Here is a 72,089-nt window from a genome sequence, read left to right on the forward strand (position 1 = left end):
GCCATTTTTAAAGCAAGTCAATATATAAACAGGTTTTCACACCTGTTTATGTGGAGGACAAAAAAGAACCTTACAGTCCTCCCACTAACTGACTTAACAGTTTCCTTTATACTTGGATATTTATGTGGTGCAGAAACCGACACTATGATCACATCAATAGAATTATTCATCTGTCTTCTAAGGCAAACAAGAAAGTGTTTTTCTTTTAGGGTAGAATTTCATGACTAGTAAAGTATATCGATAGGCAATGTAGAAAGGGAAATTGAGCTCAATGACTATCCTGAATTTCAGTTTTTGACAGAGAAACTTTCTCTACTAGAGAAAGCTCTTAATAACATTTATGCTGTATGAGTCTGCATTCTGAGCTCCCTCCTGAAATCACTGATAATGTTCCAAATTTAATGGTAACAACAGTAAGAGAAAAGTCTCTCACCACAGGGTACTTGTGCTTTTTAAAGTCACAGCACTTAGAAACAAAACAGAAACTACACGACCCCCCACCAACTCAGGGGGCATATGCTCAAATAGGGACTTCACAACATTAGCGTAAGTCTCCTGGTTGACAGCATACAAATCAATAATAGGATTATGTATCAGACACAGTTTGATGAACGGAACACATCGGCAATACCCAATCTTCCTCAAAAGTACTTAGCTGCCAACAGAGATCATTTACCACGTATCACAAATGTGCTATTTGTATAAACATTCCCACTACAAATGTTCTTGTTTTTGTTTAAATGAATATTTTTAACCTGAGAGCTATTAATAATTTTTTTTTCTTCCTTGTAAAGCTTGGCTTTCAGAAGAAAAGAATCTTCGAGCCTCCTCTCTTGTGAGAGTAATTTCTCCTAATACTGACAGTGCTACATAAGTACAGCCAGGGCTCATTAAGTAGTCTTCTGAGCGTAATTATAATTAACAATTAGCTAGAAATTAGTTTTAATGATTTGTTTTAGATGATAGAATAGAAACCTAATGTAATTATTTTTAAAGCTTCTACATCGTTAAGAATACAACTATCACTAGCTTTCAATTACTGAGAAACTGGTAATCTTCCAAAGCATTTAGTCAGTGATCTGCTTGCAGAGCCAAACCAGGCAGCCCAGAGCAAGGCTGCCGCCGGACCAGGTGTTTCCATGCCCGGGCCTTCTGCAGCAGCCCTTCCTCTCCCACTCTGCTCTGCTCCTTCCCGCTGCTTCATGACTTGCAGACAGATCTATAGAGATAGCAGCAGGGTGTCCCTGGCCGTCAGCACTTCCTCCACCCCTGCCTTTCTCCAAGACAGAGTGAGGCCCACAGTGAGAGGAGGGAAGGCCTGGAGGCAGACTTACAGAATCCTGCAGTGTGGGCCTAGACTCACACCATCACACCAGACCCACAGCAAAGAAGGGTATAGAAGTCACGGATACAGTGAGCGTGAGGGGTCAACTCCAGACTTAAAGACACATCTATGCCATTATTCCCCATTCAGCATTCTTTTAATATCCTGGAGTCAATTTGGATCTTATTTTCACCACAAGATTTTTTTTTTTTCAAATCCTATAGAGGCCTGAAGAAAAGCTCTTTCATTTCCTGAAAAAATATATTCATTTAGAAACAGTGAATAATAGCATGGCCAAATTTTTTTTTTCTTTCCTTTTTTTTTTTTTAAACCTCAGCTATTTTCCCTCCCACTTTTGAGCGAGAACACTAGACCTTTTGCTGCTGGTCTTCGGAAGGTGTTAGGGAGCACATCCTGACACCCACATAAAAGACCTGGTACCTGTGTTCCCACATCACACAGCAGGCCCGCAAACATACGAGGCTGCAGACCAAGTTAAGAATCATCTGGATGAGTAAAAAGAGTTTGAGGGTGCTGGTGAAGCTGGCACAGTCGGTCACATCTTGGTACACAAAGGACCTGCTCAGTGGCTCCTCAAAGGACAGCTTGCACTGGCAGTAGTCGAGGGTGGCCATACACTTCAGCTGAATGAGCTGCAAGTAGCGGTGGGCAGCAAAGGCCGCAGCCAGCACGCAGACTATCAAGCCCAGGGCACTGAGCAGAAAGTACAGCAGCTGCAAGAGAGTAGAAAAAAAAACCCTCCCAGTTAAAAGAACGTTGCATGACTACTGACAAATTGAATTCATAAACACGGTCCTTTTCCTCTCTCCCAGGAAGTTCACTGGCAGAGTGGCTGTTTCTCCTCAGAAACACAGTACCCAGGGGAATAGAAATGGCTCCTTGTTAATTTGTTCACTCACAATCCTTCTACCCCAGCCATATTTCCATTTGCCCTACAGCTGTTGGGCACTTTTCATGGATGGGGCCAAGAGGATGAGCTCTGTTGTGGGAGGTCTGTGTGTGACTCATGGAAGCAAGCAGCTCAGGTGACTCCCAAACACGACAGCTATCCCCTGATAGGTATCTGTGACTCCGCTGATCACAAGCGGCTGATACGAAGACTGAAACAAGACTAGGTAGTAAAGAACAGTAAAGTCTCTGCAATGCAAATACTGTGTTGACCCAAACTGGTAATGACTGTTCAACCAGCAACATGGATTCATAAAAAGATAATGTTCAAGGCAGTGTTTGCCAAGCTGTGTCCAGGAATACCAGGATCTCCAATCAGTAGTTGGTGGGGGTCTGGGGGGAGGAAGGAGGGAAAGGATGGCTCCAGAAGGCAGGTGGCTGGATGTCACCTTCATTGCCTACCAGTCTCACCCAAGCCCATCTATGAGCCCATACAGCAACTTGAGCATGAAAAGAAACTCTGCATGGTCCCTCACATTGCTCAGCTTCTGCTGGCCAAAATAGCAGCCTTGGGATTACAAAAGAGTCTGGTACAAGTTCTAACTGATTCTGAGGAACCATGGCATACTTGCACGAGGCAAAACATATAGCCTACATCTGAACAATGTGGATAAAATTGCCAGGACTCATTGACATGGCTGGGACAGAAACTGTGTCACAAGAAATGTTTGCACCTACTGAAACATTTCTCTTCATGGTCCTGCCCACTGAGGGTCCAGATGAACACCAGAGCTCCAGGTTCTGGGGACTAGTGTAGTCAACACAGCTCTCGGTGCCAGACTGACAACACCACAGGCAAAAGTTATTCTTCACAAGGAGCCATTTTGGTGACTGTAAACTCTTCATATTCAGGTTGATTTTGGTCATTTCCAGACTCAGATCAAAATAGCTGTGAGAAAATTATCCCTCACCTTCCCACCACCTCCAATGATATGTAATGCAACATAAAAATATATATATATATGATTTTTTATGTGCACAACAGTCATTTAAGTGAGTGCTTTTCTACATAACGACAATTTCAAGGATTTTCAAGTCTTCAGCATACAATAAATCAAACTTTTTTTTTTAATTTTTTTCTCCATGGCGTGTGTGGGGTGTGTGTGTGCGCACGCACACGTGCTCATGCACGTGCACACATGTGTGACTGGTTGCTGGAACACTAAGCACATGTCTGGCCTGCCTGGAAGCCTGACCATATGTCTGAGGTCACAGGAAGAGAGTGGGACTGTTAAAATCATTTTGCCTTAATATAGTTGGACAACCAAAGAAGGCATATCTCATCAAAGATATATTAAACATGCACACCATTTTTCACTTTCAAATCATCTGAAGGATTATCAAGCACAACCCAAGTTTCTTCTTGAGTGGGTAAAAGTTCATGGAAATATCTTATATCTTGGATATGTAATAAGGAAAACTTATATTTAAAAGGTTTCATTTCCACTGGAGGAAAAGGAGTCAGATAAATACAAGTGGCCCTGTTGTAAAAGTTGGAAGGGAAATATTTAATTTGTGACACTGAATGCATCACTTTGGTTCCATGCCCAACATTTTCAGTGGCCATATTTTCTGCAAAAACTGAAGGTTAGGCTAAAAACCTTTGGGTTTGTTTTGTGTAGATTTGGGGGCAGAACATTTAAAATATTCTAGGTTTTTCTGAAATATTCAAGCTTGATGACTGACTTCAAAACTCTTGATGCCAAGAACTAAATTAAATCATGCTGGTGAAGCTGTACATGTGCACCCACTGAGGCTGCATTAACAGGGCAGTCAGCACAGAACTGGGAATCGTTTAATCTGGGGACATAGGTACATTGAAGCCTTTACCAGCAGGGAAAACTCAAATTAAAGTTATAATTTCCCACCTGAGAGTCATCTGCTTAGTAGAATGGCCCCAACTGGTGTTTTCTCTACACATTTTACTGAGCGCAATGGCTCGAACCAGGGAGGTCCTGTAATAATCCTCCTACCTCTAACACACCCGCACAGCCTTAGATAGATTTCTAGAACATTCCTTGGTATCACATCTTGAAGCAATGACAACAATCCCTCAATCTCAATCCATAAATAAGTCAAATAGTTGAAAAATATTTCTCTCTCATAATCATCATAAAAATTTGTTGAATTGAGAAGGAGAATGTCCATTTTTAAAAGAAGACTATGCTGTATGATTTCATTTACATGTGGAAGATAAAAGAAAGAAAGCAAATGGGCCAACAAAACAAGACAAAACCAACCCTTAGATTCTAACAACAGAATGGTGGTTACCAGAGAGAGAGAGCGTGGCCAGGGGGTGGGAGTGGGGGAATATAGGTAGAGGGGTTAACTATATGGATGGTGGTGGGTGGTAACTAGACCTCTGGTGGTGGGTGGGGTGTGGCATGTACAGTTATCCAGGTGTGAAGCTGTGCACCTGAAATGTAGACAGTCTCGTAAACTAATATTACCTAAAAAAAGTTATAAATAAAATACACAGAGCAATAACTGTTCTTTATATATACTATAAAGGGTCTGCCTTACAGAAAATAAGACCTTTTAGACCAAACACAGCAGTCTTGTGAAAAGTGAAGAGCACCAATCGGGAGCCAGACTACCTGAGTTCAAATCCTAGTTCTCTCATTAGCAAGGACCTTGGGTGAACTAAACCCTTCCACAAGTACCTCCATTTTTCCATCTGTAAACTGGGAGTATTGGTCATAACAGAACCTACTTCACAGGGTTATAACAAGGGGCAAAAGAGTCACCTCTGTAAAGGGCTTAGTACTGTGTCTGCTACATAGTAGCACTTTTAAAGTATTTTTGTGAAATAAATAAACAAATTGGTAGAGAAAGAAAGAGCTGCCAGTTTTCAGGACTCAGACTATCAGCTTACTGGCTTTGTCTTTGTCATGTGGGAGTAACAATGCATACTTGGCTTGTAGAAATGATGTAAACATTTACACAAACACGCTGATTACTCAATTTTAATTGCGCATTTTAAATATGCTAGAAGTGAGTGAGAGCACCAAAAGCCCAGTCCGTGACTCTTCTGAATATGCAGACGTGTTCCCTGGTGCCTCTGTCAGGCTTGGCCTCTCTGCCTCTCCCACTGGGTGAAAGCGTCTGGCCAAGTAAACACGAGTGCACCACGGAATCAAGTTTCTTATCCATGTTCAGGCATAAATACCACTCGCTCCCCCAAAGCCTGCGGGCCACATCTGCAGCAACTCATCTGACAGCGACAAGCTTTGGGGGATAATCTGTAATTTAAAATCAAGTGGCTTGTTTTACCTACCCGGCACGAATAAACTATCAATGAAAGTGTTTACGATGACCTTGGGAGGGCGAGCAAATATATCTTGATAAAAGCCAGGCTGCGCACGTCTGATTAGCTGGTGTCAGCCCGTGCGCCCTGCGCGGGGCGGGCGGGAGGCGCGGTGGCCCCGCTTATGTAACCGCAGCGCCGGCTGGCCCCGCGCACCGCTAATTGGTACCCGCGGCAGCCTCAACGCTCCGTGACTTCGGCGGGAGGGCGATCGGCTTCGATTTAATTACCTTCCCCAGTGGCTGCTGAGGCCCCTCTGCAGCTCGCCGCGCAGGAGGAGGCGGCAGCACAGCCCAGAGGCTTCCTGGATGTGGGCACGAGGCAATTGCGCCTTAAATGCCCTCGTGGGGAATGTGCCCCAGAGGGTTTCTGCAGGCACATGAACAGGACACGTTTCTGAAAATCAAGCTGAGCCTTGAGAAAGCAGAGCCACGAGGAAAGGCAGAAGGCCGAATCCTCCGCGGACTGGCCGCTCCAACCCAGGGGCTGAGCGGAAAGAGAAAGGAGTCCCGGTGGGGTCCGGGATCTGACAAAGGGCCCCTGGAGAAGGCTGTTCTAGCTTGAGATTAAAAGACAAGCCCCTGAGGTTACTGTGCCTAAGAAAGAGAGGGGGTGTGTGTGTGTGTGTGTGTGTGTGTGTGTGTAGGGTATATGTGTTGTGGGTATGTGTTTTTGTGTGCATGTGTGTTTATGAATGCACTGGCTAGTGTGAATGGGTATGTGTGGGTGTGTGCATATGTGTGTGGTGTGCATGCACCTGTATGTGTGTGAGCATATGCAGAGGGGGTGTACACATGAGCCTATATGTGTTAATGTGTGTGCATATGTCTGCATAGTGTATGGGTGTGTGTACATGCATGTGCAGTGTGTTGTGGCACATATAGTGCCACAGTGGCTACAGTGGCATGTTGTCATCCTCGCGTCACTGACTGCCCTGGTGATCCGGGCCTCCCAGAGGGAGAAATAAATTCTGGAACAAAACTTAGTCCAGGGTGTCAACAGTGAGGCCCTCTGGCACAGCTCTGCTGGTGAAAACATGGATGAAGACACACGTCACTCCTTCTCCGAATGGTATGAGCAGCCCAGGGAAGCCTGCTGTAACTGCTGTGCCTCCAGAAAACCTGGAGACTGAGTGAGACTCACTTCCAACCTGAAGAAATTATACCAGGCACTCTAAAGGAGCAGGAGTATCAGAAAGGGTCACATTTAGGAGAAGAGAAAGTGCCTCTGTATTGGTCATGGCCTGTCACAGGTGAAAAGAAAAGATAGCTAGTGAGATCTTCCTTGTGGGGGATTCCAGCCTGGCTGACACTGGCAGTGATTTGTTTGGGGTTTGTCTCAGTTTTGGGGTTTGCCCTCACTCCTGATTTTAAGTGCAGATTTGAGATGGCTTTCGGGCCTCCTAGCCAATGCTTTTTGCCTCTGCTGTTTTCCTGGGCTCAGAGGACATTCCATGTCCTGATGACCTAGGTCAGAGTATTTTCACCTAGGGATGCCTGTTTCTCCGGCCTTCTTTTAAGGAACACTGTAAAATAGAAAAGGTAAAGCTTCCGATTGTAAGCATATCTATCATTTTTAAGAAATACCATCCATTAATTTTTAATTAGAAAAGTTAAGCCCAGTGAATGGAGAACATTTTGACATCAGAGGGGAAAACTCCAAAATGCAGCTATAATCCAACCACTCAGAGATAACTCTGTTTTCTATGCCCATAAGAGCTATATTTTTCTTCTGTAGGATCATACCATGCATTTTGTGCCGTCAACTTTTTATTTTGGTTAGTTAATATGATGTGAATATTTTTATTCCATTAATTATTCTTTTACAACGTGATTTATATGTATTGTGTATATCTGTATCAGCACATTGCTTTTTCATGTCAACAGTTTCAATATAATAGAAGCCCCTAGTATCTTATTTTCTGCATATTCCTTATTTCCAAATATAGTTAACTTACTCTTACATCTTATACTTTCTTGGTTTAGTGAACAAAGGAGGATCTAGCGTCTATGTGTTTTCTTGTGGGAGAAAAAACAATGTGAATGGAGCCCGCCCCCGCCCCCCAAAAAAGCACATTACACAAAGCTTTTTGTTCTCTGGTACAGCAGTTGAAAGAAAATGTAGGAATTTGATTTCTACTAGCTCTGATTGTTGAGTTGAGTGTTTATCTCCCTAAACTCTGAAAGGGTGGGTCTATATTTTCCTTTGGAGTAGATTCTACTGTGCAGTGAAAATGGTGTGTACTTGAATTGGCCCAGACCAAACGTACTATCTCTAAGAGGGAAAAAGCAGAGGCACAAGAAAGCACACATACTTGCTAAACCAAGCGTAACCCTGCCTCCCCCTCTGCCCTCACACTCTTGGCACAGGTAACTTGGATGCACCCAATGTACTTTTTCTGTCTCAGTGATCCCACCTACAAAAGGAAATACACTTAGACAGCTTCATTACTAAAATATTTTCAATAACCCCCGAGATATGGAAGTGGGCACTGATAGAAGCCTTTTCTCTGGCCAAATGTTGTGTTGAACTGATGAATTTTCAATATTCCTTTTAAGGGCACTGAAGAACAGACTTCATGTGCTCCATGCCAACCCACTTCATGGAAATGAAAACTCAAAAAGAAACAACAACCCAGCATTACCTTTGGGGTCTGGATGAATGCCCTCCTAAAACATTTTTGGCCGGCCTAAAAACGCAATTTCTAGTCTAATCAGATATTCAAGCCCTTAAAAGGCACTCCTTTATTTTGTGCGTGTATCTCTTTCTATGTGATGATAAAAAAAAAAGAAAAATGACAACTCACTTTCATAGCAAACTGGATACATGTCCGTTCGTCAACTTGATAGGAGACACAGAGCATAAACAACCCGAGATAGGCCACCACACAGACCTGCAACGGGAACAGGGACGAAAGGGCGTTATCAGGGCACATCATGTATTCTGATGGCATCAGTCTCAATGCCTCTCGCCAGTTCCATCCTTGTTATCGAGGTGTTCATTTCATTTACTATCTTTCTGTGCTATTTTTACCCCTCAGCTTGAGGAACACTTTTAAAAACAGTAACCATGAACTTATTTCCAGTTAGCCAGGACTTACGACATTGTTTTGATGTGCCAGGTGCTACGCAAGGCCCTGCAGTATGTACAATGATGAACACAATTTCTTCGACCTCAATAAGCATGAGGTCAATAGTGTCCCATCTAGTTGAGGCCAACATCAATGTAAACACTATTCCCAGGCAGGGTGCTACATGTTAACCGTTATTCAGAGAAGTGTAAAAAGAATGAAATAACACCCAGGCAGGCCGTTACAAGAAGATATTTCTCAAGAGGTGGACTTGAAATGGACCTTGCAAGGGATACTAGTAATAGTAGTGATCCCTAACATTAACTGAATACTCATTTTGTGCTGGGGCTCTCCGGAGGGTACAGGCCTGTATGGATTTCCTTATATAATCATCACAAACCCTAGGAAGTGGGTGCTACTAGGATCTTCACATTATAAATGGGAACACAGAAGACACAGTGCTCAGGATATTATCTAACTCATCTCAGCAAGGTTAATACACCAGCTGGGCGAAAGTGCAGGTGGCAGCAGGCAGAGAGAGTGAAAGAGGTGGTGAGCAAAGGCACAGGAGCTCGACATCATGGCTACGATATGCCTGGAAAGGACGACAGAGAGTGATCTCCAAGGTTCTGTGTGTCAGTGAAGGAAAGAGAGGGGATCGCCTGGCTGGAGGAAGGCAGGTAGGAAAAATGGCAACTTGGAGAAAAAAAGATAACTCAAATTTGCCTTTCCTTTTCACTATGATTTCAAGTTTCCAGTCAAAGAATTACCTATTCATACTCAGTTCTGGAGACCTTAAAATGTTGCTAAGTTCTGCTTTGGGATGGAAAACAAAATTGCATTTGCTGATAAGCACCATTTTCCTAGACAGATATTGGAAGGGTATCTGGAAGTCACCTGGAAAATCATTCAAGTATTCTAAGTTCCTAACCCCAGAGGCCACATCACACCAGGTACCATCCCTGTTAGGGTGGTAGAGCTATTTACCTTCAAAGCCAACAGAGCATTTTCTTAGTATTTTGTTGTAATGAGACTGCATTATCTCATGATGTAAGTTTCAGGTGCATCATCATTACATGTAAACATATGTACATGCTACATTAAGGTCACCATTAAAAGCAATTCTACCCCTTACCATACAGAAGACCTCTAAATCTGACTTACTTATCTCCCTCCCTCTTTTCTCTGGTAACCACTAACCTGTCTTAGACTCCAAAACTCATTTTTGCCCCCTTAGTGCATCTTTATTTGTAACACAGCTGCCATTTCCAAGTCAGAGAAGTTCTTTTTAAAAATATTAAAAGTATATATTTAATTAAAGGACCAATTTGAGAACATATATAAGGGACTAGGTATCTCACCATCAGAATCCACAGAAGAAATCCAAGGGGACTCCAAGGGGAGAAAAGACCGGGGTTTTTTGTTTGTTTATTGGCAGCAAACCAGATGGCAGTCTCTAAACCTGCTTCTGTGGGGCTTCTTGAGTCCCTGAGCTTCTTTCTGCTGGCGCTCCCCGTTCAGTGTGGGTCCACGCCGTGGTTCACAGAACCCTATCCATCCCAGGAGGCTGCTATGCTGAACTTGGCAATTGCTGAGGCTTTCCTCTTTGCCTTTACATTCAGAATCTAACTGAGCAGATTAAAAACTAGACTCTCTGCTTTGCTCGAACACATCTGCTTGCATTGTTTCTCCTGCCTTGCAGCCCTCATTTAGCCTGCTTTCCTGCAAGCTGCTGCACTAGGACCTCGGACAGCATGCTTGAGCATTCATCAATGCAAGGAACTTTGTCAGGACATACAACAGTCTACAATGATCCAGCGGGAGAGAGGACAGTGAAGCGACAATACCATGTAAACCTGGAACCACATCTGCTGTTATAGATAGAAGCCGGGAAACTTCCTGGAGGAAGTGGGTATTGAAGGACAAGCAGAAATTAGGTGAGGAAGAGCAGTGAGAGTATGTGGAGGCCCAAAATGTGGAGAAATGCAAAGTGAACATGGGTGGATTCGACAGCCCCTGTGCAGAGGATGAGACGAAAAGGAGAAAGATGTGCTTGCAGAGACAGAAAGTTGGCCCCTGGGGCTTTTATTTCAATCACACAATGGTGTCTCAGTTTTGTCTTTTTAGAATGACTGTTCCCTCTGGTTGTGAGGAGTTGGACTGGGGAGGGAAGACCAGTGAAGAGGCTATTCTTCATTTCTGGAGAAATACAGGGCGCCCAGGCTATTGCAGTGAGGTAGACAGTGGGTATATTTGAGACAGCAAGGAAGCGCTCCAGAGGGTGTGAGAACCAACTGGAAGGGCTGAGGAGAGGAAGGGCGGGAAAGGTGCTCAACTATCTGACTGGAACCGTCAGCAGGATGGTGTTGAATTTGAAGAGACAAAAGATACAAGAGGAAGCAGACTGCAAGTGGAAAATGACCACACCCACGTGGACTCAGAGATCAACCATGTGGGCCTAGAACTCAGAAAGGAGGTCTGGGCTGGAAATCAGCACCATTAATCATCAGCATAAGTGAATCCTGGACCATCCAGGGTCTAGTAAGCACAGAAAAGGGCCAAGAAAGCTTCCCAGTTTTGAAGAAACTTTGACTCTTAGCTTCCCATTTTGTTTACATTTTCTTTTTATTGAGGTAACATTAGTTTCTAACACTGTGTAGGTTTTAGATGTACATCTACGTCTAAACCCTACATCTACATCTGAACCCCACATCAACTGTACATATCATCCCACACCCACCACCAAATGCCCCCTCACCATCCACCACCACCCAGTCTGACCCCTCTACCCACTCCCTGCCCTCTTCTTCTCTGGTAACCATCATTCTATTGTCGGGGTCTAAAGGGAGGCTTTCATTTTCATTTTGTTTACTCAATTTTTTTTCTCTATATTCTCTATATATTTTCTCTGTACTCCATAAATGACTGAATCATTTGGTATGAATCTTTCTTCTTTGGGTTTATTTCACTTAGCATAAGCCCCTCAAAGTCCATCCATAGTCTCACAAATGGCAAGATTTAGTCTTTTTTTTTTTTTTTTTTTATGACTGAGTAGTATAGAGACCACATCTTCCTAATTCATTTCTGTCCCAGGATGTTGGGTTGTTTCCATAGCTTGGCTGTTGTGAATAATGCTACAGAGAACATAAGGGTGCATCTATCTTTTCAAATTAGTGTTTTCATGTTCTTCAGGTAAATATCAGAAGTGTGATCACTGGATTATTTGATTTTTTTTTTCATTGTTAATTTTTTCTTTTTGTATTGAGGTAACATTGGTGTATAACACTATGTGATTCAGAGGCAGGATCACAGCTCCTCTGACACATCCTCTGACTCTTTTGAATAGAAAACATCTCAAACACACTTGTTATTTTGATTGTAAATCATGCATGTCTAAATATTATAACACTGATCACCCTTGTGGATTTTTAAATGGAGCATTTGCTATGGAGCCTGAATCAATTCAACATATTTTAATTTCTGATAGGGCTTCATGGGCTTTAAAGAGGGGGAGACTTCCTTTTCTCCCCTATAGCTTTGCAATACTTCCTTACCAGACAGTTTATTGGTATTGGGTGTAAGCACTTTCTAGAAGGGCAGTATTTACTGCATCCTTAAAACTGAAGACTTTATGGCCATGGACAGATTTCTCACCAGACCAAGGGTCTTATTTCCAAAGCAGGCAGGATGTGGACATGTCTGAAACACAGCATGTTCTGACATCACAGGTAGGCAGGGGGAGCACATGTTAACAAGCAGTGCAACCCACCAGACCTATCAGAAACAACATTCCTGGAGCCTAAGCCAGGGCTCCCATTAGATATGGTGAGGCAAGTCCCATGCAACAGAAAAGAGGCAATTAAGAAAGGTTTTCAAGAAAGCTTTCACTGGACCAGATACCCAGGCCTGAGATGGATGGTGTATCCCTCACTACAACGCCAACGGGAACTGAGAAACCAGTGCTGCAAAGGCAATGGGGCGCTGAGCCTTGAAGAATGTGCAAAGATAAGGTTCATGTACAGATGGACAAATAGGTGGATCAGAAAAATTGACATAATTTTTAATGGCAAAAAGAAAAAGACAACCACCTTTTTTGCTAGCCTCATTTTCCATGTGCTTCTACAATTTGTTTAGCATAAAGAGAAAACCTAAATCCTGAATTCCACATTCTGTGGAAGGATATTCTTTGCCTGCACGCTGCATTCTCCCATGAGTTCGAAAGTTAAACAGAGTTGGGACACTCTCTGAATGTTAAGTCCATCTCCACATGCATGGGCCCCAAGTCTCGTCACATACTGTCTTTGTTTTTGTTATCTGGTCTACTGAACCTGCAGTGCCTTTTGCAGGCTGGCATTAGGAATGAAAGGTGAATACAGGACCAGTGTCTTAGAGATTTACCTACGTATTGTTTTTCCTTTTCATGTTGGTGTGGCTAGAAGTTATCACCTTAAAACATTCTGTGAGAATGTGAATTATTGGTATTTACTTCTCTCCATGTCATACATATTTACATTCTAGTCTTGTGACATTCACACAACCTCCAATTTATTTGTTTTCTTCTTTGTGTTGTCAACTGAGCTGCTTGACAGGGCTATCGGGGGAATACAACCTTCCCCTGTCAAGTGTCTTTCAAGGTTTCTCTCCTCCTTCCATTCCCACCCCCTTTCAGTTGTGTACCTGAAGTGTGACTCTGTGTCTGCAAGTTAATCACCCTTCACCTCTCTGTATTGAAAGTGCTTTAATTCAGTCAATACAGTAACACCAGGAACTCTTTTCTCATGTTTGCCCAACCAATTCATCAACTGGAGATGTAACAGAACCATAAGTGTTTCTCTGGATGTTTCTTAAGAGAATTTATATGTATTTTCATTTATTTAATAGGAGTTAAAGGAGAATGCTAGAAATCATTTTAACAAATGACAGATATATTGCAATCTGTCAATTGAATGCAGTCTAAAGAGAACTGCTGATTAACACCGTTTTAAATAATACACAAAAGATTTCATAAGGATCTATTAAAAGGTGGTTATTGAGTGAAGATTTCAGAAGGATTGGGTAGAATATTTTAGCATAACTCGGCCATTGTTACTGCATTCTCGGTGCCACTGCCTGATAGAAGATGAAGTCTAAGACAGTAGTTCAGAGTTACATGGAGGGTCCAGTAAACATGGTTCCATCCCTAGAATTTCTGATCCAGTAGGTCTTGGGTGGGGACTGAGATTCTGCATTTCTAATAAATATCAAGCTGCTAAATACTGATGCTGCTGGTCTGTCCAGGTCACACCCTGAGGACCACTAGTCTAAGCTAAACACAGTCTTCTAAATGCTTCCAAATGTCTTTCTCTAAATTAGATTACAGGTCCAGAGCTCACTGACGAGCAGTTTCCTGTAGAACTTATTATAAGTACCAATGAGATATAATTACAATAACAATAACAACAATATATAAAAGGTGTAACATAATAAGTATAATATAATAATAGTAATAGTTACCATTTATGGGCCCTTATAAAATGTTAAGCTGGCATATATGTCTGCATTTAATCTCAAAAATGTATTTTACAAGGGAGAGAAAACTGCAGCTTCAAGATATGAAAAGGACAAGAGATACATTTGTTGCACCTGAATTTTTTTTTTTTACCATTATGTAAAAAGGTTTTGACTCTTACAGTTTCCTCACCAAAAAATGCAGTCTGTGCTATTGTATGAACCCTTAAGATTGGCTGGGTTGGGGACGGTTTCCCTTTATTGCTACTTAATGTGACCTAATTACAGAGCCTGTACCCTCAGTCTGTCTGCTTGGTGGACTGGGAAGTGTGTCTAAAGTGTCAACTAGTGCGACACGGTACCCTGCTAGTGTAGACAGGCACAGCTCACTCCAAGCCCAGGTAAAGCAATTCCCTCCAAAACTGGACTGGACCACCTCTACAGGGGTGTACAGGTAAACCTTTAACAACCGGCTGCTGAGGCGGGCTGCTATTTATCACCTTTGCTACTTTCCATGGTGTAAATACTTGTACCACAGCTGGTTTCAAGCTACTGACACAAAGACACTGAACACAGAACTGGGGATAGATTTGCAACATCCGTCTTCACAGACCCAGGGGAGGTACCCCTGGCTCTCTGTGCCTCTTCCACGTCATCTGCCTCTTCTGGCTTCTTGTCTTACCAAAGACATAGCTACCAAGTGGGGCTGGTTTGTAACTACTGAAAAGCAAAGTCTGGAACGTTCTCTCTATTTATTTATTTTTAGGTAAGTCTAACTTTATTGCTCACAGTCCAATCTTTCAGACTTTACAAATCAGCAACTTCTTTTTCACGGCCTACTTCTAAATATCACCAGACACCCCTGACACTCTCAGATAGTGTTTGGCTCAGAAGGAAAATTGGTGAGAATACAAAGAGTTGCAGGCTCTTAGGAAGAATCAGGCAGGTGGCATATGATTCTTTACTAAATTATTTGGAATCCCTGAAACCAGCCTACAGAAACACTCCAAAGGTTCAGGGAGGAATCCTCATTTCCTCATTTGTGGGAAAAGAGTAAGAATGGTTACAACGTAACCTTTGAGATCTTACTGAGGGTGGAGAGCCCATCTAGGAACCACCCCCTCCCACCGCCCCCAGACTGTCAGCCCACTACCCTCATTGCCATAGGCACTAGAAGGGTGAAGAACAAGAGAGGGCCCATGCCCTAGAAATTTTCACTTTAATACCCACTTTGCAGAGCAACTGGGGGAGAGGAAAATAATTGTCATGGGTAATGTCAAGAGGCCGGCCTAGACAATGTATTAGAATAAGCAGACAACAGCAGTACCTACAAATCCATCCTCACTGGCCACCCATCAAAATCTCTAATCCTCTTTACAAAATAGGGGATATGGAATCTTTTTTTCTCCATCATGCATTATCTTTTAAAGACAATTTGTTGTTAAACATGGTAGAATTCCGACGTTATCTCCTCCCCACATTTTATTATTAGCATTATTAATAATTTCAATGATTATTTTTAGGTAAGTTAGATAAAAGCACTTAAAAATACCCTTTTCTCTAATTAGCTAAAGTAATAAAGGTGAAAATAACTCTCAAAAGATGAAGGTAACCCTAAAAGTTCATTCAACAAGTGGTAACTTACTTAGTTCTGTAAAGATCAAGTATCAAGCTATATCACTAAGGGTTGTGGAGTCTGTTTCCACTCTATTCCTGTACTAAGTTATCTTGGACAAAATTATTCAATCTTCTTAGCCTCAGCCTCCTTATCTATAAAATGAAGACAACAATGCCTTCTTTTGATAGTCAATCCAAGGATTAACAGTGATATAAATAAGACTAGAATAATGCAAACAGCTGAAGAATAACTGGTAGCGATTATTACTTTATTACAATCAGAGTCACTTCTAAGTTCATGACAGTACACCATTTACAGTAGATTCAAGGACTCTAAATGTTTCATCAACTTGGCCATGTTTAAAGCACAGAACTGGTGAGAGATTTGATAACACATGGGCTGTCTTGGTTACAAATATCATGCCTTCCACTGTGTATTAGCCCCAGTGGATGCTTGGAATGATCTTTACATTTGTGTAGGAAAAACTAATTGTGAAGTGGAGATGGTTTGACACTGTAATGTTAAATAGTGAGCGTTTCACATACCAGACTATAACTAAGCCCTTTAGGTAAACTATTCCATTTGGTCTCACAAAAAAATCCTATGAGGTAGTTGCTATTATTGGTCCCATTTTGTAGATGAGGAAACGAAAACTCTGAATGGTTTTCTACTCAAGATCGCAGATGAAGAGCCCATAGTGGTAGCTACTGACAGCGAGCTTGCCTGGAGGAATCCTGAGGGCAGTGTAAGGGGAGAGAGCATTGCAGAGATCTGGGGGACATAGCACGTGCACCTCTCCAGAGCAGAGTGACACAAAGCACCCCAACTCTGGCGGCATGGTGTGAAGAAGACTCTGAGATCCAAAAGAATGTCCCATCTAGGACTTTATAATTTTAAGGATCATAAATAATGCACCTGGAATTGTAGTAGGTTATTTTTTTTCATCTCATACAACCCCAGATTGTGTAAGAATAATTAACTCTGAAATTTGAGCTGAAATGACTAATAATATATAAATGTAGCCCTCTATCTCATCTTAGAAATAGTGCCATTCTGTTCACTTACCAATTTTCTTCGTGTACCTATCACAATGTGCCAGGTACTGCCTGAGGCTCTGGAAAGACCACAGTGAACAGAAGAGACAAAAAAACATTGCCCTGATAGAACCAATGCTTTAGAATGGGGAGAGCAGCCACAAACAAACACAGCAGCAGATACACTACTTGAGAAAAGTCTGTGAGTTGTTGAAAAGCTCTACAGAGAACACAGCAGTGAATGTCATAACTGATTGCTTCCACCAGTGTGAAGTATGGTGATTAGCAAATACAAATCATAAATTCTTAAAGTGATATGTTCCCCCTAAAAGATGAATTGGCAATTCCCAGCAACCACTTAGAGAAACAACTCATAGAATTTCCTTATGAGGGACTACTGGTCCTGTTATCCCCACAGCATGACCCAGAAGTAAATGCAAGCTTCACCCTCACTGGCTCCGGAGACAGGCCTGGGAGAAGCGCGTAACCACATTAAGTTTTGCAGCAAAATGGGCCACATACCTCAAGCCAGAGACCAAGGCAGTACACCTCAGCTCTGGATCTGACAGAATCAGGTTCAAAAGCCACCTCTACTGTTTCCCAGGTTTTGATCTTGCACAGTTAACCACCATGAGACTCAGTTTCAGCATCCTGGATAATAACAACACCAACTTCATAAATTGCTGGTAGGAAGCCATGAGACAGCACACAGAAAGGCCATGTACAGAGTGCCAAGGATGAAGCAGTGAGCATATATTTGTCAAACAAATAAATGAATTCACTCATTAATGATTTGCGCGACTTTTGTTTTCATAGTAAGGGCTCAATAATGTCAACATAAAGTGTTTGCAAACACCTAAGCGTTATAAAACTTCTGCTTCTTTTCCTTTCTGCTACAAATCAGTGTCCTCTGCACTACCCAGGAAAAGTCAGTCTTGGCAGCCATGCCACGCTTATCTGTGTCTCTGATTATACTATTGTGGTTTTACAAAGACAATCACTTAATTTCTGAAAACAAACAAAAAAACTCTGTTCCACTGACACAGCTTCTGGTCATCATAGATCCAAATTTAATATTACTTTTCACAAAAGCATAATTGAGTCAGCAAAACTTAGTGCACAGATATTGATGGGAATTTCCCTAAATGATAAGCATGTAAATACAAAGATTCAAAGTAAACCAAAGCATTTGTGGCAGAGCTGAACATCAAGATGAAGAGGATAACTATTTGTCTCTAAAAAACCCCAAACATTAATGTGCAGACATTAAAACCCAGAGCATGAATAATTTTGTAAAATGTTTTTCCTTGTTTTTTTACAAAATCAAGTTCAAAGCAGTAGCTTCTTTTCCAATATGCTCGAAACTGTAGCTAGCAACAAAGTTTTAAAACCAGCAAGTTTTGCTGGAGTATTGAATTTGGCCTCACCTGCATCAAGAAGAGATTCAATGTATTTCCATTTACTTAGGAAGCTACAACCCAGAGCATCATTGCTTTGCTCTTTTTATTTCTATTTTTCCATTACAGTAAAAGTTGTTTATGGAGAGTTCTAGCACAGACACCCTCTCTTCACCAAGGACCAAGTCCACCTGGCCCAAGAACAGCTCCTGGGTCAGGTTCTAATACACATCCTACTTTGTGCATCTCCACACCTTTCTGGCAGTGGAGGCAGGGAGTAGAGGTAACGATTTGTGACCTTTACTTTGCAAAGACAACTAAGAACTTGTCTTCAAAAGCAACTGTAGAGATTCTGGTCAAAATGTCTCAGCAAAAGGTATTTCTAGATGACATATCACATCAAATCAAAACCACACCTAAGCTGACTGTGACATCCACTTTCAATATCCTCCCCCCCTTTGTTATTATAATTTCTCTTTACTTTGAGGCAAGGATACTGGATAGTTCTATGTCTGAGTTACTATAAATGCATGAACTTTCCACATATGAGTAAGCGAAGACATTCAAATTGGCCCAAAATAAATGAAGTATGTGCTAATTAAATTGAAAAACAAAAGCAGGTCTGTCATCAACTATAACTTTGAAAAATCTAGATTTGGAAAGTACATTTCAAAAATCAAATTTTTAAGAATGTTTGAAGCACTTCTCAAGGAAATTTATTGCTCATGCAACTGCCAGCAATGAAAATCGATTCAACCTGTTTGTTCTGCTGTAGTAAAAGTGCTAATTAGTTGGTAAAGGAAATAGAGTGCTAAAGAGCATGACTGTACTATATACCTGGTAAGATACATTCATTTTAATTTCATGATTTGAAATTATCCAGTCACTAGAATTACATAGAATTATTATTATTATATATTTTTTTCTTCTTTTTTTCCCCACCCCTGCCCCCTTACCACCCTCCCAAAGTGTATATATATATATATATATATATATATATATATATATATATGTTTATAGACAGGGAGATATAGAGAGGTAGCTAGACAGACAGACAGACACAGACAGAGTAGAGCTTTAATTTTTTTAACCAATGTTGCATGTAATTTGCATTGCCATGCAGCTTGGCCAGGTCCGCCCTACATGTAATACACAGGGAGGAGACATGCTGAAGTGGGGCTGTCCCAGGTTCTGCACAAGTAGTACTTCGTAGATGGTCTCTGTACCTCGTATGCTGCCTTAGAAGATATCAGAAAACCAAAACTATCCTGATGGAACTGATAGAGAAGAATTGGAACCTATGAGCAGCAGCTAGATGAAGAGAACCAGAATCCCCCAAATCCTGTGGATTTAGTGTGCTTTCCTTGATGTTCCTGCCAATGTGAGAATGGAAAGCTAGTGAGATCCCTGAGAGATGTGCCAGCACAAGTTGCTACAATTCATAAGTTCCAAGAATCTTGCTTGAAAATGGTGGCGAAAAGCTCATTGCTTTAAAGCAAGGAATCTCACAACCGAGTTTTTCATCAACTCACAGAAAACTGAGAAGAAATGTCTAACAACTATCCTAGGGTATGACTTATCACAGAACATTCAAGTAGAATTCCTTTGGTGTGGGTCTCATTTTAATATTGTAATTTTCTGTGTATCTATGGTAAGATTCATAGTTCATAAGAATTGCTGGAAATTTTTACAATTGCATCCTCAAAAGACTGAATAAGCACAAACAACAGACTTGAGAAGCAATGATGCTGAATGTGGATGAAAACTGTCCTCAATTGTCAATGGACACAAACTGTGCTTTTGATCTACAATGTTCCTTTACTTCTTTATTCACCTTGATTCATTTAAAATTCACTAACATTGGGCCTCCCCGGTGGCGCAGCGGTTGAGCGCTGGGTTGCGAAGCTGCCCGCAGCCTCTGCTGCGCCAGTTCTATCCCCGGCTGCTCCCCTGCCGCGGAGCGGCCACCGGAGGAGGGTCCCACATGGCGCGCAGACCTCTCCTGCCGCCCGCTGCTCCCCTCAGCAGTGTACTTCGGTCCTTCTGCCTGCTCTGCTCCCTGCTCTGGCTCTGGTGAATTCTCTCACCCTCCTGCGCTTCTGACTGTACCCAGTGCTTGTATAAATAAACAAATAAATCTTTAAAAAATAAATAAATAAAAATAAGATTCACTAACTTTGAGTCTTCTAGTCCTGCTCAAGGACCCTCTTTACCCAGAAAGGTGCCTTTTATGCATTATCTGCTAGGTATACATTAGCTCATTTATTCCCCAAACAATGCAGTAAATAGAAAAGTACTAGCCCATTTTTTTTTTTTAAATAGCGATTTAAGAAGCTTGCAAGTTAATTTTGGAGTAGTGAGAGGTTTTGTCACTGCATAATGTTTAGGACTAAATGATATGAAACCCATCAAAGAGATGGAATAAATACCATAGCATCCAAATGCCACATCCTTACACTATTAGAATAATTAACCTACTAGCAACGAGAGCCACCCAGAAAGCTTTTCTGTTCTAGCTGAAAGAGGGGTAGGGAGGTTAGATGAACTTCAACTACGTGCACATTCCTGAAACCTATTAGGATGGGAAAGTAACATTAAGATCATCCTGAAAAAAAAAAAAAAAAAACAAGCTTCCCCAACAAATAAATTACAGAGGGAGAAAGAAATAGGGAGAGTGGGATAGAGGGGAGAGGCAGGGAGAGAGAGGATACAAGGAGAGAAAAAGGATAACTCTTAGAGTAAAGGAAAGGTTAGAGATATATGAGGCAATTGCACCATGTGGGTCTTACTGGGATCCTGATTTTGAGAAACTCTGAAGAAATATTCATGAGTCAGTCATGGATTTGAACACTGATCTGATGCTGTTAAGAAATTGTTAACTTGATATATGTGATTGGTATTTTGATTTTTTTTTACCTTCATCTTTTGGCTTACACAATAAAGTGTTTAAGATGAAATGACATAATATCTAAGATTTACTTCGAAATAATGCTCTGTGTGCTATGGGGGTGTGAAGGATAGGGTCACACAAAGGAAGCAAAGTTAATCATGACTTAATTTCTGAAACACAGTCATGGGAACACAGTGGTTCATTACACTGCTTTACCTACTTTTGCAATTTTCCATAATAGGTTAAGGGGAAAAAAAAGTGACTGTTGGCTCATGATATGATTGGGACACCTGGCAAGACAAGCAATCTGGAAAGGCTACACCTTCAAATAGGTCACACCAAATTATGTAAAGACTCTTGGAAAAATGACCTTGAGAGCAAATCAGAGCAAACCAATCAGAGCAAACACATGAAGAAACGATTCATTAGCAAAGGCCAGTACGTGCATGCATATGTGTGTATTTACTCTGTCTCTCTCTCTCTAATTAAATCACATGAATTTCAAATAATAGAACTAATAAACAGATCTATAAGAAAGTACATTCAAAATAATTAAAAATGAAAGGAAGGGTCTTTTAAAAAATACCATGGATATATTTTTTTAATATCTGTAACAAAAGAGGCATTCTAGAAATGAAAATTAACATTGTTGCCAAGAAATAAAAACCTCAATGGAAGAGTAAAAAGATGATTAAACTCAACTGAAAGGGGAATTGTGATCTAGAAGATGGATCTGAGGAAATAATCCCAAATATAGCACAAAGAAATAAAGAGAGATGAAACAAATGGAGATATTCTTTGCTCATTTATACCCAATACAAATTGAATGAAATATCAAATGTGTTTTTCTCGGAACTCCAAAAGCCAATTCTAAAATAAGTATGAAAGAATTCGAGCTCACCAGGACAATTTTTAAAAAAGGATAAGGTAGGGGAAGGGGGAGTAGAGGGGGTTGCTTATGCTAACATTTTTGTAACAAGATGCACTGTAGTACTATTTTAGTTTAGTAATGTGGTATTGGCACCATGATAGCCAAACTGGAACTAATCCTCAAATCTAATATGGGAACTTGAAAGATGATAAATGGACATCGTATTTCCATATATAAAGGACAAATTATTTATTAAATCTACTAAAACAATTTAATCCACATGAGAAAAAAATATGGACACTACTGCACATCATATGCAAAAAGGTAGATCATTTAAAGATATAAATACAAAAACAAACCATCAACATTCTCAGAAAACAACACAAAAAAAATCTTTATGCTTTTGAAATAGGGATACCTTTCTTTAAAATATATGAAAGTCCATACCATCAAAAAATTGATATATATAAATACATTAAAATTAAATCTTTTATAAGGAAATCACTATAAAAAGATGTAAGAAACATAGTGACAACTAAGAAAAATATTTACATATCCCAAGCCACAAGGAGAAATAACAAAAACAACAAATTCTACAAATCAATGAGTAAGATACAAACAATCCACAGAAAATAATGGTGGGATAAATGACAAAAAAACTGATAAAATAGTCAATGAACCTATAAAATACATTCAACTCCAGTAGTGATCAGAGAAATGTAGTTGAAACAAGGTATCACTGGCACACAAATAAGATAGGCAAAAATTAAAGCTGTGTGACAGTAACAAACATTGGTTAATACATAGACCAGTGGGAACTATAATTTATGGTGGTTGGCAGTGGGAATTAGTACAACTTTGGGTTTGTGATACTGATTTGGCAATATCTGGTAAGTTGAAAATTCCTGTATCTTATAACCCAATAATTCAATGCCTAAGAACATGCTCTAAAGAAATTTTGGAATATGTGCTTAGGGAGCTATGAAAAAAATGTCCATTGCAACACTGCAATTGTAAAAAAAGTAAAAATCGAAATCAGCAAGCAACTATAAACCAGAGACACACTGGGGGGGAGGGGCGAGGAAGAGGGAGCAGGATCAAAACAAGGAGGGTGGGAATTGTATGGGGACTATAACCAAGATGAAAATGCACACATTGTGCAAAAATGAAAAACAATGTGAAAAATATATAAAATAAAAAAATGAAAAAAATCATTTTTGAAAATAACCTACATTTTCAACCACAGGAGAATGAAAAAAATTGTTATATATTCATATAATGAAATATATAGTACAGGAAAAAAATGAGTGAATGGTGTTCATGTACTATTAAAAATAAATCTCAAAAACTAGCAAGCAAAGTGATATTATGCTATCATTTATATAGTTTAACACATATAAAACACTGTCAATTATTGATTATGGGTATAAAAATATGAAAACATGTAGAACTGTGCTAAATACCAAGTTCAGGATAGTAGGTGCCTTTGGAGAGGGACCATATCATTAAGAAAGTAAACAGATTTCAGCATGTTGCAAACGTTTCTTTCTTTATAATATATAAAGCAATAATGATAAAAATACGAAAATCTGGCAACCAGGTTATAGGGTAGGGATTGTTTCATCAATTCTCTATAGTCAATTATATATTTAAAGTTTTTAATAATTAAAAAATTATCACAGAATTGCCTAGATTTGTTCAAACTCACACAAAAATAAAAATCATAAGCAAAAGATTTTGAACATGGCTACCAATCTATGGAGTCAGAGTCTATCCACATTTCATTTATTCCAGCAGGGACTATACGATTTCAGACCCCTTTTCCATGCTGTGGTGCTGCTCCCAGATGGTGTTATCCAGGCCTCCTCTCTCTTTGCTGCCTTTTCACAGCACCAGTACTGGGCCCTTGCATCTGCAGGGTAGTTGTCTATGCATCTCCTCTGGCAGGCCCTGAGCTCCAGGGCAGTATTTTTGAGATGCAGATGTTGAGGGAGAATGACTAAGCTGGGAAGTTTCTGTTTTTCTTTTATCTTTCTTTTGTGGACTCTGGTTTTGTTGTTTATCTATCACCTAAGTCCCTGTTGTAGTGACTTAGAAATGAACCACTAACATGTTTTATAAATACCTACTTTTGCTAAATAATCCATTTTCAAAGAATATAAGGGAAACAGATTGTGTTCTAGTATGTCCCATGACTCAACAGGAAAACTAGAAAACTAGCATTGTTAGATTTTTGTGCAAAAAATAAACCATCTATAGTTCACAAGTTTCACTGTGGGATTTTTCAAGGCCTCAGAAGGGAAAGGAATCTTATAAATGTAGAGTTGGCCTGCCCTAGTGGAATGATTTATGGACTGGATTTTTATTACTCAGGCATAATTAAGTAAGTTTTCAAATTTGGTCCCACTTTAGAAATGATTGCCGAGATAATTCTACACTAATACCCTGGAGTTCATATATCTGAAACAGTACAACAAATAAAACTTTATGAACTAATAGAAATAGTACAGTGTATAGAAATGATACAGTAAATCAATATAAATCCAATTATATAACTTTGTAATTGGAGCAAAATTGAGAGAACCATCCTGTTAAACCTTTACAAATTTTTATTAAGTGGCTTTTCTAATTGATTGCACTTCTTACCCAAAAAAAAAAAAGGAGCCTGAAGTAATATATAGTAATATTGCTTTTCCTTTGAAAAGCGTTTTGTCCTTTCCAACATGAAGAGGTCAGTGTCCCCAGACAGCCTGCAGCCTCTCAGCATTTCTCCTCTTCCCTTCCATGGCAACATGGGTTAGCTAGACACTGAGCTTTTTGTGAAGTGTGTGTGAGGACGGGAGAGAAGGGCAGTGAGGCTTCAGGGAGGTCTCGAGGTGGAAAAATTTGTGACGCACTAGATTCGGAGACTGAATGAGAATTATTTATCGAGGGCTCTACAACACAATAGCGATGGTCACTCCAGGTTCGCTTTTAAAATCATATTTGGTTTCAGAGCCCCTCACCAGGCTCAGCGCCCTTAAACAAGCATGCCAAACGACGCGTTCACAAGATTATGAGAGAATCTGACCTGCACGGGTCTGGTTCTCCTGCTTGAGAACCTGAGCAGCTGACAGCATGAGAGAAATGCACACACTTATCAAACACATCACATATAAACCAAAATGTCTGGGTTCTGCCTTTCCTCTGCACACTGTCGGAGAGAAATCATTTCTCGTGTCGTATGTGTTCACCCATGGGACTGCAGCTTGCCTGTCATGGCCTTGCCTGCTCCTCCACTCTGACTGAGGGAGGAGCACAGTCTGAGATCTCCTTGATGGTCGGTCAACCTTCACCCCCCGGAAGCAGAGCTGGAGACTACAAGGTTATTTCCCTCATCTTGGCAAAGCCTCCTTCATGGCTTTCCTGGTACAGCTGAATGTGAGACAAGGCCCCACCTAAACCTAATGGCCTGATATGTGTGCCACACCTGAAATTTCCCAAGAAGATGGTGTGATTTTTTTTCGTAGCAATAAGGGTAAATTCTCCCCCTAGTTGGGATCTAGTTAACACATTAGTGATACCCCCTTTTTTTTGTCAACTGTCATTATCTTCCATGCAAGGGAGACGCCTTGATAATAACCTAACTTAAAGATTTGTAATGCTCGTTGCAATGAATGCTGAATCCAACACTTTCAAAACAGCAGTTGAGTGGGAAGTCACTGAAACAGCATCCTTGGGTTTCTTGCAGCCTCTCCCAGCACCAGAGAGCTCTCGGCCAGGGGGCGTTGCTCATTTCTTTGACAACAGAAGCAGGCCTGACAGAGCTCCTGTACAATGTGAGAATGCTTGCTTCTGAACAAACCCTGTGCTTTCTAATGTCCAGTCACTACTGGCCTTTTGCCAGAGCCCAGGAAACAGCACTGAAGCACATTCCTGACTGTGTGAGGGAAGGGATCTGGCGCTAATAGTGTCAGATCAGATTCCACCCCCTCCCCCAATCTTATTGATTTGCCAATCATTTCTGTAATTATATAATTCTGAGAGTACAACTTGACACTTCCACATGTGCACATGAAAAAATGAGCATCAACTCTAAACATGCTCAAAAATCAAATCGGAGAGGTCCCAGGAAGCCTCTGTAACAACACCTCTGCCTTCTGTTTGCTACTTGCTTTTTGGAACTGGGACTGGATCAAACTGCTGGAAGATGACACACTGGACGAGTCAGGCGTCTCCCTTCCCTCTGGGATGCTTTGGGTTTGTGCAATATTTGATTAAAATAAAGTGGAGCCAGGTTCGGGATTCCTAAGCTGGGAAATAGGAGCCTACATAAAATCCTTTATGGCGTGTCAAGGGGGGGCATCAACCAAAGCTGCTATATCTGGGGCCAGAGGAAGGATACTCACCCTATTACCCCAAAGGCTTTATTCTGATCCATCCCACAGAACAAGGAGTGTCCCTTATCCAAAATGTAAACAACAGTACATTATAAAGAAGACCTGGGAGGTGGCTTCCCTTGCGCTCTAGGAATACCAAGCAAGTGATCACTGACTTCAGCGGATGGCAGATTCCTCAAATAGCTGACCATCTGAGCAGCCCCCCACAGCACTGCTCAGTCAATCACCCTCATTTCCTTGCTTGAGAAGAAAGGTATCAATCAGTTGGATCAGTGAGAGGTACCCAAGCTGGACAGCAAGTGGCACCCAAGCAGTAAAGGGAGGCAGGGATTTCTGAATGGTGTTTCCTAAGCCTTAAAGCTAATGCAGCAAATGGCCCGCCTAAGCTATCTTAGAATTGTACTCACGAGCTGAATTGCCTTGATTTAATTTTTTATAGAAAGTTGGCAAAAACAGCAATCTGCAAGCATTGTGAAAACAACCTCCTCCTCCACATTTCCAGGCTGCGGGAGCACAAAGCCACGCCACCTGCCGCCCTGTGGCATCACCACGTGTCACTTCGCTGGCTCAGAATCCTCATCAGAAGCATTCAGCCTTCTGACTGTTCTGTGAAAGCCATGGAGGCTTATCATTCGAATTTAAATCCCTCACTGAAAGTGCCAGGGACTGAACAGTGGGTCCTGATCTCCAATTCACATGTCTAAGCCCTAACCCCAAGGTGACTGCATTTGGAGATAAGGCTTTTGGAAGTAATTAAGGTTAAACGAGGTCACATGGGTGGAGTCCTAATCTGGCAGGACTGGTGTCCCTTTAAGGAGAGGGGGAGAGGGCAATCTCTCCTGTCTACACACATGTCAAGGAAATTCCAGGGGAGCACACCCTGCCACTGGGAATCTGAAGCTGGGAAAAGAGCCCTCACCAGAACAGGACCCTGCTGCCACAAACTAAGAATGAAATAGAAATGCATTTTAGTTACTGCCATTCATGTAGGTACACGCATATGAAATTTAAAATCCAGGGTGATGGATGGAGTGTGTTGCCTCACTCTCCTGCATCTGACAGTCACTCCTGCCAAGTTTTATCTCAATCTACTAAGACCTGAGGCAGCATTCAAACCACCTGAAAGAGGCTTTTATATAGTTTATGCTATAAATACTCTTTCCAACATCCATTTTTAAAAAGAGGTTCACCTTGTGTTTATGAACATGTTATAATAAACCTAGCCTTGAATATTCATAGTGAGTAATAACTAGAAGGTTAAAATATAATATGAGGAGCTCTCGTCCAGCTCTGGATTCCAATGGGCTCTTTGGATCAATATTTCTCTAGTTTTCCAGGATCTAGGACCTAAAAATGAACTCTGTTTCAGAGTGAAATGATATCTAATAACTCCAAAGAGGAAATGTAAATGGCCAACAATCATATGAAAAAATGCTCACCATCCCTCATACTCAGGGAATGCAAATCAAAACCACAATGAGATGCCACCTTACACCAGTAAGAACGGCACATATTAAAAAAAAAAAAAAAAAAAAACACTAGTAGCAACAAATGTTGGCGAGGATGTGGTGAAAAAGGAACTCTCCTACATGGCTGGTGGGAGTGCAAACTAGTCCAGCCACTATGGAAAGCTGTGTGGAGTTTCCTCAGTCTGCTAAAAATGGAGCTACCATATGACCCAGAAATTCCACTCTTGGGGATCTATCCAAAGGACACAAAAACATTAATTCAAAAGGATACTTGCACCCCTAGGTTAATTGCAGCACTATTTATAATAGTTAAGATTTGGAAACAACCCAAATGCCCCAAAATAGATGACTGGATCAAAAAGATGTGGTACATATACCAATGGACTACTATTCAGCAAAAGAAAAAGATAATCTAATGCCATTTGCAGCAACATGGATGAAGCTAGAAGGGCTTATGCTCAGTAAAATAAATCAAAAGGAAAAAGAAAAATACAGATGGTTTCATTTATAGGAGGAATATAGGGGAACAAAATAAGGGATCCGGGAAAAATAACAATCTGAAAAAAACTACAAAACTAAACAAAAATAATCAGACAACTATAAATCAGAGACCTGGGCAAGGAAGGGGAGGGAAAAGGTGGGAGGAGCACAAAGGATTAAGGGTGCATATGGGTGAATTGGTGGTGGAAATTTTACAGGGACTACACCTGATGTGAAATATATACAAATAAAGAAATTATAAAAAATTATTTAAAAAAGAAATTATATCTAATCAAAGTGTACTATCCATTGCCCATTGCTACATTTTCTGCATGTCCCGCAGCAGCATAGAAACTGAACTCCCCACACTGTCCATGTGCATCCTTGAATGTTGATGTGACCCCTGCAGAGTGCAATATAAGCAAGGGGCTCCAGATAAAGAACACCCTTAACAGAAATGTCATGGACAAGACTATCGACAAGAAAAAATTTGGACGGCATCCACTTCCTCAAACCAAACTGAAAATGGACATCACATTGGCAAACTATGAAACTGTCAGGCCAGGGACCTCCCTGGCGCAAGGGGTTAAGATGCAGTGCCATGAAGCAATCTGCAGCTGCTGCAACATGAGTTAGATCCCCAGATAGGGAGGTGACCCACATGGCGCAGCAGACCTCTCCTGACTCTCCTGCTGCTCCCCTCAGCAGTGTATTTCAGTAGATCTGCCTGCTCTGCTCCCCACTCTGTATCTGGTGAATCCTCTCACTCCCCCACCCTGCACCTCTAGTCTACACACCAGCCCTTGTATGCATAAATAAATAAATCTTTGGGGGAAAAAAAAAAAGAAACTGTCAGGCTGTTAGGGCAACCTATGCCACCGCTTCCTTTGTAGTCCGTAAGGTTGGTGATACTAACACTCAGCATTTGACCATCTCAGTCCCAGTTTGTCCTAAATGATTCTAACTGGGGGAATGCAAAATAAATCAAAATGACCTCTTTTTAAAAAAATTCTTCAGTCATTTTCTGACATGAAATAGAACATCCCAGTAGTACTCTCCAATATTGCTGGAACCCAAGAATCCAATTGGAATAATTACACATTCCATATGATTACCTCAGAGTTATTTTAAGGGTTATCAATAAACTTAGATCTGTTGGTATTGGGAAATACAACTATATGTCATTCCTTAAACCATATTTTAAAATGAATATCCACAAGCTCAAACAGCAATTCTGTTTATTGGCAACAGATTTATTGTGTGCCCCAGGGACATACATGCTGAATGGGAATAAATAGTTCTTTTTACCTGATTATATCCAATTTTGAAACATTAGTATTTCTATCATTAAAAAAGAAAATCAGAATGATAGTTGCCATCTCAAGTTTCCAGAATTAACTTTTGGAGTTGAAAATATTCATACTACAGGATGGAAAAATATCACAACCCATCCCATCTCCTCCTTGTTGTAGAAAAGAAAGAGGATTCAAGGATAACATCCTCATTATATAAGCACTCCCTTGGCCTCTGCGTAGTTGGCTTTGTAGAAACCAGGTAGGAGAAGTAAAAAACATTTCTTCCAATGAATTTCTGTATCTAATTATTTGTTCTCTCTTAACCTTCCTAGTTCTCTATTTGGTATTCCTAAAATTCTTTCAGGAAACAAGTCATCAAATTCTTGAATTTTTTTTATGTACACACACTTATTAAAATTAATCTTTCACCAAAGTAATTAAATTACACTCCATTTTTATACTCGCTATGAGAATTTCAGGCACCTATAAGATAATTTTCCTACCATTATTTATTATATATACTCAGTGGAGATCAAGTTAGGCCATGTAATTATCACTTGTCAGTTCCTAACGATCCTGTGACAGTTGCTATAATAGAAATTATTTCCCAGTGGTACCAGAAGTGCAACATTAGATTTAGGAAGCATATTAAATTCCAATATGAAAAACAATATATTACTGTGCAACACAGTCCTAAAAATGTAACTCCAGATTAAATTTCTCAAATGTCAATAAGACCTATATAGTTCTTGACTGACTTTAGAGCGTACCCAAAACCCCAATGCCCACCTTTCCTCTCTTCTGGCTTCTCTTCACATCCCTGATCAAATCACTTAGACAAATCAACATGTCTTAGTTTCCCTACTTATAAATTATGGATAACAATAATATTGGTTCCTTACTTGAGATCATCTATCTAATTGTGAATGTCAGGGTATATTTTACTTAAGATCAATAACCACCCAATATTCCCTTTCATTAAGTCAAGATTAAAAATAGATTTTTAAATCTGAATGACCTGCTTTTTCAATTCCTTAGAGTAAGTTAACATGTGATAACTTGTGTTATTGAAAATCTTGACAGGACTCTTAATCATTACAGAGTCATAGTTTTGTGAATGACATTAAAAGAAGGCAATATTCTTCCCATCCTTTTAAGCTCTCTCCTTAAATTGTCTAATGTGATTACAGTGGTATCTATCTCAGGGTTTTTATTCCAGCTGGGTGGGGTAAAAGAAGAACGGAGAGAGTGTAGAGAGCGAAAGACACAATAATGCAAAGAAAGTCCCACTTCTCATGGGAATATTCCCTGTAAGGGCCAAGAGGCTAGCAGGTACTATGCATCCCCATTGGGCATGAGAAACAAGAGTTTGTTCTTAAATTGACTTCAGAGTAGAGATGCCAAAGCAAATAAATCACTGTAAGTGAAATACTTTGAAAGGTAAATGGGCTTTAAAGATATCTGTACAGGTTAAATTTCATAATCAGAATATTCATTACTGTCAGATGTGATAAGGGCACATGTGCATCAGGACAGCTGGACATCCCCTCCCCGCAGAGACTCGCTGCCGTCCGTCAACCTAGCACAGCTAACGTGTGGCGGACACCCCCAGCAAATGTTACTGAATGAAGAAACATAAACTAGAGTTCAAACATGTGATGTCTGGCCTAACCAAAAATTGTATTCATTTGAACAAGAAGTAGAAGTCCCCAAAGTTCTTAGATTCCTTCAACCCATACATAATTGCCATTGATAATAATTCTGGAATGATAAGCAAACTTGAATACCTATGTGATCCACTCACTTAAGCCATTAAAAGAATGAAATACAGAATGACCTGCTATTTCCTAGGAATCCGTGTCCCCACCAAGCTCAAAGACCCTGGCTCACTTTGTATATCACTGAGGCAAGACTTACCAATTTCAAGCCACTTATAAAAAATTTGAGAGAAGAATGGCAATTTGAGAGGTTACATATTCTCCATAGCGGCTCCATTTTATTTATCCCTTTACAGGAATCTTTTGTATCTGCAATAAAAAGACTTCATCTCTCTGATGGAGGGTGAGGGATAGGTAATATTTAGGAATAGGTAAGAAAAAACCTCTTTGTTTTCCTAAAATTCCACTGGACATAAATCTCTTCTCACAAATCACCAAGGGCCAGTCTATAATCAGAAGTTCACTGATTATTCACCAAGTCATCCAGACATTAGCCATGAAAAAGAAGTCACCTAAACGGATTTACCATATACCCAGATTCTGTTATGGGAATGACAATTCTCAAGTCCCAAGGTAATGGGGTAGTAACGTTACCAAATGAAGTAAGGACCCTCTGGTGAGAGGCAACAGAATAAAGAGGAATAGAAGAGTGAAGCATTTAAACTGCAGCTGAGTGGGTGCATCTGTCCTAAATTCCGGAATCCATCCACTGGGCCTCAGCCCCAGAGAGTGACCTGTGCAATGCAGGTGCAGCCGGTCTCCTGAGCAGGGCAGACACTGCGGCTTCCCTGGAGGGTACACTAGACCAGATTTACCCCAAACCTTGGGGAAATGACCCTGAGGAGGATCCCATTCTCCAAGATAACTGAGAAAGCAGAACTCAGCCAGCTCTGGACTAATCCAATACCACTAAGACTGCTAAACAGTAACTTGGCTGAAACAAGAGAAAAGAGAGATGGCCCAACTGAGAGTCCCTTCAATGGGACTGGGACCTGGTGCGAGCCCAAACCACTACTGTGCAGCACTATCAGCGCCCAAGCGGAGGGCCTTAGGTCAGTCTCTTGCTTCAACCCACTTTGGACTGAACAGCCCCCAGGCTGCCCCTCCACCACCCTTCCCCCATTTTCCCAGTAGAAACCATCTCTGCCATCCTCTGCCTCCGGAACCAGCCAACACTGTTTGGGGGTTGGGGGCAGAGGACTTAGCTGCTTACTGAGCGCCATGCATGAACTCCCAGAATTTCAGAATGTTTCCAGCAGGTGGAGGAAGCGGCTGTTCCCTCCCTTGCAACTGAGGGTCTCCTGACCCACCTCTTGCTGGGCTCCTACTCCCAGCACAGCCATGTGGCGTGGAGGGTGCGGGGCGCGGAGTTGCCTGAGAAGAAGCTACTCTAGCGCCTTGGCCACCCCTCCAGCACCTGCAGGCAGTCCAGATGAGCGGGAAGTCCAGGACCCCATGAAGCCAACTGTCTTGGAGAGGTGACGCCGGAGGCCCCTTGGGAGCAGCAGGCCCCGAGTGCTCCCCATGGGTCCCCATCCCTGGGCTTTCCTAGAAAGCCACGTCGAGGGTGAGCAGGAGAAGCTCCTCAAGAGGGGCAACCCCCCTGACCCACTGCACAGCCCGGGGAAGGGGAGGGCGGTAGGTGTAGGCTGGGCCCCACGCCAGGATCGGCGGGTCTGTGGTGGAGAGGCTCCTCTTCAAGCACAACTACAGCTGCCTGAGCACAGTGGCCTTTGAGGGGCGCAGGTGGCCCCTGGTCTCCAGGGCTTCTGATAAGTCTCTCCTGAGAGGCACTAGGGAGAGTTTCTATCACCCTGGAGCCCTCCTCCAAGCCGTTGACCAAGTGGAAACAATAAAGCTGTTTGCAGGCAAACAAACAAACAAAAATCCCCAAAACCAGAAACAGGTGGGGGGAGGGGTGCGTGGAGGAAGAAAGGCCAACAATGGAATGCAAGCATGTGCCACTTCACAGTGTTGCATCTTCCCAGACCGAGTATGTGCTACATACAGTGAAGGTGCGCAGCAGGCCGGGCCAGCAAGACTTGGGTAATAACACACGCGATGTCACACACAACAACGCCTACCTGTACCCTTCTCAGAACGAGCCCCGACATTAAGCACTCCTGTCTATGGGGCCACTTCTGCTTTGAAGAGAGTCACTATCTCTGATTGCTTCATGAACTGCTATAAAAAGCTAAGGCATCCATGCTTACCATGAATTGGCACTGCTCTGAGTATTAAACCATTTAACAAGTGGCTAATTTTGAGGACAGCCCTCTGAGGTAGGAATTATCATCATTCTGATTTCATCAATGAAGAATGAAAGGTGAAAGAAATAACTTGCCCAGAGTCATAATAACTTGCCCAGCAAACAAATAATAGCTAAGCTGGTGCAGTATTCATGCATCCACACTCCACCAGCTTGCCTCTCTCTCTGGCCCTTCCCCTAAAGCTCTCAGGAGCCCCTCCCTGAGCAGCCACAGACCTGGGAGGAGGACACCTGTGGGGCTGCCCCCTAGGAGGACGGTGTGTCCTCACCTGCTCCTCAGAGAGCTTGGGGTGTCTCAGGAATCTCCACTAAGAGCTCTGTTGTACATCTATTCTCTTTGGAAAGATAACTTAAGGTTACAAATATCATTAGGGCTACCCACTATGAGCAAACTTCAAACAGACCCTCCCAGGATTATACCCTGGAAAGAAGGGAGGCCTGCCTGCCTAGAATGTTCTTTGTACCACACCCAGGGGAGCTTCCAGAGCCATGGGGAGCATGTGGTGTTCCTGATAGGAGCCCAGGAATTTCAGAGTGGCTCAGTTCAGAAAATATCAGTTTCATGATTTGTGTTCATGCCTTAAATATTAAGGCGATTTTTCTCTCAACTTTGGTTTTTTTGTTGTTGTTGTTTATTTGTTTTTTGTTCTGGGCTTTAAAGTTGAAATGAAGGCTAGATAGAAAACACATTTGCAAATGATAGTCAAAAACCACTGAATTGAAGAATTTCATTCTGTTTTTCTTTCAAGTTTCCCAGTCTTAAGGGGCAGAAATAGTATTTCCCTCTAAGAATCTTGACAGTCAGTGAAATAACAAAAATACTTGGTATATCTTAGTGACACGCTATTTTTAAAAGCACTTGATTTAGAAAACTCCAATCATGATAATTTCATGGGAATTCTTAGTACACATTAAAACTTTGAAATTGCTCTGCAAGAATTTGCGAGTTCAAATAGTCTTAATTAGAAAATACCTGCACTGATGCATATTTATCAGGTGTTTTTAACATCTGTCCTTGATACAAAATTATGTTGAGGGTTGTTTTATGAGTTACAATTCCTATGGTCAGTAATAGCAGTGATGATGAAATATGACACAGAAGGCAGAAGTGTCTATTCTAGTCTCCACTGACTCCCCACTTTCTAAATCTCTGGACCTTGAGGATGTAATTTAATTTCTCTGTTTCTTCACATCCGAAGAAAAATCACAAGTCCTACCTCATAGTGCTGTTTCATGGATCCAATGAAATAAGGCACCATGATTTCATAAGTTGGAGGCACTATAACGTAACATAACATTAAGATTATAAAGGAAATTGGGCAGCCTTCTGGCTGAATGAGTAAAAAGCTGCAGTCTGATGAAAAAAGACACCAACTTGGCCAATTTGCCAACCTCCTCAACTCATGACCCTGGATGAGTCTGGTCTCTGTTCTCTCATTTGAGAAATAGGAATGATAATAACTAACCCATAAGGATGATGAGGGATTAGCAGTAATATGCATAAGGCCTCTAGCAGGACAGGCACACAGTAGGTGCTCTATAAATGGTGACTGCTTCTCATTAAAGAATCCATTAAATGAAGCCAAGTATATTGTGTGTTTCAACACTCACTCTCCACAGCTGAGCAATGTTCCACTTAGGACATGCATTAGGAGAATTCCCAAATATACTTCCGCAGGGCCAACGCCCTGGGCCTAGCCCACTTTAGAAGCCAGTGGATTAAGGCTGTGCGTGCTGTGTTCCCTGGAGCACTACTTCATAAAACTCTAATGGAACCTCAGACCTAAAAAATAAAGTTACTACTATCCAAGGTGTCAGCTCCAAGTACAGACTTTTTCCTAACCTTGCTTTCACTACATAAACTGACTTCACTTTTTGCTACTTACTTAGGACAGGGGTAGGGCCCCAGGACTAGGGTAAGGAAAAAGCCAAAGGGGGTCTGCTGTTGTTATTGAGGTTGTTAGTGTGACCCACATGAGCCTCCTGAGAGTGGCTGCCCAGCTCCTGCAGGTGCGGGTCAGGCCCTTGGGAGGCCCTTGGGAGGCGTCCACCCAGCAGGAGAGGGGCACATCCTCCCACGCACGCCCAGCCTCGCCCCCTCCAGCCAAGTGTGGCAGGCACCGGTCGGTCACCCAGCAGAGCGAGTTAGGAGTGGAGCTTGGGAAAGGCACATGCAGTTGGGTTAGTCTTAACTCGACCATGCGGCTTTGCATTCCTGTTTGGCAAACGCGCTTAGGCAAAACAGACTTGATGCTTACAATGATCCCAGCCCAAAATGGAGTGTCTCTGACTAGCAGGGAGGAGCTGATGCTCGCCATGAGAAAGCCCACCACGGTCACGGCGATGCCCAGGGCCAGCTGCAGCAGGGCGAGCAGCAGGGGGAACCGGCAGCCGCAGCACTTCTGGGCCTCCTCCTCCCCGCACTCCTTGGGGGCACCTTTGCCCTTCTTCGGCCCCATGTCGTCGGGCCCGGCGTCCGCGGCAAGCCCCCCCTGTCTCTGCTGGCCGCGGCGCGGCTTGTCCTTGCCCATGGCCGCTGCGGGGCGGTGGGTGCGTGCGCTGCAAGCTGGGCCCGGAGGAGCGCTGGGCTGGGCGGGCTGAGCCTGCCCTGGTATTCGAATTACGGAGGCTGAACAAATATGGAAAACATTTGGAGCGACTCGCTGAGCCTCCAAAGGCCACAGGGAGCCTGCTGCTTAGGGGGAGTCGAGGGGGGTCGCTAACTGCCAACACGCCAGGACTCAGCGCCTGCAGGCCCACAGGCAAAGCTTCCCGGCTGCCCGCGGAGCCAGCTTGGGTCCCTCAGCCCCCGAAATCCTTTGCACTTTGAGACTGAGGGAGAGGAGAGGTGAGGGAGTGCCTGTGTGTTCTGTTTGCCTCACTCGGAAACCCAGGATTCTTTTGGTTTTGTTTTTGTTTTCTGAGAGGTGCAATGCAAGGTGATGAATGTTTAAATCATTTGAGTTTAATTAATAGGCAATTTAATCCAAAATAGTCATTGCTGGGCCCCAAGCTGTGAAGTCGTTTCCAGAAATTAAATTGTTCTTATTTTCCAAGCAAGGCTTAGGCTCTTCTCTTTAAGTTCTGCAACCCAGCTGACAAATAAGCATTTTCCCCATTGAGGTATTTGCTTTTGAAATAACTGTTTATAGAGATGCTGGGCTAATTGTGAACTCTCTTTGCATGGTGTATGTGTTATTAAGAGAGCTTTTAATCTTTCATGTGGGGGTCCCCAACCAGCCTAGACTAATCTCCATTACAGTGCCTGGTACAATTACTATACACTTTGGGTACGAATAGTTCAACTCATGAGTCCACGTGTGAGATAGTTTAAAAGTACCTACTGTGTGCAGATCATAAGGATGTTCAGGAATAGATTAGTCCTTGCCTAAAATCACAGAACAAATCAATAAAACCGATTATTCTTATTCCCAAATACATCCAACTCGGTAGCACTTACAGCAAATTTCAGTGAAACCACTAAGAAATGATCCTATCACTTTGGGAGTATTTATATCTACTTTGATGATGTGGTCATTTTCACATTCAGAACACTGTATTAAAAAATAAATGATTTAGCCCCAAATGCTAGGATAGGCAGAGCCTACTCATTTAAAGCAAGTCTAACACCCTGCCTGGCTTCCTCAGAATTACACAGCAGATATCAGTCACTCCCCTTGGAAACTGCCAAGTCCCTGCAAAGATACTTGAAGTTATGAAATACATTCTTTATTAATTAGTTAATTAATATATTCTTAATTTGATGAACTTCATTATTTTCCTTCTACTTCCCTTCTGGACAAATGCAGCAGCTTCAAATGTAGAATCCGCACATCCCAGGTGGCAGCTGGAAGCAGAAGCAGCAGCTTCCTCTCCCACAAGAAAATCAGAGTGGCTGGCGTCAGGTCAGGTCCGCTGTGAGGCCGCTCCATTAGGATTCCAGTGAGACAGATGGATAGAAGGTGTGTGTCACCACAGCACCCAGCCCACTGGGCCTGACTGAAAACAACCCAAATGACAACCAGAATAATTTTTGCTATTTCCAACTTATGTGTCCAACAAGAAATATATGAAAAAGAAGGTGTGTGTGTGTGTGTGTGTGTGTGTAACAATGTTTAAAAAAATGAACTCCTGCCATTTGCAACATGATGGACCAGAGGGGATGATGCTCAGTGAAATAACCCTGAAGGAGAAAGACAAACACCGGATGATTTCACTCACATGTGCGACAGAAAGAAACAAAGCAAAGGAACAGACAAACCCAAACAAACTCAAGAAATCTGACTGCAGAACTGAGGCTCCCAGAAGAGGGTGGGGGTTGAGAATAATATGGGGAGGGAGCCCCAGGGACTGTGGGGAGGGTTATGGGTGCCTTGTGGGTGTGGTGTCATAACACACATCTGAAGGATGCAACCCTATACCTAAGAATCATATATGGAGTTGTAAACCAAAGTTACCTCAATAAACATAAGAAGGAAAAGAAAATGAGAAAAAGGAAGGGAAGGGAAGAAAAGGAATTTGGTTTTTCATGAAAACATAGTAAGCATTTCATTTTTAGGAAACTAACTACACATAATTAATTATTTGTAACTACCAATTATTTGTAACTACCAACTGTAACACCAATTACTGGGTGTTTCTTCTGTAAAAGCACATGCTAGGAGGTGCTTTACATACTTCACTGTTACATCTTATAACCACATAAGAATTAGTTTCTACTTGAAAAAATCTGAATAAAAACAATGAATTTCAGAGTTATTGTTAAGTAACCAGACTATGAAACCATTTGCCTAGTTAGGGATGTGTGTGGGGGGACCCAAGTATGACCTCTTACGGATTATCTTTTTATTAATTACTTTCTACAGGTAAACAAGTGGGTGAACTGCTTAAATCAGGATTTTAAACAATGTGGTGATCATGGGTGGAATTTTTTTGAGGTAGCATTGGTTTATAACCCTGTATGATTTGGGGGTACAGAATCACACCTCTCACATATATGCTACCACACCTACCACCAAGTCACACACAGCCCTTCACCAGTCTCATGGATAGTATTTAATTATCTCAGACTTAGCTATTAGCCTCAAACCTAAGACTACCTGTGTACTTTACAAAACTACCTCAAATCACTACCGTAATATATGAGTCCATGGGACCATTATTTTATTACTGACTTATAACAAGATACAAAGTCTGCCTGCTGACCATACCACTGGGCGTCATTTAGTATGGAAGAGAATATCCCTACCCTTTTCTTCAAAGCTTTCCCCTAGATGTAAAATAGAATATATAGTTAAACAAAACAATGCAATATTCCTGTAAGTTTGTCATCTTAAGTTTCCCAGCTGTTGATGCTCACGGTTTGTCAAACAATCGTTAAATAAATGCTTGGAATACAGGCTGACTTTTAATTGTCTAACTGAGATAAGTTACACATGAAACTAGGCGCAGTGAACCGCAGCCCAAATCCATTGTAACCTGATTACAATGCCAACTTCAGTCTTCCGGGGCAGTGCACCTCCTAGTTCCCAGGTGCATGGCTGCATGTGGTTTGAGGGAGCCTGGTCTTTGGCAATACCACAAGATGAGAATATGGGGAAGGTATTTATTTTCTCTTAATAAGGGGAAGTAGCAAGATAGAAGGTGTGAGAAAAGCATCATGACGTTAGTGATTAAAATGGGATGGAGAGTTAGTGAAGATTCAACCAGGAAAAGTCTACTATATTAGCATGTCCTCCCACTGACAAAAATCAGCATTTCTAGTTTGTCACATTGCTTAACGGAAAGGAACAGATTTTTTTTTTTTTTTACTACTCATAAATTATAATGTCTCGGTTTTATAGGTTAAGCAATGGCCTCTTCAGATATTTATATTACCGGGAAGAAAGGCAAAGTAGAAGTGAAGTGTTTTCAGATACTCAGCTGCATTTCTATAACTCACGACTGACAGAGATTATAAATTAGAAACTGTATAAGAGTAGTCAATAAAAGGCTCAAGATTATTTTGACCCTCTCAAGAAAATAACAGAATTAAGCTTAGTCTTGCTACTTTTGCTGTATCTTAACATCAACATTATTTTGAAGTTATTTGTTTTTCAGAAGTACAGAACTGGGAAAAACAACTCTTTTTAAACCTAGTGTCATTAACAAAATGTCCTGGGGAAATTCAACTAGAAATAATCTCTATACCAGCGTATTTCTGAACACATGAGCTTAGATTCACCCAGAACAAAAAAGATTTCATAGAAAACTATAGTTCCAAGCTCTATATCAAGTTGCTTTACTATGTAATTAAATATATCAAAAATGTTTAATGAGATTTGATTTAAGGAAGTATCAAATGGCCTCAGCAGACAGAGACCTTGCTTATTACAAGCAGCACTCTTGGCCCTTAGGTCTCACTGGCTTCCACACATAAACTGGATCTAGAGGTGTTGCTGATCTGTGGTATGTGCCCCATGAGTGTGCAGAGACGTGTGCACCACAAATAAAGCCCCTAGCCCTTATGTCAAAACCTTAAACACGGGCCTCCCAGGTGGCGCAGCGGTTGTGCGCTGGGCTGCGAAGCTCTGCAGTGCCGGTTCAATCCCTGGCTGCCGGGTGAGGGTCCCACATGGCGCGACAGACCTCTCCTGCCGCCCGCTGCTCCCCTCAGCAGTGTACTTCATCAGTCTGCCTGTTCTGCTCTCTGCTGTGGCTCTGGTGAATTCTCTCACCCTCCCGCGCTTCTGACTATACCCAGTGCTTGTATAAATAAATAAAAATAAATCTTAAAAAAAAAAACCAAAACACTACCTTTAAAAAAAAAACAAAAAACCTTAAACTCGATGTCAAGATCTGATGACCGTAGTACCAGTTATTCTTCTTAATAATGCAGTTTTAGCTGTGTAGCCATTCTACTTCTACAGCCTATCCCATGGCATACTTTACTGCTTAACTTCCTAAGTCTAAGTTTTAATGAAACTACATCATTTCCTGAAAAATGTCTCTAAAAAATCAAAAGCATAACTTGCATAAATTACCATGATAATAGTAATTCTAGAAGAGATACAGATGTTCAGTCCTTCCACAGTACTCTTAGATTTGATCTCTAAATCTAACCAACATCTTCTGAAGTTGGAATTTCCTCACAGTGGCTGTGACTTGTTCAAGGCTACATTTTTTTCCTTCTTTTTCTAAATCAGTGAGCTTTCTATTTATATTTTGACTGTATGACTTGGATTTATTTTTTTCCTTTTCTGATATATTTTAAAAATTGCACAAATTTAATATGCATCATAATGAGCTAGATGAAGAGGAGGGGCATGCAATTCATACATGAAACCCATGCATCTCACTGTATAGCGTGCACTAGGTACGTGGCAAGTGCAGGAAGCCACACATGTTGAAGGCATATGGTCCTAGATGCCTGATTATCCCTGCCAGATCCCAGGGTAGTGAAAACAATGCTATGGGGCACCTGCCCCACAACCACCATGCTTTCCTAATCACCTTTGGCCCCAGTACCCAGCACTGTGCAAAGGACAGCGTATGACTCCCCTAAACCTTTACACATCCTAAAGAGTCATTTAATTTACACACAGGATTCATCTAGATTCAGATATATTTGATGTAAACAATATTTCCTCATAATCCCTGAATTGCAGATCTCGTCCACTTTTATTTTTGTTTAAGTGTTGTCATTAGGAATGACTCAATTGAGTCATTTTGGATGAATTATAATCAGGTTTTCTAATAACACCACCAAAAACAGTACCACGTCATTTAAAATAATCCCATGTTTTAGAAGCAAACTGTATGATTTTCACTTTGACTGCTCTTCCCCCTTAGTTGGAACAACTGAGTCACTGTCTGACTTTAAGCCAGATGAATGTCTTTTATCACTTTTATAATATGCAGGTTTCCTGTAAATACAGACTGACATTCTCTGCATTTGGTTCCGTATCTGACGGTCAACACCTTTAAAGTCATCTCTGGCCCTAAGACAAATCCTGTAGGCTTGGTGCTTTCCTCCTATGATTCTTCTATGAATTCTCTCATTTTTATGCAACTACAGGTGCAAATGCTGAACTCAGACAGCCCAAGCTCCAATCTCAGCTCTAATTTTTAGCAGCTGTGTGATGTGGACAAGCTCTATCACCTCCCCAAGCCTCCAATTCCTCTCTGTCAAATGTGACTATTAAAAGTACTTACCTCAGAAGGTTGCTGTGAAGTATAAATACAAAAGTTCGTAAGAACACAGAATATTTCCTGGCATTCGTTAGGAATCAATAATTGTTAGCTATTACCCCAGCCCTGCCCTCATGTCTTACTCACTTTCTCTTCCCATTATCTTTCTCGCCAGTTTCTCCTTGGCAACTCTGTCCTTGTTTCTCCTCCCACACCCTCCATGGGAAGTATAATCCACCCTGTTTCCCTAGTACTCACTGCCTGATGATTGAAGTTTCCACGACTGAATCTGTGCGTTACATCACAATATAATTTTATTTTTCCTTACCACTAACCTCTGTAACTCTCTCCCAATTCTGTATTTAGGCGTCTTCTAGAATGAGATAATTCAACCTTACTTTTTTCCCATTGGAGTTTAAATTATTTTTAGAGTGCCTCTATCTGAGCTTTGACCTACTCACTACTTCAGGGAGTGACCCAAGTGACTGGCACCCACTGCAGGCTGCTGGCTCCCACCCCAGGCCATCATAGAAAGTCTGCCCTTTTATTTATAAGCCCCCTGCTGTTGTGCCAAATGAAAGTTTGTCAAAATTCACGATTTTCCCAGTTCACCTCAAATTATTACATGGAAGTTACTGAATTGCTGGTCCTTCAAAAATAATGTTTTGATAATCTAACAGTAGCTTAAGAGTAATTAAATTTTGACAAAACGAGTCACATTCTTCAAATGTTATACTGCCTAAAACATCACACAGGGTGTATCAGATGTCACTGTTTGGGGTCTAAAGTCACTTTCACACACCCACATGGCCTTGTTCGACCACCACTAACCCCATGACCACAGGAGCAGGCCTTCGGCCCTGGTCTTGCCAATCATCATGTCCCTGCCCTTCCTTGTGCTGAAGGCTCAGGGGCATGAAGGACCACAGCAGGATGAGCCAGCATCTTTTCCTGGGGACGAGAGAGGATGATGCTGAGGTCAGGTGCAGGCCTCTCTTCTTTCTGGAAGGGAAACTGCCAGTTGTAAGGCATCTTTCCCACAAATTGGAGAAAATCTTTCTCTGAAAATGAGGCCAATCAGCAAGGAGAAACAAGCTAGAAGAACCAAAAGGATGTGTGTGTATGTGTACACATGTAAAACAGAGAGACTGAGGTTTGATGACATTATTGGAGCTCAGAAATAACTGCGTGTAAATCAAGGTTATCCTTGGATATCCCGGGAGAGAGAATGTATCTGATCATGGCATCGTCTTTCTTGGCTCCTAGTAGGTGTCTGACCAACTTTCTTAAATGGTTCAAAAATAAGTAAGTCAACAAACTTCCTGCTGTTGAAGTGAGCAATTTCTACCCCTGAAACTGAAGGTGCCCTCACTAGTGCCCCCACCAGCACTGCCCATGAACATCCTTATTGCTGGAATAATGAGCTCCAAGAAGCAAAAGACAAATGTACACAAATGACAAGTGAGTGGTGAGTTCATATCCCAAATGGCAGGAATATAAAAATACTATGTCAGATTATGTAAGAAGGTAGGAAGCCCCTGCAGGGCAAAATGGCACTTTATAAGATGTCTATTTGCAAGTGGGGAGGTGCTGTTTTATGATCCACACCACCTTCAGCTTCAGTGCATTTGTGCTGATAGAGCATCATGTTCACCGAGTTCATCATATCTGGAACTTCTGTTGTTTTTTATTAGCCTAAATCATAAAATTAGGTAGCATTTTAACAGGCATTTACATGCGCAACCAGGGATAAGGTCAGAATCACAGGTACATAATTTAAAACATATTCCTTACATGCCTGATTTAATTATATATGGTGTGCAGTCTTGGCATTTAGTTTGCATGGGATGGAGCCTCAGGATTAAGTCACCCTAAAAACCTGGCTTAGCCCCACACTGTTGCTATCCCCAAAGGCAACAGGCAGCGTTCCTTTTCCAAAGACTAATGGTAATGTCATCATTTTCTTTCTTCCTGTTACCACTTTTATGGTAGTGGGTCACCTAGATAAAATTCTTCCTGATAAGATAAACATTTTCATCAACAAAAACTTAGGGCCTCATGTTGCCAAGCAGTAGGTACCAGTGGTACAAATGCCATTCCCGCCCTCAAGAGCTGGCATGAACTGGAGAAGGGCAGACATGTATGCAGAGAAGTGGAAGGAAGTGCAACATGTGCAAGGACGGAATTGGGTGTGAGCTTCTGAAAGGCACCGGGGCAGCATGACTGTGGCTGGTGTCACGATCTAAGGTACACAGACCATGTCCTTGGGAAGTGAGTGGCACGGAAGAGTGGACTTACACCTTGTGGCTCCTTGGCTATAAGTCACTCTGGAAATGTCAGGTTGGGCCTATTGATTCAGATATCCCATGTCTCATGGGCCCTGCCAGCGGGCCCTGCCAGCAGCCCCTGCCCTTGGCTGAGTCCCAGCAGATATTCCTTCCTAGTGTCACATCTTTGCTCCTCTGATGCAGGGTAGTAAGAACAAAATCAAACGGGACAGAGAGAAAAGAGGTTAAGTGCTGCTCCCAGCTTTCCTCTCCTTGCTCCCCATAACACTGAAGAACCCAGGTCTTGCTGGAGTTCATCTGCCCCATGCCTATCAATCATTTGCAATGCTCTTCAAAATCTCTTTTTCACTTCATACCATTATTTTGTGCATTTACTGCATCGTGGAAATTTTGGTAAGGGATATTTTTTCTATGCCATGCATTATTTTTAAATTCATGCATTATTTTAAATGTAGCTCATAAAAGCCTATTTAAATTAAAACAATTTTATCTTCTGTACATCCTGCTTAGAGAGAGCAGGGGGAGCAACACAAGAGAAGAAAGGGAGGAAATGTGAAAGATTTATTGAAGCAGTTACCTGAGGTTTAGTAAGAATGAAACTAGCACTTAGAAAAGACTCCTCAGATTATGAAGCGTAGTTACTTGGGGACACTGGGTGATCTTTTCTTCTTCTTCCTAGTTTTTGTTTTCCTCTGAAGGGCGCATCACATTAGAGTGTTAAAAAAACAAACAAACAAACAAAAAAAAAAAACCCACCACCACCACCCTACTTTTGAAAGAAACTCACTTCCCTTGTCCTACAAATTGCATTTTTGTTCCCATCTTTATGAGATAAAATGATCCCATTTTATCTACTAAGTTCTGTACAGCCTTTCCTCTGTGAATACTGATCTAGAAGAGACATGAGCTGTGTCATTAAGTGTGCTGTGTATTGACAAGTGATGGTCTTTGGTGTGATTTCCAGCTTACGCTAACTTTCCCAGCGACAGCTGATTTGTCACTCTGCTCCAACATCCAGAGAGAGCTCACAGCTCTGATCACAGAGATGTCTTCCATGTAAATACGAGGTTCACCCTATGTGAAGATCTATTTCAAGGCCACCTTCTCTGTGAAGAATCTCCTAACCAGTTGACTGAAATATTTATTTGAACTTCTACAGCATTGCATACAACTACAACTTACGACCTAAGTTATAATTGATATAGTCCTAGATTGTAATTGCTTTATAGAAGAGTTTTCACTTGTAAGGCATTATTGGTGATCTATTATGTGTTAGGAACTGTGTTAACTCTAAGGAGAATGAGTTGGATGGCTTGAAGAGTGGAATGTACTAAATGCAGCAGTTTATAAATATGCACAGTGTTTTGCAAATCCAGAAAGAGTGAACCTCATTCTTTGCTCCTCCAAACTGCTATAAGCAGGCCATGAAACAGCAATCTCCCTATTTTCCATGCCGCACCTGATTGCCACCCCCAAGAAATGACCTGGCTGGTAGAATCCAGCATGTCCACGGGCATAGTGGTTGGAAGTGGGACACGATTACTTGCAACTTCTCTCAAGTTTTCAGCTGTATGTGAAGGCAGCAGGAGAGTCAGGGGCTACTTATTTGGAAGAAATGTTTATAGCCCTGTAATGCTTTTTCCCCAAATTTCTTCCTACCATGTGGCCATATAGAATGCAGCACGACTTGGGCTGATGACCAGAACTTGTGACAAGACCCTGCATAGTGTCTAGCCTGAGCTTTGCAATCCAGCTTAGGCTCACACCGCACTATGTCCGGCTGCAAATTGCAGCTAACAGTGCACAGCACTTCTAACACCTAAGGAAGGGTAGCTCTGGTTTAGAGAAGATCTGAATGTTCTGAACACCCCTTTCACAATACTCTTGACACCCTGGCCATTTGGGTCAAGACTGGTCTTAAATTTATTTTACAGTCACCTGAACATCAGAAGCGGGTCCACAGTGAATGCTCAATAAAAATTATTTCATGACTTGGTAGATGGAGAAATACTCTCTGGATCAGCTCTTCCTGTGTAAAACTGAACTTAGTGTCAAGTATAAGGTAGTGCTAAGATGATAACTTTTAAAAAAAATTGTGTGAGAAGAAGAGATGGATATAATATACTAAGATAAAGATAGAAATTTCTGAGAGTATGAGGGGTTGTCATAAACCAGTGGTTTTTATTCTTGGCTGTGGATCAGAACTACCCATGATGTTCTTTTTAAGTGCCTATGATCTAGACCTTATTCTAGAGATTCTAATTCAGGCAGTGGCAGACAGAATCTGTACTTTTCACAGGTTCTGTAGATGATCTGAAGGCAAACTTAAAAAGAGAAAGAAATCCAGACTCCAAACGAATGCATCTGAAGTAAGCCTAGCCCTTCACCGCTATCAATGAAAAGAAGCTAAGTTTTACTTAGTAAAGATCAGTTGCTCAAAAATTTGGAAGTTTTCTTTGGGAAGTTTCACCCACAATGATTTAAGAACCACCCAAGATAATCACCCTTATTACTTAATGATTGTGTACACAGCTTGTTATTTTTATTTTGTTGGAGATTGATCACCAGCTTAGGACAGAAATTTAGCCAGAGGTAATCACTCCTTCCCTCAACTCCTGTTATCTGCCCCCTCACAGAGAATACTCAATAGGAATCTATTGAATGAATGAATGATGAATGAACAAAAAATGTTTCCCCATATCTTCATTTTTACGCATGAGGCTTGGCTTAGCTATGTCCTTTGCTCCAGCTTCCTACTACCTGACAGGGTGTTAGAACCCAAAGTCAGTGAGCCCATTCTCAATATTCAACTCCTCCCATTCCACATAGTCTCTACCCACTCCAAACAATTGAAGAATGTCCCAAAAGTCAAACCTATCCTTTGAGAGAATGCTTCTAGCTTCCACAAAGAGTGTGGGGTACACTGGCTCATGAAACAAGTTTCGGGTGTCCCCGGTGGCACAGAGGGTTGAATGCAGTGCTGTGAAGCTGTTGCAGCCTCTGTGGTGCCTGTTCGATTCCTGGCCGGCCAGGGAGATTCCCATACGGCGCAGTAGATCTCTCCGGTCTCGCCCACTGCTCCCCTCAGCAGTATATTTTGGTCCTTCTGCCTGTTCTGCTCCCTGCTCCGTCTCTGGTGGATTCTCTCACCCTCCCAAGCTTCTGGCCTGTACCCCAGTGCTTGTATAAATAAATAAACCTTTAAAATTAATTAATTAATTAATTAATTAAATGTTTTTTAAAAAAGTTTCAAAAAATAATCTACCTAGAACAAAAGCAACTGTTTAAATAAAATGCCTTCCAAGGACTTTAAAAGGAACACATTTATTTCAAAATCTAGTTCTCCTTTCTTAAAGCTCAGTCTTTGATTTATATTTCTAAGTTAGGCAACGGCCCTCCATCTAGAGGCATTCCAATGAGAGGCATCAACAAATGCCAGGTTTCCTTCTTGTTTCCCTCAGGCTGTTATTTTACTGGATATGTTCAGCTCACCTCACCCTCAAAGCAAAGCAAAGTGACGAAACTTTCATCTCTTGTTGGTGGCTCTGTTTTCACAATCATGCATTTTTAGATAAGACCTCCTGACTGCCTACCTAATTGCCTTTTGCAAAGTCTCCGGTAGTACCAACAGAAATTGCGGGCTAAGACTGCAGGCTCACACACTCCCTTTTGAAGCCACTGTTGTGAGAACAATTACAACAATAAGGCCATATAAGAGGGCAACAACCAGCACAGAGCAGTCTCCAAACCCTTGGAGTGCGGGGGTCCTGTATTTCTGAGAGGCATGTAGTGTTGCAAACCAATGTTATCTTAATTTAAAAAATTCTACAAGAACAACAGCAGCAAAAAAAAAAAAAAACCCAAAAAAAAACAAATGACATAGAAAGAAATAACAATTTTGTTTTGCAACATAATTTTTGCTGCTATCATATCTTCAAATGCAAGATAACACATTCTGGGTAAACAAAGAGGGGATGAAATGAAAGCTTTCCCAACTATATCAAGAACAGCTTTTTTGAATAAAAGGGTTAAGTGGAATAAAATGAGTTACTGAACTCTAGGAAAGGGAAAAAAAGTTCACAGAGATCCTTGTTTTCACTGATCCTCAGCTGAAGGAGAGAACAGATCTCCTTCAAGCGAAAGTAGAACTGGGATGTGATTCTGTGTAATGCAAGAGAGTCATAGCTGCGCCTTCTGTGGAGCCTGCCCCATTCTTTAACAAAGCCAAATGGCCAGGATTAGGGAGGACACCAGCGTGGCTGATGAGTGCATCTGGAAGGGCAGACGGCAGGTTTCCCCTTAAAAAATGTGTTTTTTACTTCCAAAGCCAGCCATTCTGCTTTATATTACTCCACTTTCATACTTGCCCTCAGCATAGAGTCAACTCAATATTTGTTGTGACCCAAACTATGTGTGAGATGCTTGTGATTCTGGAAAAGATGAGAAGATGAACATCTGGTTTCCTCTGCATTCCTTGCAAAATATCTCACAGACCATTCAAGTTTCTGCTTATCTGAAAGTTTCAGATTACATCTCTGCACTGTCTAATGGCTTAGTTATTAACCTGTGAACTTTAAAGCTAAATTTTAAATGGGGCAAAAACTATGTGCCGTATGCCCAGACAGTCCAAGGGACAGGTGAATGGGAGAAATCTAATTTCTTAAGTTTTAGTGGTTTAGTTTATATTTTGTAGCATGAACTTATGTACGTAATGTTGTATGATGGAGGGATTTTGGGGTGGCGTGGGAGGTGAAATAAAAAGTCCCCACCCTTGTTGTCGCCTCTGATTAGGCTCTGCGAGCATGCTAGTGAATAAAGGTGTCAGGACACTGTGTTCGTTGTGTCAAGAAAAGAAATCTTGCCGCTGCGTGCACGATCGTGTGAATGAATATTCAGCACCTCCAACTCAGATCTACGGCTAATGATCTAGATTCTGAAGTTTCAAGGGCCAATTGTGCGGCCTCTGTCTTGCATGCTGCCTTTCTTTTTTAGCAGTTTCATTATTTGTTCACACCTCCAGGACAAGAAGTAGAGAAAGAAGATGAAACATAAATTCACCAACTTTTTCAATAATATCCTCATCTTGCTGAGTTCTCTGGTTCTGAGCAGGCTTGCTGGGAGCAGGGACCACACAGGATGGGGAGGGGACAGCAATCTTCTGCTGTGCCATCAGAAAACAGTACCCAGAGTACCTGTCCTTAGAGTGGGTCACACAGTATCTATTTTCAGACAAAAGCCAGCAGCCTAAGGGAATATTTTACTATGCACCCCAAAATAAACACATTAAAGACGAGCTTGGCTACTATCAGGATTCAACCACTGGATGGTTTCCATTACCTATGTGCTGAGCATCAGCTGAGATATTGCAAGATTGTGTGTGTGGGGCTGGCACACAGTTGAATCGGGTCAGTAGCCTCCTTCAACAGCAGCCTTTAAATTAAACTGCATGAAGTTCAGCTTGCTTGTCCCTGATGACTTTCATACAAATTTGCAGGTCCTCTTAAGAGGCATCTGGATCTAAAACTGTACAGTAACACCAGTATTTCTGAAGCTATATGGGTGCAGTCATGAGAAACTGAGAACACACCCATGCAGAACTTCTGCTTACTGGGGATGTTTAAGAGAAACAGAGCCCTAGCCACCCTGTGAAGGACGGGAGGTCTCTTGACACAGGCGCACCTGCTTCTGACAGCTCCCCTGTACTGATGGCATGATTATTCCCCGCTCTCACACCACAGTTCCTTACTCCAGTCGCCAGCAGAACAGGAGAGGACAATCCACCAGGACGAATGACATCCAGATAACCTTAATCTCTTCCACCCCTTCCCACTGCCCTCAGGACAGAAGATTAACAACCCCCCCCCCCCAACACACACACACATGCACACACACACCTGCACAGTGTGTTAGATGACTCCCCTGCTGGGCCTCAACCCTCACCTTCTCCTCTCGGGCTCTCCAGCACTCTGGTCCTGTCCTGCTTTGAGCACCATTCACCGCCCAGTTTCTGGGCCCCTGCATACTCTCTCCCAGCCCAGGATAATTTTCGCCACTCTCCCCCAGTTCTCCCAGGATTGCAGCCTGGACCCCACTACCTGACAGTCTGATCTTGAGCTCTTACTGTAGTTGTGTTCATCAGTGCACCCCCAGCACAGAGCCTGGCCCACAGGGAGGGCCAAATAAATATTTGTGAGTGAATGATTAAATGAAATAATCTAGTCCAAATATCTCACAGATATCATATCTTAGAGAATCTGATATCTTTAAAGTCCTTAGGAGGTTTTCAGGTTTTGACTCCAGCCCTGCTGTTCCTACAGGGAGAGAGACCAGGGACGAGGCTTGCCAGTGGCCACTCTGAAAAATGCCCTGGTGCAGGGGCACACTGGCGTTCCCTGTGTGGGTGCAGCTGAAGTGTAAGCATGCACCAGTGCCAGACCCACTCTGCTCCTTTCTCCTCCTCTGTCCTAACCCCTCATGTAGTTCGGTTCCCAAATTTCAACTGGGGAATTCAGAATCCATTCTTACTGTGCTCATTAGCTGGTTTTCCTTCCCCACAGTTCCACTTAAACTGGATTTCACCCTGTATCTGGGTAGTTTTGTACAATGAGCCGCACACAGCCCTTCTTAACTTGCCTGATTCTATGCATCAGCTTCCCTGTTTACAACGATTGCGAACACTTCCATAGCATTTAATTCACATGAGCATGCTTTGTGGTGTGTGCACACACACACATATACATATAATCACACATGTGCTTGTGCACATACTCACGCACACATACTACATCCTTACAATGACACTATTAGATAGGTACTATTATTATTTCCTTCCTGTGGGTAAAGAACTGAAGCCCAGAAAAGAAAAGTCACCAGATAGAGCTACAACTTGAACCCACAACGTCTGGTCCACGATCCTTGCCAGTAACAACTACGCTTCACTGTGCTCATGTATAAAGGAGCCTATGGTTGCCCTGAACGTATTTCCTGGAAGAGGTCTCACACTTAGTGCCTATGAAGTGGGCATCAAAGCCTGTGCCCTTGCATTTTATGACCTAAAGTAACTGGACAACTGCTAAGCAGCTGACCCAGAGGATCTGGTCCATAGGCTAGTCTGAGACCTAAGACCCGGAACCAGGTGCCCAGGATGACTTGGAGCAATCAGATTCCTCCCTGGAAGTCTGGAATTGTGAGATGAGCAACTACAGCTGTCAGAGTGGGTGAAGATGACACTGCTGAGATTCACACATCTGTGCAAGATGAGTACGGAGAGAGCTGGCCGAAGCTGAAGAGCAGAGTCAGATGCAGACATGAGAGACCATGAGGCACTTGGGACCTGACAGACTATATCCAATTTCTGATTTTTCTAGTTCCCAGTCTCTATGAATTCTGTTCTTTTCAAAGGAAGGATTCATGCCTAGAACCCACTGCCTTAAGAATGTTGATCCCCAAAAAGCTCTGATCAGTCCTTTCAGGTGAACCCCCAGAGGAGGGCTGATGAACCTAGATGGAGACAGCGAGCAACTGAGACACAGACAGCAACAACAACAAACATGATAACAGCATGAAAATAATGTCCTATCTAACCCTTGGAATCTGACAGCAGAACTGGGCCTATCCAAGGGGCAGGGTGTGAAAGGGAGCAAGGCAGGAGGGACCGATGCACTGTGGAGGATTATTGCGGCTTCGGTGGTGGGTGTGGAGTGGGAACATACATTGGAACAGGTAGGAGCTATACCCCTAAAACACCTATGGTGTTATAAAGCACTACTACCTCGGTACATATAATACAAAACCAAAAAAAAGTGAAAATGAAAAAGTGTTTCATATTTTGCAGAACACTTCTTTGAAATCACCTCATTGAATTCTTGCCACCACGCCACTGAGCTTTGCTCATTTTATATTCTGAACTTTTCTTGATTCTGTCTCCTTCTGTTCTTATATTATTATTGCCCTAACAATAAAGTCCAACATGAAGAGTCTTGCTAAGAAACTTAAACTTTATTCTTTAGGCAATAAAAAGCTATCGCTGTGATTTGAGCAGCCAAGCAGTGTGTTTGGTTTTATATTTTGAGACATCAACTAGCTGCAGTGTGTACCCTGGACTGATGGAGGCAAAGAATGAAGTAGGGACATGAGGAAAGAGATGATGGTGCCCTGAACAAGGCAGTAGATTTGGAAGTGAGGGCAAAAAGAAAACAATGCCCAAGTATCTGACTTAAGCAGCTAGGGGGATGATGTTCCCATCGCAGTGGATAAGCAGCTCTTTCTAAAGAATATCTAGACCATGCAACTTCAATTATTTCTGCAGAAATGTTCACTTTGTACAGCACCTGAGAACACAAGAATAGGAGTGACATAGGAGAATATTTTTTATAAAGTTACTGATTAGCCCTGTGCCATGACGCTCAGCTGTCCATTGTGTGCAGAAAGGTCAATAACCAAGTCTGGGAGGCTGGCTTTACAATATATTACTGCTTCAACCATTTTAGTTAGAATTTGTCTTAATTCCTGAATTACATTTAGCAAAATTTTTTATACCACTATAGGAATCTGAACTCTTGTGATAGGGTTAGGGACATCATTCATAGTCTCCCTTTCATTTATTAGGCCAATATTTCAAATAACCAAATATTCTATGGCTAAATTAATGATTGTGAATCTTCTGTCTATAGAAAGATTGAATGAGAGATACTGAATACATTATTTCATTAGAACAATTCAAATATATATATGTTCAAAAATATATATAGAACAATTCAAAAATATATAAACGAAAAGATGGAGAAATATCTAAATGAAAAGCCACGAGAATTTCTACATCTGAAATAATTTTTTACAATTTGAGAAAATCAAAGTAGTTTAATACCCAGAAAACTCACTTTAAAAACAATGAAAATCACAGGTTTTGTAACATTTTTAATTTTAATAATGAAGCTCTGTAAATTATATAGAGTTGAATTCCTCAAAATCACTGATAGTTGGGCCTCCCCAGTGGCGCAGCGGTTGAGCGCTGGGTTGCGAAGCTGCCCGCGGCCTTGGCAGCGTCGGTTTGATCCCCGGCTGCTCCCCGGCCACCGGAGGAGGGTCCCACATGGCGCGCAGACCTCTCCTGCCGCCCGCTGCTCCCCTCAGCAGTGTGCTTCGGTCCTTCTGCCTGCTCTGCTCCCCGCTCTGGCTCTGTGAGTTCTCTCACCCTCCCGCGCTTCTGGCTGTGCCCAGTGCTTGTATAAATAAATAAAAATAAATCTTAAAAAAAAAAAAGATTAAAAAAAAAATCACTGATAGTACAAGTAAATGGCATCTGTGAAATATACATTTGAAAGCAGAGGCATCACCCCAGACTGACTGGACGAGAGATTATAAATATGACTGTCATTGATTTAAAACAGTAAAAATCCTCATTAACACTGCAATAGTCAGAGAATAAAAAGTCATAGTCTGGGAGAAAACATTTGCAATTACATACTAATTAAGCACTTATATATACTCAGCACAATGAACTCTTAAGCTCAATAATAAAACACAAGCAAGCCAAATAAAAATGGGCAAAAGATTTGGGTGGACATTTTACATTAAAAGATCTATGGATAGCACATTGCACCTGGAAAGATGTATGCTGTCATTAAGGAAATGCAAATTAAAACCACAATGAGCGATCACTGAACGCCTACTGCACTGGCTACGGTGAAGACGACTAAGCATTTTGCGGGAAGGAACGGGAGCTCTCACACACTCTGGTATGCTATATAGCACAAGCACTTTGGACAAGAGTTTGGTTGTTTCTTTAATAGTTAAGTATTTCTCTGCCATATATCCCAGGTCAAGAGACACGAGAGCCCCTGTCCACACTACATGTGAATGTTCAGAGCAACTTTATTTTTTAAGTGCTCTTTGATTGTATTGTTTTTTATTGAAGTCACATTGGCATACAATGCCATATATGATTCAGAGGTACAGCTGTACACTTCTTCATCTACATGCTGTCACAGCACACCCACCGAGGCATCGACAGTCCTCCACCACTGTCCCTGGGCCCCTCCACACTTTGCTTCTCACTCCCCCACCCCCACCCATTTCCCTCTTGTAGCATCAGTTCTGCAGTCAGATTTCTAGGATTTGGTTTGGTTTGTTCCTTTGTTTTGTTTCTCTATATTCCACATAGGAGTGAAATTGCTTGGTATTCTGACATACTTCACTCGGCGTGACCCCCTCCAATGGCATGTACACGGTCACAAATGGCAAGAGTTCATCCTTTTTTATAGCTGAGTAGTATTCTATTGTGTATGTATGTTTATATAACAGTTGTACACACACACACAAACACACACAGAGAACCTAGCAACTTTATTTGTAATAGCCCTAAAGCAGTGACAACTTCATGGCTGAATTCCAAAATAAATATTCCAAGGGGGAGAAAGTACATATGGTCGTTCAATTTCAATAAAATCCTAGAAAAGACAGTATGTTGGTAGAAAATAGGTCAGTGGCTTCCTGGAAACCACTAGAGGTGGGGGAGGTAGGAGGGATATCTAAGAGAAACTGAAAAAACTCTGGAGAGTGCTAGATATGTTCATTATCTTGATGATTTCATGGGTGTATACATATATCAAAATGTATCAAACTGCACACTTTAAATATGTGCAGTGTATTTTATACCAATGATACCTTAAAAAAAGCTCTTAAAGTTGAGAAAAATAGGTATAGTCAGTATTGCTAGTTTAAGTAGTGCCTGAAGAACTATCAATATTTTACCAAGATTGGTATTCAAAGATCAGATGTGTATAGTAAGTTAGGGCTGATGCCATGACTTCAAGTCATGTCTTACAATTTCACAACTACTGCAAGGAAGTTTCCTGATTTATTTTTAATTCATCCATCTAAGTTGTAAACAAGGTGTATTTATTTTTTTAGTGACCAGTGAAACCCAGGCCATTTCCTCCCTGGATGCTTTTCACCATGAGAGCTCTCCCTTTGATGTTCCAGATGTCGCACTAGAAGAATCCCGTGTATTTCATTTGAGGTTTTTTTTTTTTTTTAATTTTTAAAGATTTATTTATTTATTTATACAAGCACTAGGTACTGTCAGAAGCACTGGAGGGTGAGAGAATTCACCAGAGCCAGAGCGGGGAGCAGAGCAGGCAGAAGGACCGAAGTACACTGCTGAGGGGAGCAGCGGGCGGCAGGAGAGGTCTGCGCGCCATGCGGGACCCTCCTCCGGTGTCCGGGAAGCAGCCGGGGATCGAATCGGACCCGCAGAGGCTGCGGGCAGCTTCGCAACCCAGGGCTCAACCGCTGCGCCACCGGGGAGGCCCTCATTTGAGGTTTTATAGATTATTTTGTCTTTTCTAGGATTTTATTGAAATTGAACCACCAATGAATTTTTTCTTGTTTACCAGTTGTCTGGTATTACTTAAATTTTATTTCTTCATTCTTGAAGGCACCGTTTTAAGTGTAATCGTCCACATACTTGAGCCACTGTCAATATAACAACAAAAAGAAATAAGCTATCAGAGCATTAGGTTTTAATACAATGGGATTTAGCTTCCAAATTTCTTGAAACATAAAATTTGAAGATAAAATGACTAATCCATCAATCCTTAACAAAGACTTTTAAGACAAACAGCATGAGCTTCTGATATAAGAGAATGTGTAAGTGTATGTATTTGTCTACCTTCCTCCCAAGACTCTTGAGATGGCCATAAAGAGGTAAACAAGAAGGAAAAGACTAAGCCTGTAAAGGTAAAGAGAAAAGTAAGGAGCCATCAGCATATGAAAGAGATCAGCAGATTTCTGGTCTCTGGAGGGAGGAAGGGAGGGCGCTGAGAGGAGAAACAGCACTGGTTATCCCCAAAGAGAAGGGCTCCAGAATCAGGTTCGACATAGAGCCCTCTGGGCTCTGAACCCAGTTACAAAGGACGAAGATCAGAGACAGACTGAAAACTGGGTAGTTGGGGAGACTGAGCTGAAGCTCTTTTTAGACAGAAAGGTGCATGCACCATCCCCATCTCCACGTCCAGAGGTCAATGCAGGACATCACCGCATACATGGCCCTGACATTCATCCCTATACTCTTTTCAGAAGAAATCAAACAAACTGAGATTCCCAGGATGGCAGTCATGCCCAAGAGTAACATTTCCCAAATTCTGAAGGTTGGGAGGCCCCAGAAGCCTGCCAGTCATTACATACTCTCCCTTGGTCTAAGTTCGAGCAGGTGGCATGGATGCCAGAACTTGTGAGTAAAATCAACGGCACAACAGCAGGGTCCACATGAACAGACCTCAGAGGGAACAGGGAAACCTGGGAAACAGAGATCTAGTTAAATATATTAATCAGTATCCTCGGGACTATCAATTAAGATGTTGCAGCCATCAAATTAGACTCAAAAGCTATTCAAATAAGGCCTCTCCGGTGGCACAGCGGTTGAGCGCTGGGTTGCGAAGCTGCCCGCAGCCTCTGCAGAGCCGGTTCAATCCCCAGGCGCCGGGTGAGGGTCCCACATGGTGTGCAGACCTCTCCGGCCTCCGGCCGCCCGCTGCTCCCCTCAGCAGTTTATTTCATCAGTCTGTCTGTTCTGCTCTCCCCTCTGGCTCTGGTGAATTCTCTCACCCTCCCGCACTTCTGACTGTACCCAGTGCTTGTATAAATAAATAAATCTTTAAAAAAAATTAAATTTTTTTTTAAAAATTAAAAAAAATGCGCTATTCAAACAGCAAACTGGAACAAGAGGCCAGTTGAGTGAGTGAGGAGAGAGAGAAAGAGAGAGACCTGGCTTCCAGCCTAAGGAGAACATTCAGCGAGCCATATTTACAAAGTTGCAGTAGTTCAAACCATTTATTGATAGTTCAGTCAACATACAGACACAACAGAAAAAAAATTTTGACATGGGAGAAACATTAAATGTTATTAGCTATGAGATTCCAGATTGAAGCAAATTTCCTCTGGCTTCCTTGGAATTAGCAAATCATGGGCCAGGGGAATAACAGAGCTAACTAAAGAACAAAAGTGAAGCATACAATTTAGAAATGTTTGTATAGATTTTTTTTTTTTATACTGCTTTGTTACTTTGAAAGGATTTCAATGGTGGCAATCAATCCATTTATTTGGATCTTAGTAAATACACAAAGACTTAATAGTGTGATATTCTAAAGTCTGCTTCAATGTCATTGGGAGAAGGTGGTCTCTTAATGGCTTAGGATGGTTCTTACTCAAGGCAACTGGAATTGATGCCATGCATTCTGAAGACAAGTTTCTTAGTTCAGCTTTACAGTGTATGCTCATTTAACTCCTTATTTTAACCATGTGTAGTGGTAGTGAATACATACTCACAACGCATACACTCAAATGAACAAGAAATGAAGTTTCTTTATTTCATTGTAACTTCAGACTTCTTCATGAGTCCTCACATAGTTGGGGAGTTGGTGGGAGAGAGGGGGTGTGTGTGGCCAGTGGGTAGCTATTTCGTTGAATCTGCAAATGCTAACCCTGTTCAAACATGTGCACTCTTTAGGTATCTTGGCTTCTGCTCAGATAACCTGGGGTTAAGTGCTCAGGACTCAGAAGTTAGCTCCCTCCTCTGTTCCTCCACAGGAAAGCTCTGGGTGTACGAAGTAGGCTGAGGCTTCTGCTTATTGAAGCTTAGGGGTGCTGAGGGGGGGGGGGTGTTTCTTGCATGGCTGATTGCTGAGGTGTGGCAGGTGCTGTTGTCTGGGTTTTGAACATGAAGCAGGTTCACAGCACAGGAGTGTGTGATCCTGGTCATTTGCCTCTATGTCTTCATTATTTTTAAACTCTCCCCTCTGTCCTTAATCCTCTACTAGTCTGCAAGATCTTCTGGAAACCCCTCACTGAGGAGCCTCATCAATGACATATATATAGACAGGAGGAACCAGATGCACATCTCTCTCCCCACATTGTGCTGCCTCTCCAACACTAGCTTCCTCACACCATCTCCCTCAGGCCATTTCCCTCCTGCCATCTTGGATGTACATCAAGTCAAAAGCTAGAGCTTTTTCTAGGTGCCTCGACTTCTTCCTTACCACCCTTATAGAAGTAGGCATTATTCCTGAGGTCCTTCAACTTCCAGTGCCTATCTAGATGTTTCTAAACTTTACTTACTGAGTTCTCAATCTCACATGGAAGATAAGGGTGATAACTTGATCTCTGACCTCTAACTCCTAATCTTCCTTTTCCTGGAATCTTCCTTTTCCTGGAATCTTCCTTTTCCCTTCTTTGAGTGCCATCCTCACGCCTTAATGGGAATGGCTATCCTTTCTGCACTATGGAAGAAAATCTGATTCTAATTCTCATGGCTTAGTTTTGATAGTTCAAGAAACTTAGAAAACTTTCTGGAAAAAAATCAGGCTTAAGTTATTATTTTTTGAAAGTCCCATTTTAATGACTGGCTGAATACAACCCTTCTAGTCCATTGTATTCTTTCTATAACATTCCTAAATCCTCTCAAGGCAAATAGTTGCTTCTGAAAGAATAAGGGAAATATATGAGAAAATCCCTTTAATATATTTCAAAAATATCTACCAGTATGAGTGAATGTCATACCCCATATTCAGGCAATTTTAGTATTTTATTAGCATATTCACTGAGACAGGCTTCCAATTGTTTCTGAAAGACTGACATAAAGAACAAAAAATTGTTAGTAGAAAGAATCAATTCTCTGGGAGTTTCAAAACTGAAAAAGTGCTTACCAAATATAAGAATACTTTTCAAGAGCATCTGGAGAATTCCTTGACTCTAACCAACTAACTAGATATTTGATGTTGAATATCCCTTACTTTTTCCAAAACTAGGTTCATAATTTGTCTCAAAAAAATCTAACTTTATCTTTTAATCTTGATAATGGTACCAAATTTCTCTCTTTGTGATCTTCAACCAATTTCATGCAAACACACCTGTTAGTCACTGTGTTGTATCTGGGGACACAAACTCTGCCCTTGGGGAAATTTCTGTACAATGTCTCCTACTGAACCCATCACTAAGGCATCTTCATTTTTTCCTGTGAAATATCTCAGAATTTCCTCTCCTTCCTCTTTTCTGCTGTCACCATTTCCTCATCTGAATCAGAGCCACCGTAGCTAGATGCCCCAAGCCCATCACATCCTCTCTCCTAGCCTGTTATTTCTTTATCTCAGCATCATTGGTGCTCAGTAGACATTAATCAGATGTAATTCAGCTCTCCAGTGCCCACACAGTTATCTCTGACAAGAGTAAGAGCTGTATCCAGAAGGACATCTACTCTGCACGCTGTCAACGTGATCCATCCACATGGAGCAACCTCTATGCTTGCCCCCCTGACCCCCAAAGCCATCACTGCCCAACCAGTCACCCCAGGTGGGGGCCACTCCTCCAATCACTCTGCATCGTCTTAAACTTCTTTTCTTCCTCTCTCTATGGGTGTCTTATGTGCATAATGATCTCCTACCCTTCCCTTCAGTGTTCTGGGTCAGTCACTTATCTGATCCTATGAATATGTCACCCTTGCTATAATTTCATCCACACGTCTTGAAATGTTGAAAAAGCAATGCTAAGGAATGCTGTCTTATAAAAGACTGCAATATCTTATCATTGATAGTCATTTTCTGACTGGGCGTGGTGGAACTGAGGGAGAAGCAGGACATTCAGCATCAAGGCCCCCGGTACACTTCAGAAAAACACACTTCAGTCTCACTCAGGTGAGAATTCTGGTCATCGTGAAAAATGCAGAATTTCACTTGATCTCTTCAGAGAAAGAGTGGCAGTCTGCTCAGATGGTACGGCTGCTGTTGAATGAGACGGTTTGTTGAATGGAGGGGAAATGTTTTCATGCCAGGTGTCTCCCTAGGTTGGTAGAGAAAGAGAGCAGGGAAGATTCTAAAAGAATCCTGCTCTTCTGTTGTAAAAGAGACACGTAGTAAAGGAAGAGATGAAGGCTGAGAAATGGCAGCTGCAGTCCTGGTGACAGGGCAGTGCCAGTTATTTGTCTGTTCATTGCCCTTTTCTGCTCTCTCATGTTTCTTTTCTGATAAGGTTTTAATATGGAAATAACACAAAATTGTACAGGAAAAAAGAAAAAGAGGTGAGGGAGAAAAAAAATCAAACAAAAATATATCTCCTTTACCCAAACATTAGAAATACTTTCCACTGAAATTCATATGGAATCACCCAAAACCCCGAACAGCCAAAGCTCTCCTGAAAAAAAAAAAGAAGGGAATGGAGGCATCACAAGCCCAGACTTCAAACTATACTACAAAGCCATAATCATCAAAACTGCATGGTATTGGAACAAAAACAGACACACAGACCAATGGAATCAAATAGAAAATCCAGAAATAAACGCACAGAGTTATGGTCAACTAATATTTGACAAAGAAGCAAAGAATATGCACTGGAGCAAAGAAAGTTTTTTCAATAAATGGTGCTGGGAAAACTGGGTCGCTACATGCAAAAGAATGAAACTTGACCACTACCTCACACCATGCACAAAAACAACTCAAAATGGATGAAAGAACTAGACATAAGACCTGAAACCATAAAATACATAGAAGGAAATATAGGCAAAACACTAAGGGATATGCACATCAAAGACATCTTTACAGACACATCACCGAAAGCAGTGATAGTGAAGGCAAAGATCAACAGCTGGGACTACATCAAATTAAAGAGCTTCTGCACAGCAAAAGAGACAATAACAAAAACAAAGAGAAACCCCACCGACTGGGAGAACATTTTTGCACACAACACTAATGATAAAGGACTGATCACAAACATCTACAAAGAGCTTATGAGACTCAACAAAAACAAAGAAAATAATCCAGTCAAAAAATGGGCAGAAGAGCTAAAAAGAAACTTCTCTGAAGAGGAAATGCAAATGGCCAACAGGCATATGAAAAAATGTTCAACATCACTTGTAATCAGGGAAATGCAAATCAAAACTACAATGAGATACCATCTTACACCAGTGAGAATGGCACATATTAAAAAAACTAGCAACAACAAATGTTGGTGAGGGTGTGGAGAAAAAGAACTCTCCTGCACTGCTAGTGGGAGTGCAAACTGGTCCAACCACTATGGAGAGCTGTGTGGAGATTTCTTGACCTACTAAACATAGAGCTTCCACACGATCCAGCAAGTCCACTACTAGGTATTTACCCAAAGGACACAGAAACATCAATTCCAAAGAGCACCTGCACCCCTATGTTTATAGCAGCACTATTTACAATAGCTAAGCTTTGGAAACAACCCAAATGCCCAAAAATAGAAGAATGAATCAAGAAGATGTAGTACATATGCACCATGGAATATTACTCAGCATTCAAAAAAGATAAACACATGCAATTTGCAGCAACATGGATGGAGCTGGAAGGGATCATGCTCAGTGAAATAAGCCAGAAAGAAAAAGAAAAATACTGGATGGTCTCACTCATAGCAGGAATCTAGAAAACTTAAATAAGGGACCAGGAAAAAGAATAACTATAAAAAAGAAAATATCAAAATCAACAAACAACTATGAACCAGAGACACTCTATGAGGGGTGCGGGAGGGAAAGGAGGGCTTGGGGTCAAAATAAGGGGGGTGTAATTATATGGGGAATATAAAAATAAAATTTAAAAAAAAACAAAGAAAATAATCCTGTCAAAAAATGGGCAGAAGAGCTAAAAAGAAACTTCTCTGAAGAAGAAATGCAAATGGCCAACAGGCATATGAAAAAATGTTCAATATCACTTGTAATCAGGGAAATACAAATCAAAACTACAATGAGATACCATCTTACACCAGTGAGAATGGCACAAATTAAAAAAACTAGCAATAACAAATGTTGGCAAGGTTGTGGAGAAAAAGGAACTCTCGTGCACTGCTCGTGGGAGTGCAAACTGGTCCAACCACTATGGAGAGCTGTGTGGAAATTTCTTGACCCACTAAACATAGAGCTTCCATATGATCCAGCAATTCCACTCCTAGGTATTTACCCAAATGACACAGAAACAGTAATTCCAAAGGACACCTGTACGCCAATGTTTATAGCAGCACTATTTACAATAGCTAAGCTATGGAAACAACCCAAATGCCCAAAAATAGATGACTGGATCAAGAAGATGTGGTACATATACACAATGGAATATTACTCAGCAATCAAAAAAGATAAACACGTGCAGTTTGCAGCAACATGGATAGAGCAAGAAGGGATCATGCTCAGCGAAATAAGCCAGAAAGAAAAAGAAAAATACCGGATGGTCTCACTCACAGTAGGAATTTAGAAAACCTAAATAAGAGACCAGGAAAAAGTCTAATCAATACAAAGTAAAAATCAAAATCAGCAAGCAACTATAAACCAGAGACACACTGGGGGGGAGCGGGGAAAGGAAGGACTAGAGTCAAAATAAGGAGGGGGGTTGCAATTGTATGGGGAATATAACCAAAATGAAAATGCATACATTGTGCAAAGATGAAAAAAGATGTAAGAATTATATAAAATAAAATATTTAAATAAAAATAAATAAATAACTTTCCAGGCTTTTTTATTCTAACATATATGATATATGCCCAATAAATGTATTGTGCATAACTGAACGGATAGTTACATAAGTTTGTGTCTGATTATTTTCTACTTTAACATAACCATTTTATTTTTTTATATTGGTGGAAAATTGCTGCCTTCATTTTAATGATTTTGAAATTTTCCATTGAGTGGATATGACACAATTGACTTCATAATGCCTATCTACTTAGGGGACATTTAGATTTTTCTCCAACTTTTCCATTACAGATAACTCTATGATGAGAAGCTTATTCTACCTTTTGTGGGCCACTTCTTTCACGTAGATTCCCTATATCAAGGACAGGCAAACTTTGCCTATAAAGGGCCGGATAATGGATATTTTTAAGCTCTGCACGCCAGATGGTCTCTGTCTCAGCTACTCAGCTCTGCTGATCTAGTATGAAGCTGTCATAAGCAATATGTAAATGAATGAGCATGCCCATATTCATATAAAACTTTATAGTTTTCAATGTGCCGTGAAATCTTGTTCTTTTTTTATTCCATTTCAACCATTTGTACAGGTAAAAAGCATTCTTATTCCACAAGCCATACAAAAGTAAGCAGCAGGCCCGGTACGGCCAGCTGGCCTCTAGTTCACTCCAGCGGCGGGAACTACTGGGTCAAAGGTTATGAGCGTGCTTCAGTTTCAGTCACACGATTCCCGGCTGCTAGTTTTGATGGATATTTTCAACCCTATTTTTTCATTGTTAAACTTCTAAGTTCAGGCACTTAATCAGTAGGTGTTTTTTTCCTGGAACAATACTTATTAAGGTACTGTGCAAAAGAGCTACCCTTGCAATTATTATCTCTGGTGAGTAACTCCTTAAAATTGTCTTAGAGTGATAGGATGGTTGAAGAGGCATCTGAACAAACTTTCTGCCTTGGCCATCAGGAGCAAAAGAAGGCCCAGTTAAAGAAGGTCGTGAAGGGACACTCTAGGATTTCATCATCTAACCTGAATCTTCCTGATTCAAACACATTCAATCTAATTCTTCGGTTGTACCTGAGAAAGAACAACTGGCCAGCCGCCACATTCAAACACAAAGACAATTATTAACTTATTTCTTCTGCATTTCTTCCTCTATCCTAGGTTGACAATGATGAACAAGAACGATTTCCTTTTGTGGATTGTGAAAATCAAGTATGAAAGTGCCTTTGCTCTGACGGGATGGTGACTCAGAAAAGGAAAACCATATTTGCTGCCCCTAGGGCTAACTGTCATCATCATAAATTAATATTTATTAAGCAACTACTGGTTGCATTCCACAGCGTGATGGCAATTAATCCCATTCATTACTGTACACATTTTGATTTTTTTCAGTTTATTAAATTGTATCCTGGATGATTAAATTGCTTCAGGCCATAAGCACAAAATTGAAAATATTCAGTTAGGACACCTATAACAAAGCAACAGCAGTTAAAACACCATGCATTGAAATACCAGCTTTGCAGTTTCTATTCTCAACACTTAAAAGGGGTGATGTACAGGTTCCCTGAAAGCAGAGGACATAGTCAGACCACAAAGGACAAGGAACTCTTCACAAAGAGGAAACCCTTTTCTTAGCTCCCTATACATGGAATTTAGGACCCAGGATTTGTGGGTGGTTTAACTCATCTTCCAGACCCTTTTAAAATTACTCCTTAATTTTAAAATATATTAAAGGTCCATAGCTCCTGTTCTTATTCCATTTAGATGTTTAAAATTTTTCAAATAAAAATACTCATTCAAAAGCTCCTCGTGTGTGTGTGTGTGTGTGTGTGTGTGTGTGTTTTAATGGAATGTTTATATAAGCCAGGCGAGAAATACATACAAAGAGAACAGTCATTTCTCCTTAATGAAATGACGTAGAAGCTAAGGCCAAAGTTACCTGTGGCTGAGGGTCACTCACAGGGGTGTGGAATTCCACAGAAAACAAGCTGGGAAAAGGGTTTCCAGTTGGGGGCTGCTTGTCTTTATCTTTACAAATGAAATACAGGGGGAATCAAAAATGGGCTAAATGAATGTGTGTCTGGTTCTAACTCACATGAGGCCCTTAATACTGCAGAGAAGAGATGTTAAATTAAATTCAGCACAGCTTTAGTCAGGGTTTTTCGTGGTCTTACAAAAACAGAAAGAAATTAAACAGGGACAAATATAAAATGATACACCTAGAAGGAGAAGACAAGTCACCCAAAAAGACACATGCAATATAGGGAAGGATTGGTGAGCCCTCCAGCCAGGAGGAAAGGCCTTGGAGTCCTACTTGACAGCAAACTGAATTAAATGAGTAACAGAGTGCTCCTGGATGATATACCCATAGACATCCCGGTTGCTTTGATTTGCCATCATGTCACAGATTCAGGTGTGCAAAAATCAATCTGTGTTAAACCCAAACTGCCTGATTCTGAAACAGTACCCAGGAATCACCTGGAGAGTCTTTAAAATATAGATGAACGGATCAAAAAGTTGTGGTATATTTACACAATGGACTATTACTCAGCAATCAAAAAAGACAAACATGCCATTTGCAGCAACATGGATGGAGCTAGAAGGGATTATGCTAGCAAAAATAAGTCGGAAGGAAAAAAGATAAACAGCAGATGGTCTCACTTACATGTGGAATATAGAGAAACCAAAAAAAAAAAAAAAAAAAGTCAGGAAAAAGTCAAAACTAGCAAGCCGACCATAGATCTAAAGCATAGAGCAAAGGCTGGGGAGAGAAAGGGGAGTCAAATCAGGGGAAGGAAGAACACAAGGGAATATGGTGATGGTTCACAGATGACATGGTGTGGCAGGAGAACTATGGGGACTACAGCAATGTACAGACAAATAATTAATTAAAAATTAAAGACTCCAGCACCCAACACGGTGAACTCTGAGAAGGGTCCAGAGAATTGCATTTTAAAAAAGCTTGTCCCATGAGGCCCGTGGACCACACTTTGAGAATCACTGCTCCGGGGGGTGGCATTTTTCTCTGTCTGCAGTTCAGTCTCTGCTGCTGGGCCTGAGGCTGCCGTGACCTTCAACTGAGTGATCTGCCTGCAAGGATTAGTACAGACCTGAGAATGATCAACAACTATATTGTCACGCAACCAACCCACACCCGTAGGTCCATTACCGGTTCCAGCAGCCCTGTTGGGGTCTTCACGCTCTCTGCTTATACTCGCCGCCATACTCCGTCGCGCTCTGACACTCCACTCCACAACTCCCTCCGCCGCACCACACCGCACAGCACTGCGCTGCGACGCCGCGCACGCCGCGCACGCCGCGCACGCCACGCACGCCACGCACGCCACGCACGCCACGCCGGTTGGCTGAGTGCGCATGCGCAGTGGGGGGGCGGCAAGGCCCGAAGCTTTCCCGCCTGCTTACTCCGCATACATCCACTTCAGTTTTTTCCTGTCAAAATACAGCTAGTAAAACAACCGCTCCAATGTTACACTTACTAGGATGTCAACATTTCTTATCCTCTCCAATTCTGGAAAGCAGAGACTGCTTTTGTTTATCCTGGTGGCTTTAGTGCTTAGCACAGTAAAGTTCAATTATATCTGTTGTTACTGGATGTCGGGTACAATGTTACGGATGTATGAATATAGTAAGACGTATTTGTGTTGGTGTTTGAAGACATATAAATGTCTAATGTAAGTTCCCATGGGATAGTCAAGATTTTCACTATGAAGACAAAACTTTTTCTCAGTTTTCCTCATTCTGGGTGTTCACCCAGTTCTAGGCGCTCACTCCTGCTCTGGCTCTGAGGGCTTCAGAACTATTTCCTGTCGCCTTAACTATTGATTATAATTGATCATAGGGAAAGTGTTTAATGCCTTCTTAAGAACAACACTGAGTCTCCAGCCCTCCTCCATTTAACTGTTAATCTATTCAGTTCTGAGCTTGCCCTCTCTCAAGTAAAGACGGCTTCATTGTCTTCATGCTGTGATACTGTGGCCATATTTGCACTTTAAGTTCCAAAGTCACAGACCACCGTTCTTCCTTTTTTCCTTGGTTATTGTAGGGTAAATGGTTTTCAGGCTTTTCTGCCCTCCCACCATTAGAATCGCCCTGCCTGATGGGCACCCGCAGTTGTTATATTGTTGCAAACTGTCTTGTTTACTTCTGTGGGCTGTGGGAGGAGTATTGAGATAGTACCAAGGGAAGCAGAAGCAGTAACGGAGCAGAAGATGCAGGAGAGAGAAGAGGAGAAAGAAAGCTAGGAGAGAGAGAGAGAGAGAGAAAAGCCCAGAGTGAAGACCTGCTGGGGGCTTGGAGGTCTTCCAGCCTCCCACCCCCCTACCCTCTGCTGTGTACTTGGTCGCTGCTCTATATGTGAAAGCTCAATAAAACCTGAGAAACCCACTGAGGGCTCCAGGACTCTCCTTTACCCCATCTGCTGGATCAGAAAACCTGCTCAGTGGCCCATCCTGCCCCTACAGTTATCAAGAGTTTGCTCATGATTTCATTGGTGCTTCCTCCCCCCTCCCCTCCCCCTTTCCCTCCCCTCCTCTCCTCCTCCCCTTCCCCTCTTCCTCAAGCTGCACACACACATCTCGATTCTCCTAATCCCCCTAACCACCTTCCCTAAGTAAAACATCTGTACTTCTTTTTTAGAAAACATATTAACTCATCTCCCCAAGCAATCAGACTATCTTGAAGTTTCTTCTGACACAAACACTTTACTGTTTAAACTAGGCAAAACCTTTTTAGACCAAGATATACTGTGCTTTCCTCAAAAAGGCATTCCCACTTAACCATTGTCAGTTTGAGTCTTGGTGAGCTGCTGCATTTACCAAGTTGTTGTGTTACACATGTGTATTGCCACATTCTGAAATATTAAGAGTTAAAGCAACGTGTTTTAAGAAAAGAATGATGTCCCTTGGGGAAAGATGGGTGCCAGGGTTGGCTTGATCCTCTTCAGCTACATAAAGGGATTTTAGAGAATTGATATCTGGTTACTAGTTGTTCGTACTTAGAGAGAATAGATAAGAAACTCAGGACAAAATTAAAGCCAAAAGGCACAAGTTTAAGAGCAGGAGGACCTTGACTACAGTCTACCATGATGAGAATAACCAACTCGTAGGAAACTTTTCAATCTTCACTTGCTTAAAAGCAGACTTGACTAAGAGGTTCTCTCAGAGCCCATGTGAACAGTATGAATTATACAAGGAAAGCATGAGTACATGTATGACCATGGAAATGATTTTTCTCAAGTAAAAAAAAAGTTTTTGAGGGCCTCCCCCGTGGCGCAGCGGTTGAGCGCTGGATTCCGAAGCTGCCCGCAGCCTACGCAGCGCCGGTTCGATCCCCGGCTGCTCCCCGGCCACCGGACGAGGGTCCCACATGGCGCGCAGACCTCTCCTGCCGCCCGCTGCTCCCCTCAGCAGTGTACTTCGGTCCTTCTGCCTGCTCTGCTCCCGGCTCTGGCTCTGGTGAATTCTCTCACCCTCCCGCGCTTCTGACTGTACCATGTTTGTATGAATAAATAAATCTTTAAAAAAAAAAAGTACTAAGAATCATTTATTAAAAAAAAAAGTTTTTGATATAATGTGCAAGGTGATCAAACACGATAGCAACAGTTGCCACAGAACATGCTTAGATGAAAGCACTGGCCAGTGCTAGGTGACACAGAGGATGACAAAATATATACCAAAAAACATGAATATGCTCACTCATTCACTCAAGAACAAGCACAAGGTGCCAGATACTGTTCCCATTACATAAACAAAACAGAGATCCCTGTCTCTATGCAGTTTACATGCTGCCAGATACTATATGTAATAAATCAGGAAGTTTGATAAGAAGTGTTAAATGCCATATGATCCAGCAATTCTACTCTTTGGTATTTATCCATGAATGCAGAAGTACTAATTTGAAGGGATAGCTTCATTCCCATGTTCATTGCAGCGCAAGTTACAGTAGCCAAGCTACAGAAAACAACCTAAGAGACAGGTGAGTGGATAGGTGATGTGATAGGTACATAATGGAATACTACTCAGCTATATAAAGAGATAAAATCTTGCTGTTTACAACAACATGGATGGGACTGGGGGCATTAAGCTAAGTGCAATAGGCCACTCATAAGTGGAATATAGAAAAAAACAAAACAAAACTAGACCAAAAGAAATCCTAGAAATCTGACTGCCGCTAAATCTACTAGAGGAGAGGGGGTGCAGAAAACAAAAAGGGGAGGAAGCCCCAGCACTCTAGTGAAGGATTATGGATACTTTGTGGTGGGGGTGGTGTGGTAACAGACATCTGAAGAGGGGCGAACCTGTACCCCTAAAACATTTACAGTTGTTGCAAGTCAATGTTCCCTCAATTAAAAAAAAAAGTTACAGAAAAAAAAGAGGCAAGTGAAGAGAAGGAAAGGCAAAAAGAGAGCGGACAACAGGGATCAGAGCACAGGGTGGGTGCTCAGTGGCAGGACTGAGGGCTCAGGCAGGGCCCACGAGAGCACAGATTTGCACGAAGGTGTATGGGAGAGACACAGTGAGCCAGGGCTGACTTGGGTGAAGCCTGCTGCAGGCTCAGAGCCGAGAGAGCTAAAGCAAAAGCCATAAGGACCAGCCAGGAGGCCACATGGCTGAGAGGCTGGAGGTCAGAGGACTGGAAATAGATCATAAAAGGCTGTGTAGACCTTGATCAATTCTTAGAATTTTATTGTGAGTGAAACAGGAACCACGGCAAAGATTTAAGCAGAGGAGCGAAGGGATATGACTTTTATTTTTAAACACTCACTGAGAAGGCTGAGCTGGCAACAGGCTGAGGGAGAGAAGAGCAAACATAGGTAGCCCCTGCATGAGGCTCTGGCAGAGGTAGTGGCTGCAGCGGTGACCGGGATGGTACATTAGGATAGGTAATAAGTCAAGGAGAACCAGGTGAAAACAGTTATAAATAAAGAAAAAAAATAGTTCTACAGCTGCCATCGACAACCTGGACCCTTGAAAGAAAAATTCACATGACCCTTTTCATCAAGGAAACAAAATAAACCACTGTAGGTTTATGTTGTTTATAATGAGTGTTGCTGTTTATATAATCTCTCGAAATGACTGACAGCATTTGATGGAGAGATGAGTGTGCTCTGGCAGTCAGTGCTGAATAACAGCTATTTCTCCAACAACCTAACATACTGATGTTTTGTGTGTGTTTGGATTCCAGCGATTACTGGGGTCTGCAAACAATGTAAACTGATTTAAAAAAAAAAAAAGCTAATTTGAAAGAAAAAGACCACTTGGAAGGCAGGGGTAAATGATGCTGGTTTGTTCAGCTCTGCAGAACTGTCTACAAGTGTTCAACAGGGGCCGATGTCATGGTCAGACCCATGCAGAGAGTCTCCCTTCTTAGCAAGGGATCCTGACTCAGGGCCGTCCACTCATTCAGGGACTGCTGTGTGTCAGGCACTGCACTGGGTATTGAGAATATCACTGAGGGGGCTAGTTGCTGCCGGGAGATTGGAAAGTGGGTTTTCTTCCTTCCATGAACATCTGTTTGTAAGTTCTGTCTCTACCAGGGATTCTGCTCTCTGGACAGGTATACTCAGAGACTATGTACAGTCCTGCATCCACATAGCAACTCTTTCTGTGTTTGTAGACATGAGGATCCTCATGAATGGGTACAGAATGGACCTTGCTTCTAGAAACTTCTACCACCTTGGAACAGCTCCTGTAATCAACAAGGAAGACAGAATCGAAGGTGACTGTGCAGATCCTGGCTCCCTGCACTGCTCTATCTGCCCCATGGGACCCCTGCCAGAGTACACACCACCCATCTTTCCTGACCTCCAAGACATGGTTCCCCGCCATGTTCCTCTGGTGACTCCTCTCTAGCCTGGTCATGTTGCCAAGGCTCAACCCTGCCTATCCCAGTTTCCTCATTTTTACCACTCATTGTTTCTTGGGTATTGGCAAAACTCCTGCCAGAATGACTCAATTAATTCTTTGGACAGAGTCAGCCTTTGGGCCTCTCTGCTGCCCTATGAGACCTCTCCCCCAAGCCAGGGCATGTCCCAGCAGGGTCAGCCCTGTCCCATTGTCCTCAGTCAATCTGCCTGCCACACCCCTATTGACTGGTTCACACCCAAGGTCTGGTTCTGCCCTCCAGCCAGCTCCACCTCCCTTTCCCAATCAGTATGATTGGAGGGCCAGCAGAACCAGCCCTGTGGCCAGAATTACCTTTCCTGGTCACAAGGCTGCTGTGCCCAAGAGGAGTCTTAATTAAAGACAACAGAGCAAAGGAGAATGTGACTCAACTGGTTCTTGACAACTGGTGTTGTCCCTTGAAATAGAGGATACCTTGACTCTTCCCGTGCCTCTGTGCTCAACTCATCATGGGCTATATTGACAGGAAGAGGTGGCCGGTGCTATGCCTGTGGTTTGAGGCCAGTCTTCCAACAGCATTCAGCTAGACTTACAACACCTGGCTCTAAATGCCACTATGAGGTAATAGGCATATCAGAGCATTCCAGACAAAAAACTCATCCAGTGCTAGTGGTCTGCTAGGGCTCCTTAGGTTGTGATTATAGCAACACTCCATCCAGCCTCCCTTGCCTGGCACCTTATCTGCTTCTTCTGGTTATAAAAGCCAATTGCCAAGACTTTTCAGAGTTAAAAAGAATTGTTAGAGGGCATCCCTGGTAGTGCAGGGGTTAAAGCTTCAGTGCTATCAAGCTATCCCCAGCCACTCATGTGGCATGAGTTTAATTCCCCCTGGTCAGGGAGGTGACCCACACGGCAGCAGACCTATCCTGTCTCTCCCTCTGCTCCCCTCGGCAGTGTATTTCAGTACAGCTGCCTGTTCTGATCCCCACTCTGTCTCTGGGGAATACTCTCACCGCCCCCCACAGCTCTAGCCTACACCCCAGTTCTTGCATGCATAAATAAATAAAATAAATCTTTAAAAAAAAGAATTGTTAGATGGTACTGCTGCAAATACTATGATGTAGGTAGTAAGAAGTCTGTCACTCAGCACCCAAAGGTGCCACCACTAAGCTATTGAACCTTCTCCATCCTGACCAGCTTGTTTCCAGAGGGTATCAGACATTGCCAGGAATGTTATGTGGCTGTTTACAGAACCTGGGCAGGTAGACTCTTACATAGCCATGTCCGAAGGAAGAAAGTCCAGAGCAGGAACAGGTAAGAATGTGCAACTACAGAAGAATTACAGAAGAGAAGATAGAGGGCCTCCCCGGTGGCACAGCGGGTTGAGCACAGCGCTGTGAAGCTGTCTGCAGCCTCCACAGCGCGGTTCGATTCCCGGCTGGCCAGAGAGATAACCCCATGGCAGAACAGACCTCTCCTGTCTCACCCGCTGCTCCCCTCAGCAGTGCTTTCTGTCCGTCTGCCTGTTCTGCTCCCCGCTCTGTGTCTGGTGAATCCTCTCACCCCGCCCCACCGCCATGCCTCTGACCTGTACCCCAGTTCTTGTACAAATAAATAAATCTTTAAAAAAAAGAGAGAGATAAGATAGAAAGGAGGGGGGCATGGGGAGGAGGATGAAGCAAGTATGTGAGGGAAGGAGGAAAGGTAGTATAGTGGGGATGAACTGGCTAATGAG

The 72,089-nt window shown here is 42.0% G+C and overlaps 1 protein-coding gene across 1 annotated transcript; it reads right to left on the bottom strand.

The window, feature by feature from the left end:
• Positions 1-1,407: 1,407 nt before the first annotated feature.
• Positions 1,408-36,108, bottom strand: SSPN (sarcospan; the record flags this gene model as incomplete). Its single annotated transcript, XM_084255114.1, has 3 exons — positions 1,408-2,058; positions 8,407-8,493; positions 35,836-36,108. 3 exons carry the CDS (start codon positions 36,106-36,108, stop codon positions 1,693-1,695), a joined length of 726 nt encoding a protein of 241 aa, XP_084111240.1. The 3' UTR covers positions 1,408-1,692.
• Between the last annotated feature and the right edge of the window lie 35,981 nt (positions 36,109-72,089).

Source organism: Talpa europaea (genome assembly GCF_964194135.1).
Source record: "Talpa europaea genome assembly, chromosome: 15".
Lineage (NCBI taxonomy): Eukaryota > Metazoa > Chordata > Mammalia > Eulipotyphla > Talpidae > Talpa > Talpa europaea.